Here is a 72,089-nt window from a genome sequence, read left to right as displayed (position 1 = left end):
GCTGCCTGAAGGGGAGAGTGTTATCTGCTGGTTAGAGCAGAGGAGGCTTACATTCAGGACTGCATTTATTCCAGCCTTTGCCATTAACTATTAGAATATGATCTTGGGTACGTCACTTACAGCTGATGTAAAAAGCCCTTTGGATTCAATGGAAAGACTTCTATTGGTTTCAGTGGGTTTTTGATCAACCCTTAAATGCTCCATCTCAGTTTACTCATCTGTAAAATGTCTTTAACAATATCTACCTCAAAATGCACGAAAAGTCTGAGAGAAGTGCAACTAGAAATGAATCTAAACACTAATGCAGTACTTTGCATTTACAGTATATCCTATACAGAAGGGAAACTAAAACTGGGCACAGAATCCACCTCTTCTGCAAAATATGGCTGCAGACTCCAGGCTTACGTTTCTGTTTTTAATGAAAGTTCCTAACTCTTATGGTTGGGAAAACAGCTTTCCAAATGTGAACCTAATGTAATTTGAAGCTGTGTTGTCCTGACTCTGCTGACAGCATGAAATAATTTTTAAGAGTGGTGGTAACTGCTTCCATTCATCTCAGTTGGTTATGAATTCTGAAACCTAATTGTGACTCTAAGTGTCAATATTGTGAACTATTTCACTGCTGCTTATTTTGGTAGAGAGATCCAGCTAATTTACTTATTCATCATTTTGAATGCAATAGCAGCCATATAATGGTAGAGAGCAGGTCTCAGATTGGTTGCTGTTATGGTGACTATGGTGGATGGAAGCAAGTCCAAAAAGAGTATATAACCTTTGAATAAGGGCCACACACCTTCCTGGAGGTTTATTTTATTGTTAATTTGAAGAGAAACAAAAGTTAGCCAGCTTTCTGCTACTATTTGGTTGTTCCTCTGATCCGTCTATCTCCCACACTAGCTGATCTCGCCTCAGCTCCTGGGCTGGAGCTAATAGGCTTCAGATAATCTGGCATCAAAGCATGTCAGCAAAAATAACTACATTTCTATGCAGAAACTGAGTTTTCCTAGCACCAATTCTAGTGGAAGTTGTATATGCAATGGGACTCTCCTCTGCACAGTAGTGAGACAATGTTTTCAAATTTTCTCTAAAGAGAACTGAAACAGACAGATCAGCAAAACAAACAAGTATCTGACTTCACCCTTTGAAACCAGATAACAGAAACAGTGTCATGTCATTTGTAGCTAACCCACATAGCTGATTTTTTGAAATACAAATGATCAAATATTCACAGTGAACTGTTCATGATCAGGCCTTCCCATACAGCTGCCGGAACTTCTCAAATGGTGGCAGTTTCAGAACAGCAGCCTTCTGCGTTTGCGTGTATTAAAGGACAAGTAATGTGTTTCTCATATTTGAAAAGTTCTCTTGCAGCATTTGGGGAGGACAGAATTGAGGACTCCATAAGAAGCTTATGGGAAATTCATGTCTAATGCTTATAGTAAATACAATCTGTTTCTGTAGCCTGTTCTACTTATTAATGAATGTGCCTTATTAGTGAATGATGCCTGACAGCTGTTCCCAGGTGCATCTCTATCCCTACGCAGGAGCTTAAAGAGAATTTCCCAGCAGTTATGTGGCTCCCCTGCTAGTGAAAGAATGTCTGTCTTGAGTTGACTATAAGTAATAGTCTCAGTGGTGGGGATAGATACTTCTAACCAAACATGCAACGAGACGTATGGGAAGATTGCTATCGCTGGCAGTCGTTCAGCTTTTCAAACTGCAGGCAATTGTTCAGATTTCCTTCAAGATAATCTCCAATACAAGGATATAATCATATTTATTTAACTTAATTGGCTCAGCAATAGCAGACAAAAACTTTGGAAAAACTGTATTGCAATCAGTGGACAGAGATAAAAGCTTCTCAACAATAAAACGAAAGGAAGTAATAAAAAGACTCACTAAGCTGAAGTGCCTCATATCAACAGCCGCCGATAAAATATTAAATGATTTACCTTGTGTAATATCTTCGGAGTGCGCTGTTGGAGATTCATTGTACCATGACTGACAACTTGGAAATCTCATTGTAAGCCACACAAATATTGCACTCGATAATATGACTTTATCTCCTGTAAAAAAGAGCCATAAGAAAGACTACTAACTGTTGGTTTTTTTTAGTGGAAACGTTCTGTTCTCTGACCTCAGTGTAGTTTATTTTGCTTACAACAGAATATTTTTTGCAATGACTTCAAGTCTAGAGTTGTGCATATAGTTGGCAATACAGTGCGAAGTTTAAAATAAACTTTCACAAGTGTGATGTGAGTGATCACTTATCATACCTATATCCATTTAAAAGCATAGGGGAATTCTTTTAATATATAAGTGGTGACTTTTTTCAAAATTACACACTGTAATAGATAGCAAGGAAACCATTACTGTATACATTGTAAAATGTGCTGATGTTACATCATAAAATGTGCTTCCCTGCCAGAAATTGCTTCTGGTAGCAAAAGATGACAATCATAAATATAGATTTGTTTGGGGTTTTTTTCTTCCCGATAACATAACCCCAAAGCCCAATCTTGTTGTAACAAAAGACAAAATGAAAACTTAGAAGCTGTAAAGTTAAAAGTAAAGGAAGGCAAGAGATGGAATGGATGCTACTTAAAAACAATAGTAGTCTCAGAATATGCATACCGCTTTACAAAAAGGGAACTAGGAAGGCAAGGAGCAAACCAATACAGTTAAATGGAAAGAGACTAACAGAAATCCTTCAAAATTTGGAGATCTGATGCTAGTGAAGCCAACAAAAGAACATAAATTACAGCAGGCAATAGGTAAGAAAGGAAATGATTTTGAAGAGCAAAGATGTAAAAATCAAATGAGCTGCCCCAAACACCCTCCTTCCACCCTAGATTTGCTGAACATAGAGGGGAAATAAAGCTAAACATGCCTTACTGTTTAGAGAGAGATTTTGTGCAGAGAAGAGTGCCTTCAACCACTACTGAATTTAGTAGGAAATAAGTGCTTTGCATCTCTGAGGAGGCCCTAAGAGGCACTCCTTTTGGTGCCCTGTGTCCCCTTCCTCTCCCCCACTCATATTCTTCTCGTAAGGGACACCGGAGGGTGGATGATAGCATCTGCAGTGACTGTGGTTTTGGTTGTATAAAATGGACAGCAGTCGTTATTTTGGTGATGAGTTAACTTCAAAATACCTGACTTCTCATGGTCGTTGGTTTTGAAAGAGATCAAAGATTCATTATACTTGTTCCTGAACTGCCATTTTTACAGTTAGCAAAGAACAGGTGCAAAATAGAGTATAAAGGTGGGAAGTGGGAATAGTTGTAAACTTGCAGAAAAGAGTCTGAGTTTTCCCTCTGCAACTTAAAACAATAAAGTCAGACACATCAAGGAAAGTTACATTTCATTTTTAATTAGAATAAAAGTATATAAATTAGGGTTGTTGATTAATTGCGGTTAACTCAAGCGATTAACTCAAAAAAATTAATCACGATTACAAAAATTTATTGTGATTAATTGCACTGTTAAACAATAGAATACCAATTGAAATTTATTAAATATTTTTGGATGTTTTTCTACATTTTAAAATATATTGATTTCTGTTACAACACAGAATACAAAGTGTACAGTGCCCACTTTATATAATTTTTTTATTACAAATATTTGCATGGTAAAAATGATAAACAGAAGAAATAGTATTTTTCAATTCACCTCATACAAGTACTGTAGTGCAATCTCTTTATCAAGAAAGCGTAACTTACAAATGTAGATTTTTTTTGTTACATAACTGCACTCAAACAAAACAATGGAAAACTTTAGAGCCTACAAGTCCACTCAGTCTTACTTCTTGTTCAGCCAATCGCTAAGACAAACAAGTTAGTTTACATTTACGGGAGATAACGCTGGCTGCTTCTTATATACAACATCACCTGAAAGCGAGAACAGGCGTTCACATGGCACTTGTGTAGCTGGTATTGTAAGGTATTTATGTGCCACATATGCTATGCACTTGTATGCCCCTTCATGCTTTCACCACCATTCCAGAGGACATGCTTCCATGCTGATGATGCTTACTAAAAAAAGAATGCATTAATTTAATTTGTAACTGAACACCTTGGGGGGAGAACTGTAGGTTTCCTGTTCTGTTTTACCTGCATTCTGCCATATATTTCATGTTATAGCAGTCTCGGAGGATGACCTAGCACATGTTGTTTGTTTTAAGAACACTTTCACTGCTGATTTGACAAAGCGCAAAGAAGATACTATTATGAGATTTTTTTTTAGAAGGTAAATCGTCGAAAACACAAAGGTTTAAGAATCTGAAGTGCCATCCAAAATATGAGTGGGATGAGGTATGGAGCATACTTTCAGAAGTCTTAAAAGAGCAACACTCCAATGCGGAAACTACAGAACCCGAACCACCAAAAAAGAAAATCAACCTTCTGCTGGTGGCATCTGACTCAGATGATGAAAATGAACGTGTCAGTCCACACTACTTTGGATCATTATCAAGCAGAACCCATCATCAGCATGGACTCATGTCTTATGGAATGGTGGTTGAAGTATGAAGGGACATATGAATCTTTAGTGTATCTAAATATCGTGCATGTAAATATCTTGCAATGCTGGCTACAACAGTGCCATGCGAACACCCTTGCTCACTTTCAGGTGATATTGTGAACGAGAAGCGAGCGGCATTATCTACTACAAATTGTAACCAAACTTGTTTGTCTGAGCAATTGGCTGAAGTAGGACTGAGTGGACTTGTAGGCTCTAAAGTTTTTACATTGTTTTATTTTTGAATGCCATTATTTTTTGTACATAATTCTACATTTGTAAGTTAAACTTTCATGATAAAGAGAAACTTCCATGCACTACAGTACTTATATTAGGTAAATTGAAAAACACTCTTCCTTTTGTTTTTTTTACAGGGCAAATATTTGTAATAAAAAATAAACATGAAGTGAGCACTGTACACTTTGTATTCTGTGTTGTAATTGAAATAAATATATTTGAAAATATAGAAAACATCCACAAATATTTAAATAAATGGTATTCTATTATTGTTTAACAGCACGATTAATCACGATTAATATTTTTAATCTCTTGACAGCCCTAATATAAATTACTCCAAATCCAGTGAGAGTCTTACCTTGATTTTAGTTCTCTGGTAAACTTAAGGTGCTTAATAGACATGTGAAAACTGCATTTGTATTAAGAAAGGAATGGATAGAACTATTGGTTGGAAAGAAATACTATGATTGAAAACTTGTCTTTTTTTAAAAATAGTTGTTCAGGCCTTTTCTAACTTGAGCTGCTGCTTAGGAGTTTTGAGGAAATTGAGGCATCAGCTAGAGCAGTGGTTCTTAACCTGTACTGTATCCTTCACCCCTTTGGTTCTCAAAATATGTTTTTGCACCCCTTTGCAAAAATCGTTGAAGTTGGTCAGTTCTTTAAACCTAGATATATTTTTTGTTTGTATATTACAGTAATCGTTAAAAAATGTATAATGTTAATTAATACATAGGTTTGATGAAACAAAGTAGTTGTACTTATGTGCCTGGGCTTAATTTGTGTTTTCGATGATTTACCTTCCAAAAAAATCTGGCATGTCTCACACCCCCAGAAAGGGCGTCTCGCACCCCCAGGGGGTGCATGCACCCCAGGTTAAGAATCACTGAGCTAGAGCATATAGTGCAAACACTGGTGAACTCTGAGTCTATTCACATGCATAACCTAACTCATCTGCACAAGTAGGGGCTAGGTCTAAGCAGGGAGACAAAAAGAATCTGCTCCTCCTGGGCCTCTGAGTGCTATGCAAGGAAATCTGCAGTAGTTGTACAGGGTAAAAAAAAAAACAGTGTGGCCTCAGAAGTTAAAATAGAGTCCAACAAATGCGTGGACTACAGAAGAGGTGGCTGATCCTGAGGCAAAGACAATGTTATGCCATGTTGGAACTAAGAGTTACAAAGAAAAACACAAATTACTACCTTCACCCGTCTACATTAACAATAGCAAACACTGCATTGTGTTTAAAACAAAGGTTTGGGGTTCTAAACATGAAGGATTTGGTTCTGGTTCTGTAGACTTGTTGTGTGACCTTGAGCAAGTCACTGAATTGTGGCTCAGTTCCAACATCTGTGAAATATGGATAATAGCACCTCCCGGACTCAGAGGGGTGTTGTGAGGCTCAATTCAGTAATATTGACAAACTGCTTCGAGATCCTCTTACAGAAGGTACTAGGAAAGTACAAATTATTACTGCCTTATTATTTTATTCAACTATCTGCAGGGAACAGCTAGGATTAATTGAAGGATTAACCCATCCCTCTCATGCAGACACAGCACCCAGTATTTTCACTGATTGTGGATATTCAGAAATCACAAAATGAGGTAATATATTTTAAAATCTCTTGTTAATCCTTTGCAGTCAATAAAATACATACTTTTATACAAACAAATATACAAACATACATACATACAAACACAATAAAATACATTGTTTTCCCAAACTGTGTCCTTTCCAAATTTTCAGCTCAGTTCATTGAAACAATGATGTGTTATATTGTCTCTTTATATTACTTTGTACAAACTGATATGATGAAAGAACAACTGGGCAGCCTGCATTGGAAAGAGTATTCTGACTTCAAAAAAATCTGAGCTGGGTCCCAAAAATACTTCTACAGAATCAGTCAATCTCTCTCATACACACTCACTCACACTTTAACTCTGAAAAAGTAGATCATAGGGAGGGAGAACCTGTGGCCTATGTCAACAACAGAGCGCAAAGCATGAGCCCCAGCAAGGCAGAAATTCCATAGGAAATGATAGGCCTTGTGCCCTGATCTGTTTCTATGAGAACTGATCCTTTTCCAGTTAACTGCTCATTGGTTCCCTATGCTTTCTATTTATTAAAGAACTTAGATTATCTGTGTTGTGTTAATTAATGTGATAATGAAAATAACTTTTGAGAGGGGAAGAGGCTATGTTGCTTCATCTCTTAGTTTCTTAACTACTTTTTTTCCATATGTTCTCATTCTCCTCCCCCCTCATCCTCTGTATTTCCTCTGGGCCATATCACTTTGTCACCCTACACTGTAAATCAGCTTAATAACTATTAATATTTTACTTTAATTTTCAGACAAAATTACACCAGCTGAGTAAGCTTCACTACCAGTTTTTGGCACCTGTGGATTTGGCCTAGAGACTTGAGAGGGAATTGTACCCAATTACTGTAGCAGATAATTTTAGCCCTTATTTGGATGCCATGAATTGCTGTCTGTATCTCCTTTCTACTGCCCACTTAACCCCTCTATCATCTTTCCAAGACCCCTGACATGCATATGGAGCTTTTGTGGATGTGTTGATCCAACAGCACTGTGGAATGACTGTTTCTTGGAGCAGCTTGTCCTGGAATCCACAAGGGGAAGGCAATTCTTGATTTAGTACTAAGTGGAGTACAGGATCTCGTCCAAGAGGTGAATTCAGCTGAACTACTCGGTAATAGTGACCATAATGTAATTAAATTTAAACATCCTTGTAGTTGGGGAAAAATGCTAAAGAAACCCATCACAGCAGCATTTAACTCCAAAAAGCATTAATTATACAAAAATGAGAGAGCTACCCAAAATGGAAATTAAAAGGAGCAGTCACAAGGGTGGAATGCCTGCAAGCTGCATGGAGGCTATTTAAAAACACCAATATAGAGGCTCAAACTAAATGTATACCCCATTTAAAAAAAATATCCTGGCTTAACTGCAGAGTAAAAGAGGTGGTTAGAGACAAAAAGACATCTTTTAAAAATTGAAGTCAAATCCTAGCACGGAAAATACAAAGGAGCATAAGCTCTTGGAAGTCATGTGTAAAAGCACAATAAGGCAGGCAAGAAAGAATTTTTAGAGCACCAAGCTGTTGGGTTTTTTTGTCTTTAGTAAAATTTGTAAAAAGTACATCAGAAGCAGGAAGCCTGCTAAACATTCAGTGGGACCACATGCCAGTCAAGCTGCTAAAGGAGCACTCAAGGAAGATGAGCATTGTTGAGCAGGTAAATTAATTATTTGCAGGGGTCTGCGCTGTATAGGATATGGGGGAGATCATCACACCTGAGCCTTTCTTTGGTGACAAAACTGAGGAACTGTCCCAGACTGAGCTGTCAATAGAAGCGGTTTTGGAACAGAGTGATAAATTAAACAGTAATAAGTCACCAGGACCAGATGGTCACCAGGACCTGCAGGAACCCTGATATGAAATTGAAAAACTACTAACTGGTATATAACCTATTGCTTAAATCAGTCTCTGTACTATATGACTGGAGGATAGCTACTGTAATGGCAATTTTTAAAAAGGGCTCCAGAGGCAACCTGGCACTTTCAGGCTATTTAGCCTAACTTCAGAACCAGGCAAATTGATTGAAACTGTAGTAGAGAACAGAATTATCAGACACCTAGGTGAACATGATATCGTGGGGAAGAGTCAACATGGCTTTAGTAAAGGGAAATTATTCCTCACCAATCTATTAGAAGTCTTTGAAGAGGTCAACAAACATGCAGACAAAGGTGATCCAGTAGATGTAAGGTACTTGGACTTTCAGAAAGTCTTTGACAAGGTCCTTCACTAAAGGCTCCTAACCAAACTAAGCAGTTATGGAATAAGAAGGAAGTTCCTCTCATGGAACGAAAAGATAGGAATAAATGGTCAGTTTTCACAATGGCGAGATGTAAATAGTAGCGTCTCCCAAGGATCTGTATTGGGACCTGCAGGGTTCAACATATTCATACATGACCAGGAAAAGGGGTAAACAGTGAGGTGGTAAAGTTTGCAGATGATACAAAATTACTCAAGAGAGTTAAGTTCAAGATACTGAAGACTTACAAAGGGATCTCACAAAATAGGGTGACTGGGCAACAAAATGGCAGATGAAATTCACTGTTGATAAGGCAAAGTAATGCACATTGGAAAACAATTCCAGCTATACATACAAAATAATTAGGTCTAAACTAGCCATAGCCACTCAAAAAAGAGATCTTGAAGTCATTGTGGATAGTTCTCTGAAAAACTCTTCAGCAGTCCAAACACCTGACGATGTCAGGAATAGTTAGTAAAGGGACTGATAATAAAACAAAAAATATAACACAACAATAAATTTGATAAGCCCAAATTTTGAATACTGTGTGCAGCTCTGGTTGCCCTGCCTCCAAATAGATATATTAGAATGGAAAAAGTACAGAGAGAGGCAACAAAAATGATAAGGGATATGGAATAACTTACATATGAGGAGATATTTTAAAAGATTGGGACTTTTCAGTTTAGAAAAGAGGTGAGTAAGGGGCAATATGATAGAGGTTTATAAAATCATGACTGATATGGAGAAAGTGAATAGGGAAGTGTTGTTTACCTCTTCATGTAACACGAGAATTAGGGATTACTAGATGAAATTAATAGGCAGCAAGTTTTAAAACAAACATAAGGAAGTACTACTTCACACAATATACAGTTAATCTGTGGAACTCCTTGCCATGGGGTGTTGTGAAGGCCAAAAGTATAACTGGGTTAAAAAAAGAATTAGATAAGTTCATGGAGGATAGGTCCATCAGTAGTAGTTAGTGAAGATGATCAGCGATACAAACCTGTTCTGTTCATTCCCTCTGCAGTTTCTGGCACTGGCCACTGTCAGAGACAGGATACTGGGTTAGGTGAACCTAACCCTAACCTTTGGTCTGACCCAGTATGACCATTCTTATCTAAGGACATCATGCCTGAGCTACAAATGTAAATTTTGGTTTAAATGGCAGCGAAGTGTTTTGGATGTTCTTACACAGTGTGTGTGCGTGTGTGGGGAGATACAGAATTCAAAACAGTGGATGTGTGTTACTGTAGTCCACATCACATAATCTAGGCCAGGACTATAAGACACCATGTGGTTTGGTTCTGTTCTGAAGAAAGGATGCAAGGGTTGGGACATCTGTTTAGTCTGTGGTGCTTTCCTGTCAACTTCATCCCCTGCCCCTGAGTGCTTCTGTGCTGAACTATTGCACAGCAACTCCCACTCTGGCTGTCATAAGGAAATACATTTGGTTTCTGGGCGGCTGCAGTGAGTATCATCTACCCCCTGCACAGTTTAGGAGCAGGTACTCATTTGGCTTTTTCTGGGCCTCTTCTACCCTGCTAAGGGAGCTGCTACATTTGGCCTCTGAGCAGCAAAACTCCCTTCTTCAAGCTTAAAACCCACCGCAGGGCCTAGAGGAGTTTTTTTCCTAGTAAGGACTGCTGCAAAAAACACCATTGTGCTCGTCCTTGGGTAGGGGAGGGAACAACACGATATGTTTGTGGGTGCCTTGGTGGTTGTGCATGGGTTCAAGAGGTGCCTGTGTGTGTAGGAAAGGGCAGACATTCCAGCTCTAGTTCACATGAAAAAGAAACCTTGCATGAGCAGCTTGTGAGGTTTTGCTGCAGTTGTACACAAAGCCTTAGCCAAAGCCTCATCCAGGTCTGGATGTGAACACCACTGCCTTTTCCCATCTGTAAACTAGATTATAAATAATTCCTTTTGAGAATAATTTGATTTTGTTGTTATGGTGATATATCACACTTTGCAAAGATGTTTTTGCTTATTACTAATGTAAACAGATATGCAGAGATGTGAGCAAGCTATTGGTGTATAAGGGGGGAAAATATGATGGAAGTTTCACAAAAAAGCATCTCAAGATTTCAAATCTAAGCTTATGGACTGAGAAGACTTGTAAAGTTGGCTATGAATTTAAAGTTAAAGTAAAGGGCCTGATTTAAAGCCTACTGAAGTCAACGGAATGACTAATGATTACCTAATGACTAAAGTCAACCTAATGACTCAGGTGGGCTTTGGATCCGGCACTTACAAAGTGAAGTTAGCCCATTAATTAAGTGACTTTAGTACTTGTAAAGGGGGCTGTACAAATGACTTTGGAAATAAAGTCCTCCTGTTAGGACACCCTTGATGATCATGCTGATCATGACCACGCTTTCCTGATGTGTTGACTACTTGCAAATATTTTATGAAATATAAACCATCTGTAATTAAAATTGTTGCTGAAAAGAAATAGAGTACTTTACAGTTAAAGTGAATTATGTATAGTCATTGCATCATTTTAATGTAATCATTGCCGCAATTTGTGATTATACATATTAGCAGGAATATATGTATGGATTAGTAGACCATAATGAATCTAAGTTCCTGATGTCAGTAAAATACCAGTTTTGTGTAAAGAATGATTTTATAGCATATAGAAATCGCCTGTCAAAATCCATGGGAGATTCTATTGAGCCATGTTCTTTTCCCAAGTGGCCATTAAATCAAATTATTAAATGTTAATTAAAATCCATTTAATGTGTTGGAACTGAATATTAATGTTCAGTTTGTTGTTAAATTAAACATCTGTTTAGTTTAGAATTAAAACCTGTTGGATAGGGGCACCGTTTTCAGAGCTGATGTGGATCTTCCACAAGTTGTACCATTGAATAATGTAAGCCCCAATCCTGCAATGAGCTGCAGACGGGTGAATACTTGCAGTGATCTGGAGCCCCACTAATTGCCATGGGACCTCACCTGGGCGTGAGAACTGCCTCCACACAACTCCGTTACAGGACTGAGGCCTGAATCCGTACAACATGATCATACTTTACCCCACCTATTGCTGGTGAAGTATTTATATCAAATATATCAGAGTATGTGTGACAATTTGGAGGACATTTGTTGCCAAGGAAGCACATGGGGAAGGGATAGGCAACCCCATTTTAAACAAATACATCAAAATGTAGTTTTCCTTTCTTTACTGTAATAAATATAAAATAGTGTTATTGGCTTCTATGCATAAATAACCAAAGCTGACTGTTGCAGTTTGATCCTGGGGAAAATACTTCCCTCATTTCCCTTAACTCCTTCCCACCCAGCTTCTGCTTCTCAATCCTTCTAAAGAAAATACAAACAAATACAACTAAAGAAATACCTAAAGAGGAATATTTGAAACTGAGAACAGGGATCATAACAGGGTAAGGTACAATAGTTTTGTATTAGAATAATACTCTCTAGCCTACAGCAAAGTACTATATAGAGGACGCAGAATTTAGACATTTCCTTAAAAACTGTGCTAGTATAATGACTGGATAAAAGATTTGATCTAATTATATCTTGAATTGTGGAGCATGAAAGTAAAATAGGAATCACTGAGACAAAACCGAGCTGTTGAAAAATGACAAATCAAGGTGCAATGATTGGCTTATTGATTCAGGGGAATAGAATCTTGCCACAGAGAATATGGGAAAACATTTGTGAAACTGCAGTTTAAGCATGCTAAAGTATACAGTGAAGACCCAAGAGTGAAAAATATTCAGAAATAATTTCAAAAAATCTTGGTGTTCTTGAATCCTCTTTCAAATAGAAGATTTCTATAGTCTTGGGATATAGTCTCATGTCATACCCATATACTTTCATGGTTGTGTGCTACACTTTAAAAAGGACATATAGCAGCTTTGGCATGTCATAAAGTATGTTATACTAAGATATGTCATACGGACAGTGAGCTTTTTTATAGGCTGCAAGAAAATATACTTGGACCAAAAGACATTTTTCCAGACTTGTTATGGGCACTAAAATAAATGAAGGAAAAAGGGTGTGTTCTGTCAAAAACTGATTTTCAGTGTATTAATGAGCTGACATTTTCTACTCAATTTTTTCTGTCTATCTGTTGGCTCCTAAACCCCCAATTTGGTTTGAAAAAATCCCCACCCCTTAAACTAGTGTCCTCAGATTCCACTTTATTCTCAAAAGTACACGACACTTGTTGCAGTACATCTTTAGTTGACCAAAATGCGAAGAGATTGCTTGTTAGTCTAGAGTATACTGTATAGCATTCATAAGTTTTAACAGCCAGATTTCTCGAACATATGCAACAAAAGACGTTCCTGTCATTGCACTTAAATTACAGATGAACAATTATCTAAGTGCATGATCGATATTGTATGGGGTGCTGATCTAGAGGGAGTGCCTTCCTCCATCTGAACCCCTGACCCTGGAATGAGCATGGTACCCTTGTCATGAGGTTCATGTCAGAGCTGGCCTGGAGCCTTTTACGATGCTAGGGCACCAGCTTCAGGAAAGGAATGAATGTTGACTCCTGGAGGCAGCTAAGGGAGGTGATAGGTGAGGATCAGATATTAGCAATACATCTACTGAAAGCTATTGTATGTTTTTGATAAGCAGCTTGTTCCAAAGTCCATTGAAATTGTTGGAAGTATTTTCATAGTCTTCATTGTTCTTAGAATCAGGCCTATGCAGTATAATATAGGTCTTTTTAACAACCAGGCCCAGATACTGTCTAGTCTTAACTTTGGCTGTGAAACTTTACCTGTTGTTATTTTACTATCTAAACCTTTCCCTGGCTCTAATTTCCATTTATGCTCAAGCTTAAACATGGAAGAGGATATGGGGAAGTCAAGAATACAGTTTTGAAAATCCTCTAGTACAGTCTATCACAATGTTTCTTCTTAAGCAAAAAATTAGTATAACTTTCTAATATTACTGACTCAATATTTTACTAGAATCCTAGTTGTTAGTCTAATAAAGTATTTCTTAGCTTAAGAATTGCACATGTATAATGCCTTGTGAATGCATGCACTGGATATAAAATATGTTGTATTTATGTTGGATCAGTTATAAACAACAGTGTCCTGTTGGAAAACAATTGCCTTGGTGTTATTGTAATGTCCTTACCTTTCTATGTCCTTACTACCGGTTGCAGTAGCACCATAATTATTATGTATTGATTATGGTGGTACCAATTAAAGATCCAGTGTAAGAACATTAGGGAACATTGAGGTGATTTTCCTTAAAATGTTACTTTCAGAAAAGTCTGCTGACTACACTTGTTAATATGGATTATAGCATTATGTCCAGTCTCAATTCCCACATACAGCAGCTTGCCTTTGAAACGGAAATGTTCCATCAGATTCTCCTTTTATCTTGCCTTAAGCTCCTGTATGTGATCTTCTGCACAAAACATTTTTTCCTATGAACTGTACTTTAAAAGTCCTGTAATACCAGTAAATCAGAGATCCTATAATGTGGTACCCTTATTCTCATGTGCTGTTAATTCCTCCTGTGAGCCATTATAGGATTTAAAATGCCTACAGAGCAGTTTCTTATAGAAAGGTAGCTATTATCTTTTAACTGTCTCTAGCACCCTTTTAATCTACACTATCTCTTTAATGTTTTGACTGACTGGCATAATGCTTCCACTCCATGGTACCTGTTGCTTGGAGCCAGTGATATTGTTTTCTCTCATGGATCGTGTGTGAAAAGATAGATTTTTGTAATGGAAATCAACTGTAGTAAGAACCAGACTATACTAGTCTATCCCAAAGTTTCAAAGGGAGGAGACAATGTAGTCTGTATGACTTTAGAGTAGTTACAATTCTCCTTATGTGTAATGAACAATTAATTATAGTTTTGAAAAGGAACGAAAAAGACAGTCAATATGAGTAAAATCACACCCTTCGTATTAACAGCTGCCTTGAGGGGAGGAGAATCGAACAGTGCCAACCATGCACGAATAACAAAAATCATCCTCTCAGTGCAGGGCAGAATGGCTCAGGGAAGGTAGAAGTAGTGGAAGCTGGGGCGCACACATGCTCATATTAAATAGGAGCAGCCTGTGCCCTCAGCAAGCATGTAGCTGACTCAGGGTCCCCCTGGCAGACTCTGCCTCTTTGGGGAGATGAGCTGGCAGTGGCATGGTAACTGGTTTTGAATCCAGCTCTGATGGTGGGGGGTGGGTGGGGGTGGGGAGCGTCTTTGGGCCTTCTTTCTGACTAGTCCATTTGGGCGGCACACTGCCAGATTTGGCCACGTGTGTTTGGATGGATTCGCAAAATATATACACAGCAAAACTTCTAGGGTGTCTATAGTTCTGTCTGTCTAGATGAGGTACAGTGGCCATTAAAAAGTCAGTATTTGCCAATAATTACCATTCAGTTGCCACAATTTTTCCATATGTTTACCACAGGAAATAACTGTGGTAACCATATGCCAAACTGTTCACAGAAGCTGGCTTTTGGATGACAATCACTGTAATTCAATACATGTATATCTGCGGGCCCAATCCATGGTTACCCACTGTCTGAGTGTCCAAGGCCCAAAAATGCAACAGAAATCCATCAGTTCCACTGCATGGGGAAGTAGGGAGGGGACCTTGGGAAGCTTGTGTAGGATACTCATTGGTTACATGTTTGCACTAGCTGTCATTTCAGTTCTCTATTTAGGCAGATTGTGGGATGGGACATGTGGGCAGTTTGGGGCAATGAACCAGTGAATCGAGTTCATGTACACTGCTATTCCACAGGAGGCAATGTCTGGTGGATCTGTGTAGTGGTGATCCATCAGACCTGCTTTTGTTCTTTCCCAGCTTGCCTTCCTCCCCACTCCCTCAAATTTGTAATTACATTAATTCAGTCTTTTCTTTACATTTTTAGATTTTCATGGTAGATAATAGCAGTAATGCTGGCTTCCAGTTAGGCCTTTCATGTCATGTCAGTGAGTAGTGGCTGGGTTAACTACAAGCCCTGCATTGTGGCAGGGGGTTAGACTAGATGACCCTTGCGGTCCCTTCTAAACCTATAACTCTATGATTGTGTGAAGAGCCAAAGACCAACCTCTAATCAATAATTAACTGCCAGGAAACATTTTCCTCATGGGTTATTTTAATTTAAACACGATAATTCTGGAATAAGTTTTTAATAAAAAATGAACAAAATGTATCCAAGTTTTAGCACTCAAACCATCGGAAAATTAATGAACGGATAGACAGAAAGAAACCCCTATTTATTGCTGCTTTGTTCATTGACAAATGTAAGCTGTTTAAATTGGGGAACATAACCTGTATGCTGAAGGTTCTTTTCCTGTCTTTTTAAGTAGAATACTACAGCTTCTCTTTTCTCAACAACTTCCTGACTTATAATACCTCACAAAAGTCCTATAATCAATTGGTTGACTCAGATTTTAAGATTGATTTTTGCCCAACATCTGTCTTCGTCTGCATAACCTCCAGACTTTGCTGTTCTATATAGTAATTACTGTAACAACTATTTAAGATCTCTAATTGGAATAGCCAGGATTCCACCATTAACATTTCTCTGACTGTATGAAGTTAGAGTTGTATAGCAGCTAATATTCTTGCCTATTTAATATGGTGATTCTATTTGTCAGCTGTTGCATAAGTAATATATTTAATTGGAGCTGTTGAATGTCAGCTGTAGTCAAATAGAAACATAGGTTAGTTACTTTTGATTAAATTGTAAAGGATGCCTCTACCAGAGTCCAGTGTCAGAAGCCATAACAATCCCATATTGCTGACTCATTGATTTATATACGTTATTTAGTAGGCTGTCAAAAATATTACCAGATACTGATCTGAAAAGTGACACACTGCACAGATTGTTCAGGATAGGAAGCCATTTCACATCTGGGGGAATATATATATACTTGCAACATTTGCAATTTTGTGGTAACCTAACATACACACATTTTCTTCTTGCTGGGAGCAATGTCACTCTGTATTTTGATATCGCAGATTATCTTGAGGTAGGTAAAAATTTCAGTTCTTGTAAGGTTCCATAAATATTGTAAGTTTGGCAGGATTTTGTAACTTGCACATTTTCAGGGTAATTTAGAGGTATTCTAAAAGTATATGTTGCCTACATACGTTCAGACCTACATAGATATATCTGTGTATATTTTTTGCATATATGTACACATGAATTTTAATATAAAATTAATATAGTCATGGCCATGGAAATTATGCAACATTTTATATATACAGTGTCTATAGCTGTATATGTATATGCAGACAAATGCAGACATTTTGATTTGAAATTAAAGTCTGGAGGTTATGCAAGCTATTGAAAACTCAGGCCTTGATCCATCAAAGCAATTAAGCATTTGCTTAACTTTAAGCAAATGAACAGTCCCATAGATGTCAAAGTCGCAAGACCAAGACCTATATTTGCTAATGGTCTAGGGTACATATGATAGCCAAAAATTGTGAAAAAACCAAGTCATCAAGTTTATAAGTGAAACAGTGATAATGACCTATAGGACTGTCAAGGTTCCTCCCCCACTCTGAACTCTAGGGTACAGATGTGGGGACCTGCATGAAAAACCTCCTAAGCTTATCTTTACCAGCTTAGGTCAAAACTTCCCCAAGGTACAAAATATTCCACCCTTTGTCCTTGGATTGGCCGCTACCACCACCAAACTAATACTGGTTACTGGGGAAGAGCTGTTTGGACGCGTCCTTCCCCCCAAAATACTTCCCAAAACCTTGCACCCCACTTCCTGGACAAGGTTTGGTAAAAAGCCTCACCAATTTGCCTAGGTGACTACAGACCCAGACCCTTGGATCTTAAGAACAATGAACAATCCTCCCAACACTTGCACCCCCCGTTTCCTGGGAAATGTTGGATAAAAAGCCTCACCAATTTGCATAGGTGACCACAGACCCAAACCCTTGGATCTGAGAACAATGAAAAAGCATTCAGTTTTCTTTCAAGAAGACTTTTAATAAAAATAGAAGTAAATAGAAATAAAGAAATCCCCCCTGTAAAATCAGGATGGTAGATACCTTACAGGGTAATTAGATTAAAAAACATAGAGAACCCCTCTAGGCAAAACCTTAAGTTACAAAAAAGATACACAGACAGAAATAGTTATTCTATTCAGCACAATTCTTTTCTCAGCCATTTAAAGAAATCATAATCTAACACATACCTAGCTAGATTACTTACTAAAAGTTCTAAGACTCCATTCCTGGTTTATCCCCGGCAAAAGCAGCATATAGACAGACACACAGACCCTTTGTTTCTCTCCCTCCTCCCAGCTTTTGAAAGTATCTTGTCTCCTCATTGGTCATTTTGGTAGATGCCAGCGAGGTTACCTTTAGCTTCTTAACCCTTTACAGGTGAGAGGAGCTTTCCCCTGGCCAGGAGGGATTTCAAAGGGGTTTACCCTTCCCTTTATATTTATGACACGCCCCCCAAATCTCAGCTAGGGTGAAACACTGGCTGGGATTTCTTCCTGGAGCTCTAGGAAAAACAGAGTTAATCAGACACATGCATCTCTAAATATACTACCAAGTACATAAAGACTAACAATATTTTCCACATCTCAAGGACGATCTTAACCAGTTGATTCTGGGAAACTTTCACGGGAGAGTGCATCAGCCACTTTGTTAGAAGCTCCTGAGATGTGTTGGATGTCGAAATCAAAATCTTGGAGAGCTAAACTCCACCGAAGAAGTTTTTTGTTAGTTTCTTTGACGGTGTGAAGCCACTTCAGTGCAGCATGGTCGGTTTGCAGGTGGAAACGCCGTCCCCAAACATATGGGCGTAGCTTTTCCAGAGCGTAGACAATGGCGTAACATTCTTTTTCAGTGACTGACCAGTTGCTTTCCCTCTCAGACAGTTTTTTGCTGAGAAGCACTACAGGGTGGAATTTTTGATCAGGTCCTTTCTGCATTAAAACTGCTCCCACACCATGCTCGGACGCATCTGTGGTTACTAGGAACGGTTTGTCAAAGTCTGGGGCCCTTAGTACAGGGTCAGACATGAGTGTCGCTTTAAGCTTGTTAAAGGCCTTCTGACACTTTTTGGTCCACTGAACAGCATTTGGCTGTTTCTTTTTGGTTAGGTCTGTCAGTGGGGCGGCGATTTGGCTGTAGTGCGTACAAATCATCTGTAATAACCGGCCAAGCCTAAGAAGGATTGAACCTGTTTCTTTGACTTTGGGACAGGCCACTTTTGGATAGCATCCACTTTGGCCTGTAGGGGGCTGATAGTTCCTTGACCCACCTGGTGTCCAAGGTAAATCACTCTGTTTAGGCCTATTTGACACTTCTTAGCCTTAACAGTTAGTCCTGCCTCCCTTATGCGCTCAAGGACTTTTTGTAGATGTTCCAGGTGGTCTGCCCAGGAATCCGAAAATATGGCCACATCATCAAGGTAGGCGACTGCATATTCTCCTAATCCCGCTAGGAGACCATCTACAAGTCTTTGGAAAGTGGCGGGTGCATTTCGCAGCCCGAAAGGGAGTACATTAAATTCATACAGCCCGAGATGTGTGGTGAAGGCTGACCTTTCCTTGGCAGATTCATCTAGCGGTACCTGCCAGTACCCCTTGGTTAAGTCCAAGGTAGAGATGAACTGGGCCCATCCCAGTTTCTCTAATAGTTCATCTGTGCGTGGCATTGGATAGTTGTCTGGGCGAGTTACAGCATTTAGCTTACGGTAGTCCACGCAAAAACATATTTCCCCATCTGATTTGGGAACTAGAACCACTGGAGATGCCCATGCACTTTCAGAGGGGCGGATTACACCCATCTGTAACATATCCTGGATCTCCCATTCTATAGCAGTTTTAGCTTGAGGAGACACCCGGTAAGGTTGGACTCTAATTGGGTGAGCATTACCTGTGTCAATGGAGTGGTATGCGCATTCAGTCAGTCCTGGGGTGGCTGAGAACGTTGGCGCGTAGCTAGTGCACAGCTCCTTGATCTGCTGTCGCTGCATACGCCCAAGGGTCATGGAGAGGTTCACCTCTTCCACACCACCAGCACATTTCCCTTCGTAGTAGACACCTTCAGGCCACTCAGCGTCGTCTCCTCTCTGGGCTGTAAACTGACAAACCTTTAATTCTCTGGAATAAAAGGGCTTTAGAGAATTAATATGGTACACCTTAGGCTTTCAGTTGGAGGTGGGGAATGCTATGAGATAATTAACAGCTCCCAGGCGCTCCTGGACCGTGAATGGCCCTTCCCACGATGCTTCCATTTTATGGGCCTGGAGCGCCTTTAAGACCATGACCTGGTCCCCTACTTTGAAGGAACGCTCTCTGGCATGTTTATCATACCAGGCTTTTTGCTCTTTTTGAGCATCGTGTAAGTTTTCTTTAGCAAGGGCTAAAGAGGTTCGGAGGGTGTTTTGTAGGTTGGTTACAAAGTCCAGAATGTTAGTTCCTGGAGAAGGTGTAAATCCCTCCCATTGCTGCTTCACCAACTGCAATGGCCCCTTAACCTCATGGCCATATACAAGTTCAAATGGGGAAGACCCTAAACTGGGGTGTGGCACAGCTCTGTAGGCAAAGAGCAACTGCTGCAACACTAGGTCCCAATCATTGGAGTGCTCATTTACGAATTTACATATCATGGCCCCCAAAGTTCCATTAAACTTCTCCACCATGCCATTTGTTTGATGGTGGTAAGGAGTGGCAACCAAGTGATTTACCCCATGAGCTTCCCAAAGGTTTTCCATAGTTCCTGCCAGGAAATTAGTTCCTGCATCTGTGAGGATGTCGGAGGGCCAACCTACCCTGGCAAAAATGTCTGCTAGTGCCTGGCACACACTTTTAGCCCTGGTGTTGCTTAGAGCTACTGCTTCCGGCCATCGGGTGGCAAAATCCATGAAAGTCAGTATGTACTGCTTTCCTCTGGCTGTCTTTTTCGGAAAAGGACCCAGAATATCCACAGCTACTCGCTGAAATGGAACTTCAATGATGGGGAGTGGCTGGAGAGGGGCTTTGATCTGGTCTTGGGGTTTTCCCACTCTTTGGCACACCTCACAAGACTGGACATAGGTAGAAACATCCTTGCCCATTCCCTCCCAGTGGAATGACCCCCCCAAACGGTCTTTGGTCCTGTTCACCCCAGCATGGCCACTAGGGTGATCATGGGCTAAGCTCAAGAGCTTGGCCCGGTATTTAGTTGGAACTACCAACTGTCTCTGAGGATGCCAGTCTTCCTGGTGTCCACCAGAAAGAGTTTCCTTTTATAAAAGTCCTCTTTCTACAACAAACCTGGATCGATTAGAAGAGCTGAGAGGCGGTGGGTTGCTCCGTGCCGCCGTCCAAGCTCTCTGGAGGCTTTCATCTGCTTCCTGTTCGGTCTGGAACTGTTCCCTTGATGCTGGAGACATCAGTTCCTCATTGGATTGTGGACCTAGGCTTGGTCCCTCTGGAAGCGATATAGGGGACGGAGCTGTTTCTGTTGACTGTGAACCGCTCTCCGCTGGTGTACTATGTTGGGATTCAGGCTCCGGCTGAGCCTCTTGTGTCGGGTTATCGACTGCTGCCAGTTCAGGTTCGGTGGGGCCCTCTGGTGTTGAGGTTGCAAGTACTGGATTCAGTGCTGACACGGGGTCTGGTGTTGGTTGTTCGGCTGGTTCCGGTTCTGGGACTGGTTCCGTCTGGGTCTCTGGGACTGGATCCACTACTGCTGTTGCAGACATTGGCTTGGGGTCCGGGTCCATCACCTCTGACCGGGTCCTGATAGAAGTTTCCGGAACAGAGCTAGGCCTCATGGCTTGTTTAGCCTGGCTGCGGGTGACTGTTCCCACCCTCTTGGCCTGCTTCACATGATTGGCCAAGTCTTCCCCCAACTGCATGGGGATGGGATAATCATCATAGACTGCAAAAGTCCACATTCCTGACCAGCCCTTGTACTGGACAGGCAACTTGGCTGTAGGCAAATCGAAAGAGTTGGACTTGAAGGGTTGAATCGTCACTTGGATCTCTGGGTTGATTAAATTGGGGTCCACTAAGGAAGCATGGATAGCTGACACTTGTGCTCCGGTGTCCCTCCACGCGGTGACCTTCTTCCCGCCCACACTCACAGTTTCCCTCCGCTCCAAGAGTATCTGGGAGGTATCTGGGCCTGTGGACCTCTGGTGTGATTCCGGTGCAATGAACTGTAATCTGTTGGGGTTCTTGGGGCAGTTGGCCTTTACATGCCCCAGCTCGTTACATTTAAAACATCGTCCAGCTGACGGGTCACTGGGGTGAGGAGGGTTGCTGGAGAACGGGATGGTGGGACGATAACCAAAAATTGTGAAAAAACCAAGTCATCAAGTTTATAAGGTGAAACAGTGATAATGACCTATAGGACCCTCATAATGTGTATTATGTTTCACAATTCATATCTTGCTCATTCATGCTCAGAGACGGACTCATTCTTTAACAGTTTAATCATTGTTTCATAGTTGATTGAAAAATCCCCAATAATGATTTTCTCGATGGATGAAATTCAGTTGCTGCTACACAGTGAATCCCTGCATGCAGTGTTTGTGATGAAAACGAATGTCAACCTTATTAATATATCAAATATGGTAACAACAGTAGTGGTTACTCACTAACAATTCCACCTTTAATACCCTTATCAAGACAGCTTGACAAATTTTCCGTGTGCACTTTCCTTGATGATGATGTCATATCTGTTTTGGTTGGTTCCATTCCAGTAATAAACATTGGAATTACTCAGTGAAACTTGTTTCTCCAACTTAATATAAATATATATGGTGATAGGCACACTAGAAATATGTAGATTGTCTAGAACTCTTAACAGAACTCTTAACTCTTAACAGCGTTCCACCTTACATCACCAGTTCTTATTAAGAACGCCCTAAATCCCTCCTTCCTTTTCTTTAATATCTCTGTCTCCTCCATTTCTCATCTCTAAATTTCTTATGTTTTTCTTTGCCTTGGACCTTTGGTGTCAGGAGTGCCCACACCAATGCTACCCAGCAGTAAAGACAAAAATGACAGTAATGCAACAATGTGTTGCATTGTTAAAACTTTTTAAAAAAAGCCAACATTTAGGTTTCCTAATGCAATGTTAACTTGGCCATCTTGCACATACGTAGTAGTTTCTGATCTTACTTCTCTTGATAAATTTGAAGTTTAATAGATTTCTGTTTTTAAATGTATGCCATAAAATAAGCAATATTGTTGAATTAACTTTGGTATAGGGATTTCTAACTCCTGACTGGTTCTTTGCTCCCTGAATGACCACAGAGGGGGGATTAACCCAGCATCTGCACTGTCTTGCTAAGCCACTGAAAACAGTAAAGAAAATATTTTTTATGACCGGATTGCTAAAGGAAGGTGGAGTCTAAAGTACTTTTACTATGCCCTTTCCTTTAAAGGTCTTTTCATAGAAATTAGAGATAGGGAAACTAGGCCATTCCGCTTCTAGTGTAACCTTGCCCCAAGTCTGTTTTTAAACAAAGATTCTAGAGGTGAACTGCCATCATTTTTCTGGTAAAACAGCTCCACAGACCTATAGCTCTCACCCTGAACAAGTTTTCCCTGGTATTTAGCTTAACTTTTCCATTTGCTTATCTTGACCTTTTCAGTTGCTTCCATGGACATCCTACTAACCTTTATTTTTATTAAGAAAAAATGATACCTTGTCACAAATAAAGAAGGATGAGATTTTCAAAGGTGCAAATGTGTGTTAGGAGCTCAGTTCACCTGTTCTGTTTTATTATTCACCTTTAGCAAACAGAAACATACTAAACCACACCTATAAAAGTTCCTACTTTTCTTGGTAGCAAAAGAAATAGTATTTTTCAATTCACCTCATACAAGTACTGTAGTACAATCTCTTTATTGTGAAAGTGAAACTTACAACTGTAGATTTTTTGTTACATAACTGCACTCAAAAACAAAACAATGTAAAACTTTAGAGCCTATAAGTCCACTCAGTCCTACTTCTTGTTCAGCCAATCATGAAGACAAACAAGTTTGTTTACATTTACGGGACATAATGCTGCCTACTTATTAGTTACAATGTCACCTGAAAGTGAGAACAGGCATTTGTATGGCACTTCTGTAGCCAGCGTTGCAAGATATTTACACGCCAGATATGCTAAACATTCATGTGCCCCTTCATGCATCGGCCACCATTGCAGAGGACATGCTTCCATGCTGAAGATGCTCGTTAAAAAAATACGTTAATTAAATTTATGACTGAACTCTTTGGGGGAGAATTGTATGTCTCCTGCTCAGTTTTACCTGCATTCTACTATATATTTTATGTTATAGTAGTCTCGGATGATGACTCAGCGCATGCTGTTTGTTTTAAAAACACTTTCACTGCAGATTTGACAAAACACAAAGAAGGTACCAATGTGAGATTTCTATAGATAGCTACAGCAGTGGACCCAAGGTTTAAGAATCTGAAGTGTCTTTCAAAATCTGAGAGGGATGAGGTATGGAGCATGCTTTCAAAAGTCATAAAAGAGCAACACTCCAATGTGGAAACTACAGAACCTGAACCACCAAAAAAGAAAATCAACCTTCTGCTGGTGGCATCTCACTCAGATGATGAAAATGAACATGCGTCGGTCCGCACTGCTTTGGATTGTTATTGAGCAGAACCCATCATCAGCATGGGCGCATGTCCTCCAGAATGGTGGTTGAAGCATGAAGGGATATATGAATCTTTAGCGCATTTGGCATGTAAATCTTGTGACGCTGGCCACAACAATGTCATGTGAATGCCTGTTCTCACTTTTAGGTGACACTGTAAACAAGAAGCGGGCAGTATTATCTCCTGCAAATGTAACCAAACTTGGTTGTCTGAGCGATTGGCTAAACAAGAAGTAGGACTAAGTGGACTTGTAGGCTCTAAAGTTTTACATTGTTTTATTTTTGAATGCAGGTGGTGTTTTCTTTTAAACATAATTCTGCATTTGTAAATTCAGATTTCATGATAAAGTGATTGCACTACAGTATTTGCAATGGGGGAATTGAAAAATACTATTCCTCTTGTTTTTTTACAGGGAGCACTGTACACTTTGTATTCTGTGTTGTAGTTGAAATCAATATATTTTGAAAATGTAGAAAGCATCCAAAAATATTTAAATAAATGGTATTTCATTATTGTTTAACAGCGCGATTAATTGCGATTAATTTTTTAAATCACGATTAATTTTTTTAATCGCTTGACAGTCCTAAAAATTACAAATTGGCAGTTGTGAATTAATTGCACAGTCTGCTTTCCTGATATTTTATAAATGGTATCTTCACCACAGCTACCTATTTTGTGTTAATTTTTTATAGCTTTTATGACTCCCATTGGAGTCCGTGGAAGTTTTGTCTGAGTAGGGGCTGCTCAGTTGGGTGCAAAGTAATTGACATGCATAGGATCCTATTTGTCATCATTGATTCTTTTTTCATCATGTTTGAGTGCCTCGTCATGCGCAGGATGTGCCACAGAAATTGTTAAAAGAACTCTTGATCTGATTTTCATAGTAGCTGAGCACCCGGTGCTCCTATTGTAACTAGTGGACCTAAGCTACTTGACATCAGTGGGAGTCTTTCCATAGGCTTCAGTGGGATTTGGATTAGGCCCTAAATGTTGAGCGTTGATGAAAAACAGGCAGCTGTTCCTTGCTAAAGCTGCCAAGCTAAAGCCAGACATAACATATAACAAGTGATGTCCAGAAACAAAAGGAAGAAAGAAAGGGATGAAAAGGCTAATTATAGCAGTACTTTGCTTACTGCTCAAACTCAGACCTGATTAAATTTCACATCATTATACTTTTCAGCACTATAAATTGTCAGAATCACCTTAGGCCTCCTGATTGAACAGCACACTGACTGAATACACATAGTATCATTTAAAATTAATTGCCTTTATCAACAGAACTTTAAAAGGTTTTATTCAAGTTATATTGATGGATTGCATTTAATTCAGACAAGAATGACCCACTGCAGTTACCTGGAATTTACATTAGCAGTGTTCAATTGACAATAAATCAAACTAACTCTTCAGTTTAATGTTCTTAACATTTGAGGAGCTAACCTCACTTTAAAACCAATTTGCATTATTTTGAACATTTTGAACCCATCACATTAACCTCCCATTATATTCTCTCTTTCTTTCCGACATGGCCATTTTTAATTTTTTCCATTGCTTTGAACTTTTGTTGCACAATTATCACTATGCAGCACCTGATGGCATGTTCTGCATGACTCGGGATCAATTCAAGCTCTGTCGTTTGGCCATTTGAGATTTGTTTTCTTTATGACTCTGGAAAAAAAAAGTAGATTATTACCATGCAAAAGATTTCTCTGACTATATGAACCACAATTTGGTTTGGCACACTGTGAAATTAGTCAAAGACTAATTTAGTTTGTGTTATTTCCTCTCCCTATTCCAACTAAGCAGTCCTATATCACAAATAAAGTTGCCAGGTTATTTCCTACTGTATATTCAGTACTTAGTAAATAGCATATATAGCTATGCTGAATATATTTGTGCAAATAGACATGAATGTGTAGCTCTAGAGAATTAAAATAATGCTTCTTGGAACTTGGGGGTTCAGATTTATCAAGCCTTTTTAGAGTATCAGAATATAAGCATTCTTGGAGTTCACTGGTTCATTGATCACTCACAGTAAGTGGTGATAGAGAGGTGGAAAGATGGGGAAAAGGATAAAAGGGAGTGAAATAAGGTGGAGATAAACAAAGGACTACAGGGGTAATTAGGCAGGCAGTCTATATCCAGTTCCGGGTTCTTCATCACAGATATATTTCTGTTAACCATAGCTAATCAAGTGTATGTGCATGTATCAACAATACTTCATAATTATTACAGGGTTACACATTGAATCTGGTGAACAAGTCACTTTATAAGTTTATCTTTTTGCTTCTGTCAAGGTTCCTCCCCCACTCTGAACTCTAGGGTACAGATGTGGGGATCTGCATGAAAAACCTCCTAAGCTTATCTTTACCAGCTTAGGTCAAAACTTCCCCAAGGTACAAAATATTCCACCCTTTGTCCTTGGATTGGCCGCTACCACCACCAAACTAATACTGGTTACTGGGGAAGAGCTGTTTGGACGCGTCTTTCCCCCCAAAATACTTCCCAAAACCTTGCACCCCACTTCCTGGACAAGGTTTGGTAAAAAGCCTCACCAATTTGCCTAGGTGACTACAGACCCAGACCCTTGGATCTTAAGAACAATGAACAATCCTCCCAACACTTGCACCCCCCGTTTCCTGGGAAATGTTGGATAAAAAGCCTCACCAATTTGCATAGGTGACCACAGACCCAAACCCTTGGATCTGAGAACAATGAAAAAGCATTCAGTTTTCTTACAAGAAGACTTTAAATAAAAATAGAAGTAAATAGAAATAAAGAAATCCCCCCTGTAAAATCAGGATGGTAGATACCTTACAGGGTAATTAGATTAAAAAACATAGAGAACCCTTCTAGGCAAAACCTTAAGTTACAAAAAAGATACACAGACAGAAATAGTTATTCTATTCAGCACAATTCTTTTCTCAGCCATTTAAAGAAATCATAATCTAACACGTACCTAGCTAGATTACTTACTAAAAGTTCTAAGACTCCATTCCTGGTCTATCCCCGACAAAGACAGACTATAGACAGACACACAGACCCTTTGTTTCTCTCCCTCCTCCCAGCTTTTGAAAGTATCTTGTCTCCTCATTGGTCATTTTGGTAGATGCCAGCGAGGTTACCTTTAGCTTCTTAACCCTTTACAGGTGAGAGGAGCTTTCCCCTGGCCAGGAGGGATTTCAAAGGGGTTTACCCTTCCCTTTATATTTATGACAGCTTCATACTGGTATAGATATATAAACTGCAAGCTTAGGGCCTGATACACTAAAAATTTCCTGTCTAGTATTTTACAAGGTCTGCCACCAAAATTATGGCATGTGCAGAGAAGTAGCACTCACTCCCTGTTTAGAAATTCTGATATTTTATTTAACATAAATTTTACCATCGGGTACTCCACAATTCTTAAAGTAGAATTCACCACGCCAAACCAGTAACTCTACTGACTTAGTTTGACTGCCACTTAGAATTCCAAATGGAAATCTGTGTACTTCCTCCAAATTCAATGCCATGTACCTCTCGTGGAGAAACTTCTGTGAGAGTCAAGGTAAGGATCAATTCAATGTTATGAAGCAGCAGCTGTGGTGCACTGGATCTCAATTACTTCCAGTCATAGAACAGTAATATCCATCAGGCTTTAGTCTGTTGCTGTCAAGTCTCTTGGGGGCAGGTCTTGTGCCATCATCCGTCATGGGCAAAGGGTGGAAGTACTGTGTAATGAGAAATTGATAAGGTGTTTTAAATAACTTCCATCCACAGGGGTTCTTCTAAAATGTTCTTCATAACATGCATAATTTCTGGATTCAGCTTATAGCGGGAATATAGGCAGGGTCTATCAGCAACTTTCGTGGGTTCTTAATTCTGTGTATTTCAAAGAATTCTGCAAGTTGAATTCATTTCAACCGGGTAAAAAGTGTGTCTTTGGGTCTGATCCAACCTGCATCAAAGTCAATGGGAACCTCTAAATTGACTAAATGGGTGTTGGATCAGGCCCCTTATATTTGTCTCCAAATTTTTCTATTTAGCAGTTCTTAAGTATTGACATATATGTCTCAACAGTAAAATCAACAGATAGTGCAACTAAATCCTACCAACTGATTGCCATTGAATCAATGACAAAATGCCTATTGAATTCAGTGTGACCAGGATTTGGCACTAAAGGTTAGCCTTGATACAAGGCCACTGCATTCTAACTACTACCAGCAGCTTGAAATCCCTAACAAACTTCCTCAAATATGAATACCTCACTCCAGCTATGCAAAATTCTTATATCTTAAGAGCAGCCTGATAGAAAGTGCACACTGGGTGAAATCCTGACTCCACTGAAGTCAATGTCAAAACTTCTAGTGATTACACTGGGGCCAGTGTCCAACCCATTGATATTGTTTAAATACTGTTCATTGCATTAACATAAGAACATAAGAACAGCCATACTGGGTCAGACAAGGCCCATCTAGCCCAGGGGTTCTCAAACTTCATTGCACCGTGATCCCTTCTGATAGTAAAAGTTACTACATGAACCCAGGACAGAGGACCAAAACCTGAGCCTGCCCAAGCCTCACTGACCTGGGGCCCAAGGGCTTCAACCCCAGGCAGGGGGCCTGTAACCTGACTCCCAACACACAGGGCTGAAACCCTCAGATGGTGGGGCTCGGGCTTTGGCCCTGGGCTGCAGCAAGTCTAAGCCAGCCCTGGCAACCCCATTAAAATGAGGTTGCGACCCACTTTGGGGTCTCAACCCACAATTTGAAAACCGTTGATCTAGCCCAGTAGCCTGTCTTCCAACTGTGGCCAATACCAGGTGCCCCAGAGGGAATGAACAGAATAGGTAATCATCAACTGATCAATCCTCGGTTGCCCATTCCCAGCTTCTGGCAAACAGAGGCTGCCATCGATTGATGGATCTATCCTCCATGAACTTATCTAGTTCTTTTTTGAACCCTGTTATAGTCTTGGACGTCACAACATCCTCTGGCAAGGAGTTCCACAGGTTGACTGTGTGCTGTGTGAAGAAATACTTCCTTTTGTTTGCTTTAAACCTGCTGCCTATTAATTTCATTTGGTGACTCTTAGTTCTTGTGTTATGAGAAGGAGTAAATAACAATTCCTTATTTACTTTCTCCACACCAATCATGATTTTATAGACCTCTATCATACCCCCTCTTAGTTGTCTTTTTTCCAAGCTGAGAAGTCCCAGTCTTATTAATCGCTCCGAGTATGGAAACCATTCCATACCCCCTATTAAACAAGTATTTAAGACTGTATATATCTAAAACTGGTCAACAGTAAAGAAATGTAAAGCAGTAAATGCTGGGCAACCAACAGATCCTTGGAGTCAGATCCTTAGCTGATATCAATCAGACATATGCCAATTAACAGCAGTTGAGGATCTGGCCCATGGAACTGCCCTCAAAGAAAACTGAATCACAGAATTGTAGCTGAGAGAAAATATAATAAATGTGAAAGGAAGAAAATAAGAAATTACTTTGGTGAAAGTAGATTTTACAGGCTATATTTTATGTGGATGCCAGTAGTGTTAGGAGAAAGCAGCGTTATTACAACTGGATTATATCAAATATACAGAAGCTATTCCTGCATTTCTTATCCAGGCATAACTCCCATTTATACGTGGAAGGATTTTGCTTCCGAAAGGACTGCAGGATCATAACCATATTCATTTGGAGTTATTTATTTCTAATTGGGTTTGCAGTAAGATTAATACACAATATCTTGTACAATGGGAATGATCAAATAAATAATAAACCCAAGGCATAGTTGTTGTAGAGTTAAGTTGTACTTATTCTTAGCTATGCAAATTCAGTAATATTTGGTTTATGACCTCTGGGTATTTGTCAGTTGACTCTGCATGCACAAGTACATGTACATATGTATATAATTTTGTCAAGACTATGACTTTATTAAACATTTGGGACCACTATTTGAAGTAGACTTCATTCTTCTATTAGCTTTGACATAGGAAGCACTGCAACAGTCTCAAAAATTATTGGCATTTGGAACAACTAATACATTCTACAGTGAAATGTAAATTACTTTGCATTTACAAATCTAATACCGTGGTGGAATCATTTTGTCATACTAATTTATCTTAGGAGCCAGCTTGGAAAACTATAAATTATTAAGGTTTCAGAGTAGCAGCCGTGTTAGTCTATATCCACAAAAAGAAAAGGAGGACTTGTGGCACCTTAGAGATGAACCAATTTATTTGAGCATAAGCTTTCGTGAGCTACAGCTCGCTTCATCGGATGCATTCTGATGAAGCGAGCTGTAGCTCACGAAAGCTTATGCTCAAATAAATTGGTTCGTCTCTAAGGTGCCACAAGTCCTCCTTTTCTTTTTATAAATTATTAAGTCACTAATATTTATGGGGCTATGGGATTCACATATTATAGTAAAGGTGTATTAGTGTGTATTTCTAGGCCCTGCCAAAACACCCATGTGTTTTACCACTTCTGTTGTGGGTAGTCAGATCTAATACTTACAGAAATACATCCTACTTAACAAAGATGACTTCAAAATATGTTTTGTTCATGTGCATGACTCTTATGTATTTAAACTTTTTCTTTTTGTTTACCACCCCACCTTCTTCTTTTTTTTTTTTACACTTGTCATAAATATAAAGAGAAGGGTAAACCCCTTTAAAATCCCTCCTGGCCAGAGGACAAATCCTCTCACCTGTAAAGGGTTAAGAAGCTAAAGGTAACCTCTCTGGCACCTGATGAAAATGACCAATGAGGAGACAAGATACTTTCAAAAGCTGGGAGGAGGGAGAGAAACAAAGGGTCTGTGTGTCTGTCTATATGCTGCTGTTGCTGGGGATAGACCAGGAATGGAGTCTTAGAACTTTAGTAAGTAATCTAGCTAGGTATGTGTTAGATTATGATTTCTTTAAATGGCTGAGAAAAGAATTGTGCTGAATAGAATGACTATTTCTGTCTGTGTGTCTTTTTTGTAACTTAAGGTTTTGCCTAGAGGGATTCTCTATGTTTTGAATCTAATTACCCTGTAAGGTATTTACCATCCTGATTTTACAGGGGTGAATCCTTTACTTCTATCTACTTCTATTTCTATTAAAAGTCTTCTTGTAAGAAAACTGAATGCTTTTTCATTGTTCTCAGATCCAAGGGTTTGGGTCTGTGGTCACCTATGCAAATTGGTGAGGATTTTTACCAAACCTTTCCCAGGAAGTGGGGTGCAAGGGTTGGGAGGATTTTAGGGGGAAAGACGTGTCCAAATTACGTTTGCCAGTAAACCCAGTTAGAGTTTGGTGGTGGCAGTGGTTATTCCAAGGACAAAGGGTAAAATTAATTTGTACCTTGGGGAAGTTTTAACCTAAGCTGGTAAAAGTAAGCTTAGGAGGTTTTCATGCAGGTCCCCACGTCTGTACCCTAGAGTTCAGAGTGGGGGAGGAAACTTGACAACACTAGATTTAGTGTTAAAATTGTTTATGGAACTCATATCTTAGCCTCACATGAGGACTGTTTTGCCTTATTCACCAGAGAAGGTTTTCCTGTAGATGTCTCTCTTTGAAGCTTACCTGGAAACAAAGAAGCCTAAAGCGTATGCCACACTGAGAATTTTTATCAATCATTACGTGTTAAATAATTGTGACTTGCATAATATCTCTGTCTGCTGAACTTGAGTGGATTGGGATTTGTAAATGCTCTTTACATAGACGGTATTTTAAAAGCATTATATTAAGCAGTTGAAAACAATGAAAACAAGCATTTCATATAGCACATATCTTTTGGGGTTTGTTTGTTTTTGTTTTTTTGGTGGGGGAGAGAATACAAGCTATCGTCATCAAAAAGACAAATCACATTCCCCAGTTTTTTCTTTTTCTATGTTTTTAAATAGTAAAATGCTGCAGTTACGCGTGCTTTCTGTCTGAGGTTGTCAAAACATGTTGCTAAGGGGAATAAGTACTATTTCCCCCCATTTTACATATAATAAAATGTTGTGTAGAATTTAAAGACTATTTATGTGGTTAAAATTAAGCATTTGATTAAGTGCTTTGCTGGTTTGGGTCTGGTTGCTAAAGGTCTGAGCTACCACTTAATGGGAATCTTTCAAGTGACTTCAGTAACCTTTGGATCAGGCCTTAGGAGCCTAAAGCAGAGCAGGCCAAAGAGCCCATGTCTCCTGACTCCCAGTCCCTTGCTTTAACAACCAGATTATTCTGCTTCCCTTTTATAGCATCTCCTGATCAGGGTTGTGGCACTGGATATTTTCTAGGAATTTATAGCTAGAGTGGGTGAAATTTATTGGCCAAAACATTTATTCAGCAAAAAATGCAGATTTGGGTTGACCAAAGCATTTTGTGAAGTCAGGTTGAGTTTGCTGAATTGTTTCGCTGGGGAAAACAAACAGGAAAAATAATCAGAAAAAAATCAATGTTTTGTTTTGACACTTTTTTGAAATAATCCACTTTGATTTTATGATTCCAAATGTCTTTTCATTTTGAATTTTACTGCCATTTGAGTTTAAAAAATATAAACAGTCATTAGTACATAAACTTTTGACTGACTGTACAATAAATATTACTACTTTAACATTATTCAGTAATTGCTCTTACATTATAGCAGGTTGCAGTTCATGTAAAAACAGGTTAATTTTTATCACCAGCGGAGAGATTAGACCACTGGCAAAGAGATCATTAATTTAAATTTTATTTAAGGAGCATTCCTCTTCAAGGCCTAGCCTGACACACATTCATTTTTCACCCAGCATGCTCAAAGCAGACTTGTAGATATCCACATACAATAGCTCAGCATTTTGGGATACATTATCTTTCTTTTTTTGCCCATGCACTAGGGAGAAACCTGATTTGTTCTCTTATACAGTATTTCTTTCATCTCTTCTGCAATAAGTGAGGATCTAGTCTTCCTCTCTGAGGGCCGAAAATCTATGTAAAAAGGTATTATCTGAATCCTTTTTGTCTAATGAATTATGGTGTCCCGGTGTAAGCCTAAATATCATTGCCACATAGATAGGTTTATTCTTGGACTAAGAAATATTTGTTTTCCTCAGTTCCATTAGGTATGTCTAATGTCCTAATGTTGTGGGGTCATTGTTTCATTCACAAAGTGAAGCTGAATGCAGGTTAAATTTAAGAAGTGGAACTTCATTAAACCCTGTAGACTGGTCTGTCTTTGTGGCTGAGTTGCTTCTAGCCTAACTCTTTGTGTTGCCTGTTCCACTCGTGTTCCGTCAATAACAGTTCCTCCAGGGCACATGGGCCCTCTGACTCAGTGCCCCTGATCATGATACACTCTTATATAGAATGCCCCCTAGTCTGCCCACTCACTCTTCTTATCTGTAATGACTTGTCTTTCAGTAAGCAGATGATCTGTAGTTAATGGCATATATTCTATTTACCCCTACAGAGCACAGCTGTGGAGGAGGTTGCCTTGCGCTTGTGGCTCTGATGGGCTTGTCTATGCTGGAAACCGTGAGGCGTATTCATGAAGACACAGAGTTTCATGTTTAACACAGTTTCAGTTGGTTGTGGTTAACCCTACGGTGATCCCACTGTCGTATTTGCTTAGTTGAAGTATCAGTGTATGATTCCATTCAATTTATTTTAATTTTACTTCTGTACTAAGTTTTTTCTGTGCTTTTAGCTTGTGACCATTTTAATTGCACTGGACAGTCTATCTCCGGTATATTTCAACTTGATCAGGATTAGAGCTGGGCAGGAAACTGTTTTCCTGTGCAGTGAAAATTTTAGATTTGAAAAAAAAAACCTTTGTCTTGAATTAGCATAAGAAGTAAAAATCTCAAAATTTTGTGGACCAAGATTCTGGAAAAATATTGGGTTCAGATCAATCAAAATGTTTTGTTTCAATTTTCATTGTTTTTAAAAGGGTTTCTTTTTTACTATAATTTGCTTAAATTTCAAAATAAATTATTTGTTTCAAACCAGAAAACTGAATTTTGTTTAAAAATTCTGTCAATATGAAACATTTTTATAATTTTGAAACAAAATTCAATTCAAAAATTTCCAAAGTCAAGAAATTAGTCAAACTGACTTTCCTGTAAAAGTTCTGATTTTGATGAATCAGCATCTTCTGAATTAAAAAATAAAATTGAACAGTTCCTGATGAACTGTAAAAAGAATGTGTTTTACCACTTTTCAGACCAACAGGAGAATAATCTGTATTTGAGGCAGCTTGTGAATGTAATGAGATTGTATGTGATAATATCTTCTCGAGTTTCCCTGTGGAAACGTGACATAATTCCTGTATTTGTAGTTAAGCATAGTTACAGAAAATACTCAGTTTTTGTGGTAAGTGGAAATCTGTTATGTAGTTACTAATACTGACATTGATCTTACAATATATTACTGCTATTGTTAAATGAGATTAGTTGATCCATTGAATAAATATGCATGAGAAGTGATCCTAACTATCCTGTTCCATGACAAATCAGCTCCTATCCACCCTGGATAGAGGATTAGTGGACCCATGGAGGTTGCTCATTTGTTTCAAACTGGAAAACTGGATTTTCTAGTTTGACACAAATGAGCAGTGCTGTGACCTGCAATGGGGTAGTCTGTGCAGCAACCAGGTCAAAAGCCAGTGGCATGAGTTTGTCATTTTATGACCAAATGTTGAATAGCTGGTGATGGGCAAGTTTGTATAATTTCTGACAAAAAAGAATGAACACAGATAAGCCCAATAATTGCTCACATCACTGGCCAAACCAATTTTGTGAACTGAAATAACTTTTACAAGTTTTCACTTCAAGGAACACAACCTTGATAAAATGCTTGAGTGATAACATATGCCAGGAGTTTGGTTAAGATCTCACAGCAAGTTTAAGCAGTTTTACCTTGGTCTGATCCCACTGTTTCTAAAGTGGATATTTACCCCTTCTTTTTTAAAGCAGTACCAGGAATAATAAAGGAAACACCTTTTGAAAAAGATATGCAAATCTATTGTGCCTAAAGGGGGATTTAAATGAATCAGGCAGGTAAAATCCATATTGACATAGTTAGTATCTAAGTCCGTGAATACACTCAGGTTCACTTATTCCTGGAAAGACAGAAATAGATTTAGACACCATTAGTCATTTTAAGTGCTGTTGGAAGTACTGTGGGGAAGCAGGGAGAGAATGCTTCCATATTTTTCTTATAATTTTGGTAAGTGGTTAAACAAACTATGTTGGTTTATCTTAGTAAAAGTCATCACACTTATTTCTCTAAGAGGTTCACTTGACACACATAGCACGTGTACGTTTCTAACTTGGCAGTGGTGCTGCAGTTACATATTTTGATTCATCAGCATCAAGAACTATAGAAGATCAATACAGTTCCTATTCACAGTTTTCAAATTGAGAAGAGAGTTTGACTTGTCTGACATGTTTAAAGGTCCATTAGGTGGTATTCCCAGAAAGTTAAAGCAGAAGTCTTGGCAATGAAATAACTATGGCAATCAAGTAACTTAGCAATGGAGTAACTATGCTTGGTGTCACATGGAGAGTGAAAAGATCAAGCAAATGTGCACAAGAACAAGCCACAATGAAAAATATCTTACAATGAAAGAGCTATAGTGGCAATAGGCTATGTGACCATATCAAAAGAAGTAAAGATGAAAGATAGACTGTAGAGGTGACAGAAATGACAAATGCTGGCATAGCTGGTCTTTTAATGGCAAAGATGAAGGGATGAACTAACTATATTAAAGACTTATACAGTCATGCTGGGCACTGGGAAAGGATGCTTTGTATCACAATATTGAGATGGACGGCAAACGAGGTTGTAGTGATGATAGTAACCTTACTGCATGTAGCTGTGGCCCGAGCATTGGAACTCTCTGGTACAATAAGGTATTATGATTGGCAAAGCCTATAGATAGCACTTCGAGAGTTATACTGTAATTTTTGAGGATTTGAGGGATCAAAGGATTGATATTTGCCTCTGAACTGGGTGATGTTACATATATAATTATTTCACTAAAAAAAGTGTGTCAAAAACCATTTGCCCAGAAAATAAGCAAACTGCATTTTTTGAATATTTATTAAGTTATTATTGACATTTCTAAGTGTCTGGCTATTTATGTGGCTAGTTCAAAATAAAATGTTTTAGAACGATAACTTGCTCTTAGTTATTGTCATGGTGCCTGCGGCGCCTCCTGCTGGTCTCTCAGGGAATAAGCTCTTCCAGCCTCCAGAGCAACCTCTGCAGGCTGATATCCTGCTTGCTGCTGGCCCCCTTGTCCCTCCCGGACCCCAGTGCCCCTTTTACGCAGGGTGCTGCCCCCTGGCAGTACCCCCCCACCCAGTCTCTGGGTCTCCCCTCCCCAGGGAACCCCCAGCCACTATCCCCACCTCGCCTCAGTCTTTGGCTACTGCCAGTCACCATTGAGCCCCTGCACACTGGGGCGGACTGCAATGTATAAGCCAATCATCACAGGCAAGGGGGTTTCAACCTGCTGCCTCTGCCTACCTTTGGGCTGCCCCCTGCAACTCCAGTACCTATCTGGCCTTAAACTAGGCCTGCAACCTGTGGGGTTTCAAGGCTGGAGCTCCCCAGCTCCCTTGGCCTTCCCCCAGTCCTGCTCCACCTCTGGTACGCTCCCCAGCAGCCAGGCCCATCTCCCTCCACAACTAGAGAAGACTCAACTCCTGGCCCATTGCCCTCTTATAAGGGCCAGCTGAGCCTGCTTCCCCCAATCAGCCTGGGAACTGCTTGCTCCCAGCCACAGCCATCTCCCAGGGCTGATTTCAAGCCCTTCAGGGCAGGAGCGGGTGACCACCCCATTACAGTTATTTACCTCAGACCAGGCAGAAGGGTAGAGTACAAAAACTTAATCTGTAATCAGTTCTAGACTTAGTCCACATTTTGGCTAATAGAAAGGTATTAGGGACATTTCAGACAGCAACACACTGCTAGGTGAAGCATTGAGGAAAATGCTTATTTATCTTGTTTTCCTACTAGGCAGCAAAAATTTTCTGGTGTGTCCTCCACATTCAGTCTACAGGGAGGTGGGCAGGAACAAAAACAGAGCCTGCAGTATAACATAGAAATAAGATATGCATTCATAAAACCAACACAAAGGGTTTTGGACACACATATACTGGGGCCCATCATCTTTGTCTATGTTGTTTTGTTCCTGTTTTCTCTTATGGTTCTTTGCTGGAGGAGGATATCCATTTCAGGCAGCTTTAGGGTTCTTTTGTGCCATTGACGATTTAATCAATTGTGGACGAGATGCTGTTCCCACAAAAGTCAATGGCTAGACTCCCATTGATCGGTTTGGGAATTTTTCAACCAAATACCTTGGTCAATCTGCTGGTGTGGGAAAAATTCCTTCCCAGCCCCCCAAGAAAGGAGCAGCTAGTACAATGCCCACAGTAAGCCTGACCAACCCTGGTATTTGCCACCTCCAAGGGTAGGGAAGGTGGATGAGTTTGCCCCACCTGGTCCAGGAAGAAATGGCTTCTCTTGCTGAGCTTGCCCTTTATCAACTCCTCAGACCTTTTGGTCCCTGGAGGGTGAGTCAGCATCACCAGACTGACCCACTGCCCTTCTGCAGCAGCCACCCATGAAATTCTTTACTCCTTCCCTTGGCAAGGCAGACCAGGACCCCTCCCAACTTAAAGGTGTGTTGTGGTCATTGTCTGAATTCTCATTTCTTACAGATATTTGAAGTGTCTCTTCCTTGACTTGTTCATCACAATGAATACTTTTGTATAGGGATTTTCTTTCTTCACTCTCTCTACATAAAATTTATACAACCTTCCCCCAGTTAGGTGACCTGTGTCTCAGATATAAATCAGGTATACTGTTAGACAAGGCATATTTAATATATAGTACCATCATTTAGAGGCTGTTTTTAGTGCTGAGGAGCATTAAGTTCTGAAGTGTATTAAGCACAAAACTGTGTCTACCAGTATTGTTAAGAGTCCGAATCAAATGCACAAAAGCTAGGAAATACAGATGTAGGCTTTCTTTCTTTCTTTCTTTCTGCATCCTTAGCTCATGCTTTTGTGCCTTGGTATTACAGTTTGTATGGTATTGTGATCAGCTACAATAAAGAAGGAAAGCTTCCCTAATTCTTATGTGTGGAAGTCATAATTGTCATGTGACTTTTGTCCTTTTGTCATATTTTTTAGCATAAAGCAAAGAAACAAAATAACTGAAATGATGATTCTTCCACTAAAATATTGCATTTTGTTACCAGGAAGCTCGGTCCTACAGAGTGCTGAATGTTCTGGTCCTGATCCAGCATGAAAGCACATGCTTAACTTTAAGATCATAAACAGTCCCATTGACATCCATAGATAGAATGCTTTGCTGGCCTGGAGCCAGAGTGCTCAGCACCTGGCAGGACTGAACCCAAAAGGCAGAGGAAAATGTCTCCAGTTCTGTGACATAGCCCCATAAACACCTTCCTTTCCTCCTGATGCCCTCAAGTTAAGCTAACTATTCTCTGACCAAGCAAGCACTGTGTGCAATCTGTCAAGGCTACTCCTGAGCAGAGATGGCAATAAAATAGTATTTTCCTTGAAGAATTTTGAAAGAAATTCAACATTTAATTGGGTGAAAATTTTCCACTTTTTTCACCAAGTAAAAAGTGAAAATTTTTCTGGTTCTTTTTTGTTTGTTTTTTTAAAAAAGCACCTTTCAAATTTTTGAAAGAAATACTTTTTCATGAAAACCCATTTTGAAAAAATGCCATTTTTCACGGAAAATGTTTTTTGAAGAACGAAAAAAACATTTTTGAGGGAAAGAAAGAGGTGGAATGTGGTAGGAAAGGATATGAGAACCTTAAAACGTTATGTTTCAGAGTAGCAGCCATGTTAGTCTGTATCTGCAAAAAGAAAAGGAGGACTTGTGGCACCTGAGACTAACACATTTATTTGAGTGTAAGCTTTCGTGAGCTACAGCTCACTGCATCCGATGAAGTGAGCTGTAGCTCACGAAAGCTTATACTCAAATAAATTTGTTAGTCTCTAAGGTGCCACAAGTCCTCCTTTTTTAAAAAAAAGTTACGTTAGAGCGAACTTGGATAAAATGTTCACAATTGGGGGATTTATCTGAACCTTTTGTGATTTACCCATTAATTGTATGTTCTTGCAGATTACTTGATGATATTTTACTAACTGTTACCCAATTCCTTAGCTCAAATGTTTCTAAGTGACTTGCAGTTTTGTAGGTTTAATATAAATGCTACAGTGTTAAAACCAAAACAATTAGATGAACACCCTTTCTTTACATTTTAGATTACCATACATATGAATCTTTTTATCACCTTCAGCTAGTTACAAATTACATGGATCTTACTTTGTGTGAAGGTAAAATGAAGGAATAGTTTTTTTTTTTCTCACCCAATGTTCAAGACATCACATATTTTTTTTAAATAATTACATATTTAGAGACTCAGCTGGTGTAAATCAACATAGCTCCATTTGAAATCAATGGAACGAAGCCATTATGGCCTTCATGTTCCAAATTCATCGAGTATTTCGAGGTTAGGATTGCCATCTAAGATTACTTATGTGGGCCAGTTTCTCAACAACAGATGTTCCCACTGTGAGAGCCTGTGGTACCCATTTATCCTCCTCCTTTCCAAAAGACCACAAGGAAAAAAGAATGTCCGTACATAGACTAGTCATGAGACTGTAACCTTTATTCTGACAGTGCTTTTCAATCTTTCCTCCATGCTGAGCTGACTGCAGTAGGTCTTTTTAGCACTCACATGTTTATTTCAAACTCCTGCAGTTCACAAAATTAATTTCTGTTGGAATCAAAATGTCATGATGAGGCTGGTTATTTTGACTGGGCTTTTACCTTATCCTCTATACAAAGCAACTGATTTACTTTCTATTAATTATGCATCAGCTATAGGGACCTCCTGGTGTGTTCTCTTCAAAGCATTCTGCCATTAAAGCTTGTTCTCGGGTTTACTGTACTGAAAGGTGTGTGTGTCTTACCATCAAGCTTAAAGTACTTTTCAATTGTAGAATGCAAGGGAATGATTATTTTGTACCATGCATTCATTACACTCCAAAATAACAATACCTGTTGCAAACACTTTACATGTTTTTTTAATTCCTTATGAATATAAGCAAAGAAAGTTCAACCAAATTGTGCTCCTTTTTATCTAATTATGAAAACTCCTGCAAAATTAATCTCCTGTTCCTTCCTGCATACCACAATGAAATGCTTAATATTGCTTTGTCAGGAGAGCGATCTAATGCACCAGCTTACTGAAGCTTGAAAGATTAATAAAAATTACATTCTTATGTGGTTTGTCTAGAAAATATATTGTTCAATGCACCTTGAATTTAAGGACACATATTAAAGGTGGTTATCACACTTGTTTGCTTTGATCCCTTTACAGTACTGGCCAATAACATTTTCTTTGTTTTGCCATTTTCTGTTATGTTGTTCGTCTGAGAGATGTGGATGGGGATTAAACAAAATGGTCAGCTGAACCCGACTGATCTCATTGCTGTACAGCTGGTTTTTCATAGATTCATAGGTATTAAGGTCAGAAGGGACCATTATGATAATCTAGTCTGACCTCCTGCACAATGCAGGCCCAGAATCTCACCCACCCACCCCTGCAATAAACCTCTCACCTATGTCTGAGCTATTGAAGTCCTCAAATCATGGTTTAAAGACTTCAAGGAGCAGAGAATCCTCTAGCAAGTGTGGGAGGGATAGCTCAGTGGTTTGAGCATTGGCCTGCTAAACCCAGGGTTGTAAGTTCAATCCTTGAGGATTTAGGGATCTGCGGCCAAAATTGGGGATTGGTCCTTTGAGCAGGGGGTTGGACTAGATGACCTCCTGAGGTCCCTTCCAACCCTGATATTCTATTCTATGATCAATTAGAACCATTCAGTAGCATAAAAGGCTGAGTGTCTCTGAATCAAGAATCAGAAGGGTAGTCGTGTTAGTCTGTATCCACAAAAACAATGAGGAGTCCAGTGGCACCTTAAAGACTAACAGATTTATTTGGGCATAAGCTTACAGATGCAGGCATAAATATATTGGCACATGAAGAGAAGGGAGTTACCTTACAAGTGGAGAACCAGTGTTGACAAGGCCAATTCAATCAGGGTGGATGTGGTCTGCTCCCAGTAATTGATGAGGAGGTGTTAATATAGAGACTGGGACTGGCTGGCTCACTACAAAAGCAATTTTCCCTCTCTTGGTATTGACACCTCCTCATCAATTATTGGGAGTGGACCACATCCACCCTTGCTGAATTGGCCTTGTCAACACTGGTTCTCCATTTGTACAGTAACTCCCTTCTCTTCATGTGCCAATATATTTATTCCTGTATCTGTAATTTTCACTCCATGCATCTGAAGAAGTGGGTTTTTTACCCATGAAAGCTTATGCCCAAATAAATCTGTTAGTCATTAAGGTGCCACCAGACTCCTCACTGTTTTTCTGAATCAAGAGAGAGCTAGAGAAAAGGGGGCGGGATGTTTTGTAGGGAGAAATGCTAATGAGCCTAGTAAATGGGCTCAGGCTTGTGTGAATACAATCTCTCCTTATGGCCTTTTACTATACTGTGATATCAAGGTGCTTCATAAAATCACTCCTGTCTATTATAAGCCCACTTACATTGCTGTGTTTATTCAAAAGGGTTTAACCAAAGTATTCTATAGACAAGTGATGTATTATATATAGCACTGTACTGAGGAAATATTGTGTCTGCCAGGGCTGTTCATCACATGAAGCTATTTGTGTACTCTGTACAACACATCAATAAGTGTGGAATAAGTGGCTCTAGTGACACTTTAATTGCTTGGAATAGGATTATTCTATACAGTATTTGAGAACTGTTTTAATCTCTCTTATTCTGCTTTTGCCTTACAATATTTCTTTTACATAGGTAATGTAGAGCATAGAACATTTTGATAGTTATATTAAAATTCAGAACCAATAAACAATATTTATGATGGAAGGACAATCTGATATTGATCAAATGAACATAATATACCAAAATGTTTCCACTAGCACTGCAAGCTGCCGTGGTATATGAACTGTATGTCTCCGTATTATGCCAGTTCTAGTTCTGTAAGCGAGGGCCAAGTTCATCTGTGTGGGAGGCAGAACTTTCTCAAGGGCTGGCCTGAAACAGTGGAATTAACTCCCACAGGAACTAAGGCCCTCACAAACCTCATCACTGTCCGCTTCAAGTGCAAAGCTCACTTCTTCTACCTTCCCTTCTCTGATATAAACACATAACAGCATATACATTTAAAACAGCAACAGCCCCGTATACCACTAGCTACATGCAATCAATCAATGGCACTGTCGTTCTTTACAGAGCATGGCGTATGCGCCAAAGAGTTCTTCAGATAGCGGCTGAGTCCGATGCGCGAGTGACAGTCCCATCCAAAGGTAGAGCACACCAACACACTAGCAATGCTCTGAGTCCAAACAGAGTATTCTTTCCTCCTCTGACATTGGTCATCACAAAGCTTGATCCAGCCTGCCTCACAACACCTTGCTCCATCTACAAACTAACTAGTCCACCAACTAGAGTGGCATTCTGCACTCCTTTCCCAATCATTCACAGAGATTCCAACGGATACTAAGCTGTCTTTGCAAGCTTTCCAAAATCTGCACAGGGGTCTGCCTCTCCTTCTAGACCCTTTGTCCTCTTTGTTCCTTTTTAAAAAATAGGTACTATGTTTGCCCTTCTCCAGTGCTCTGGGATTTTCTTGAAAATAATTGCTAATGATTCCAAGACAGCTTCAGCTACTTCCTTAAGTACTCTATGGTGAATTTTGTCAGGCTCAACTACCCTGAATACAGCTAACTGATCTAAATATTGTTTAACCTGTAAATCAAGACAAGCTCACAAGTTAACAATACTGCTACCTCATTGCTAATCTGATGATTGCTCTTCAGTCTTTATGAATATATTTTACATAGAAAGTCGCTGTGATAGTGATGCAAAGCGTTGGATTTGGGGTTCTTCTTTTTTTTTTTCTTTTTTGGTTAATTACAGGAGAACCTGAAGGTTCCAATCACAGATCAAGGGCTCATTGTGCTAGGAACTGTTCCCACATGTAATAGCAAGACAGTCTCTGCCACAAGTGTTAGCATATGATGGACAACAGTTGGATACAACAAAGAGAGGGAAAGGACAAGGTAACAGTGAAATCATCAAGTGTGATATAACTTAAGTCACAGCACATTAAACACCTCCCTATTGCTGAATATTTTGTAAATGCCACGGCAGAGGCATTTTTTCAAGAAGGGATCTGAAGGACAATGTAGTGGCTTTATGGATTTTTACAGGGTGTTCCTGCCATGAAGAAAGGTAATAGAGAGTCATAGCATAGAATGGAGGTACCAGTGTGACACGAAAATTCATTGTACAGCTCCCAGTTACATCTGTAGGAGTTGCACCTTTTTAACTGATAGCAAATTAACTTTATGGGGTCCATTACTTTATGACAGTAATGGAAGTTGTATCAGGGCCATAACCTATACAGATGGAAAAATGTGAAGCTCTCTAGTTCATTCTATTGCCAATGCAGGATTATACCTCCAAATAAGTTTTTTTTTTTTCTAGCTCTTTTTTCCAGTCCAATTTTAAAATCCACCAAGTGATGGCACTTCTACCTTTTCCATTGGAAGATCATTCCAAAGTCACTGCTAGGAATATTCCTCAATAAGCCATCAACAGTCATCTATGTTAATTGTACCCCCTTACTCCTCTGGTAGTTATACCCCCTTGAACAGTTCCTGCCGAAACAATTCCAGTGATTTTAAAAATCAATGAGTTTTTCACCTCTGAATGTTGTCTTTTTTTGTGAAACTACTCTTAGTGCAGAGTGCGACTCAAATTTTCACATGGATATACACACAAGTGTATGCTCAATTTTGGATTAACCCAGTTTAGGCACACAACAGCTCCATTATCTAAGCACCTGTGTAGCCCAATGGAAATTAATGGGGTCACTCCTGCTTAAAATTAAAGCTTAAAGTTCTGCAATCAATGGGGCTATCTCTGTGTTCAAGTGCTTTACTGCATCAGAGGCAAAGTGCTCATCACCCTGCAAGATTGAGCCCGAATCCCTGGATTTATAACAAGGCAAAGTGGCAGGTTCACAAAGGGGTTTGATTCTTTATGGTATTGAGTAATGTCCTCAATGTGACTGTGAAATGAATGTGATTTTAGGGCAGTTAGGTCCTCTCAGGATTGATCAGATAGGTATAGGTGTGCAAAGCCAACTTGTACGTGCACAGGGGATTTGTGCATGCATACATCGAACAAGTAAATTGTGCACATATGCTTTTGCACATACCCTGTTAAATATTTGTGCTAAAACTCTTTCCAGCTGGCAACACAAACAGTGAAAGGGAAAGTTTTAATAGTTTAACTTATCTTGTAACATTTTGTCATCTCTCTTCCAGTTTGTTTATTTGTATACTGAATGTTCTTGCATTTACAAACTGTAGTCTTACCTTGTTACCCAGGAATCAGTGCCATTAGTAGCTGACACCAATTGAAAGGCTCATTTAAAAAAGGTTATTGCCTAAATTAAGAACACAAAGGAAATCCATAATCTTCAGTAAGCATTAGGACTGGATGTGAAATTAACACTATGTTTTTTTCTATTTTTATATAATCTTATTACAATATTATATCTGTGTACATATTTTACTATATTTAAAAATGTGTATTTATTCAGATTAAGATGATCTTGCACCTTGTATATGCCAGGTATAAATATGAGACTTAATTATTTTAAATGACAATCATATTATTTATTTTAAAGATTGTGTCATTGAGCTTAGTGAAATGAAGACTTTACCATCTCAATAGTCCAAAATCATTATAAATTTCAAAGGGCAACTAAATCTGAATAAAGTATGTGAATTTAGCTGAAGTGTATGATAGGCACACAAGCAGGGGATAAAATGCAAATGATATATCCTTCAATAATCAGCATTCCTTTTTGATCTGTTAGCTTGTTTATAGTTGTAAAGAAAAAAATAATATGCGAACTGTCTTGTGTAACAAGAAACATAAAATTCACACTATATTTATAGTGCTGGGACTGCTATGACATTCTGATTTATCAGTATCACAAAATGGCTTATTTTTATTGAGATAGTTGTCATTGGCTGATAACGCAAGGCAAGAATACTGGCCTTATTTAATGTAGCACTGGTGTTTGAGATCAAATGCATTTTGGTAAACTGAAACATTAAATTAGTAATCTAATGCTAGATGTATCATCTTCTCTGGTATTCTGGGCTTTTATGTTCAGATATTTACTGAACATTGTCATTGGAAGACATGTATAATTCACATAGATGGAAGGATTAGCAGCAGTAATTTGATAAGCAGAATGTCTTTCTGAAGTGAAGATTTTTTCTCTCTTTTTTAAAAAAGGTCATAATCTTTATTTTGGGTTCATCTGTGCCCCACTTTTCCACCTATTATATTGCTGTGGAGAAATCTCTGGTGGCAATAAGATAACTTCTTCAGAAATGATCCCACACATTTCATTCTCAGCTTAAACTAAAAGCCCTTTTAGCATTGAAAAGTCATGTGAATATCTTTATGTGACTATTTTTGTTGCAGAAATGTAATTTAACACTCAGTCTTTATTTTGCATATACCGCTTTATTCAGTAGTAATATGAACTGTAGGCTTCTTTCCATCTCCTGACCTTGCTGCTTTATTTGACTACCCTCCTGTCCCTTTGCACTCTGACCTGAATGATGCTTTATGGGGGCCTCAGTTTTGGATTGGCATGTATTTTGCAACAACGAAATAAAGACACTCTTTTATGATGCTTGTTTTAATAGTTCTTTCAGTTCTTTGCATTATCCAGCTATAAGCAACAGTATTTGATTTTTGACAATGGTTCACAAATAACCTTATATTCAGTGGTTTCATTTAAAACATTCCGTTCAAATGGGATTTGACTGAAGTTTATTTTTCCATATGTTTGTAACAATTTATTTATTGCTAATATTGAACTATGTTCACAAAAATCTATACAAAATTATTAGACATAGATCTGACAAGTTAATACTTATTTTATTTCCAAGCTTAACTTAAATGGAACTTTATGTAGCATAGGCCAGCAGTTTTATATACTTTAAGACCACTAAGCTGATTTCACTTATTATCTAACTGTGCAATCTCTAAAGTACTAATGTAAAGTCTTATAAAGGTTCCATCAGGCTTATTGTTGCTATCTTTCTTTGGAGTGCAGTATATATCAGAATAATTAGACTTTCAATCCTCTAGAGATACTTTAGCTATAAACTATTAATTTTTGTTTCCTTCTCTCTGATTTTATCAAAAAACATCAGTTTCTTTATCAGAATGAGGACTTCTAACCAGTAGACTTGTCCATGCTATCAAGGATAGAAATAGCTATTTAAAATTTTTAAAGAAGGGCTGTCAAGCAATTAAAAAAAATAATTGTGATTAATCACATTGTTAATAATAGAATACTATTTATTTAAATATTTTTGGATGTTTTCTACATTTTCAAATATATTGATTTCACTTACAATACAGAATACAAAGTATACAGTGCTCACTTTGTATTTTGCACTCTAAAAAAACGAAAGAAATAGTATTTTTCAATTCACCTAACACAAGTACTGTAGTGCAATCTCTATCATGAAAGTTGAACTTACAAATGTATGATTATTTCCAAAAATCCTGCATTCAAAAATAAAACAATGTAAAACTTAGAGCCTACCAGTCCATGCAGTCCTACTTCTTGTTCAGCCAATCACTCAGACAAACAAGTTTGTTTACATTTACAGGAGATAATGCTGCCCACTTCTTATTCACAATGTCACCTGAAAGTGAGAGCAGGTAAGCTAAGGCATGTAGCAACTTACAAGCATTTCTTAAAGTCTAAACACAAAATATGCTTTTATAACTCTAATACCTATTTCAACAGTACTAACACACAGGTGAACCAGATTTGTTCCAGCTATGTATTTGTCAGCTGAGACTTAGGGGACTTGGCATGAGCTGGCACCTGGTCTGCCAGCATCACAAGAGTCACTGTGGTCCCGACTACTTGTGGTTACTGAAAATCTCATGACACTAAGGGCTTGTCTACACTTAAAACATTACAGTGGCTCCTCTGTAGCGCTTCAGTGAAGACGCTATCTACACTGATAGGAGGGCTCCTTGTGTTGGTGTAGGTCAGTGGTTCTCAACCTGTGGCCCACATGCACTAAAGGCTGCTGGGCTTGAAGGGTTGGGAGTGTGGGCTGTCCCACCACCTGGTGCGGCAGGGTCTAGGGCCCTGGCTGCTCTGCCTGGCATGGTGGTGTCCGGTGTCAGGGCTGCCCTGCCCCACGCCGCAGGGTCCGGGGCTTTCCTGTCCTGCATGGCGGGGTCCGGGTTCAGGGTTGCCTTGCCCCATGTGGCAGGATCCAGGCTCGGAGCTGCTCTGGTCTGCCCTGCCCTGCTGCGTGGCGGGGTCTGGGCTGGGGGCTTCCCTGCTGACTAGCAAAGTCCAGGTTTGGGGGTCCGCTCCTGGCCCCACTCTGTGGAGGGGTCTGTGTGTGGGGGGGCTGGGGCGTTGGGTATAAGGGATCTGTGGGATTTTTTTGCGGGGGGTCGCTGTAGTTCTCAACCTGCAGCCCAGGTAACACACTGTGATAAATAGGTTGAGAACCACTGGTGTGGGTACTCCATCTCCCCGAGAGGCAGTAGCTAGGTGGATGGGAGAATTCACCCATTGACCTAGCGCTGTCTACACTGGGAGTTAGGCTGGTTTCACTACATGTCTCAGGGGTGTGGATTTTTCACACCTCTGAGAGACATAGTTATGCCAACCTAATTTCCTAGTGTAGACCAGGCCTAAGAGTAATGGGTAGGCCTGGTGCTCTGGACAAATTCTGACATGGATAACTACTTTCTGTCGACCTCAGTCTTTCTGCACTTCCAACTGAATTTGATATTTGTCATGTGCTCACTCCAACTTTGGGTTTTATAACTGTGTTTTGTCAATATTGCCTTAGTTGGCACCAGAGGTAACTGCATTTTAATAGCAGATGAAATGATGCTTGTGTATAATTCCAATCTCAGTTTCAAGATCAGATCTTGCAGGATCTTATGCATATGCTTAATTTTACTCACTGTGAGTAATTCCAGTGAAATCTTTGCAGGATCAGGGCCTTAATTAAATAGATGAGAAAAACACTTCACTTAAATAGATGAGAAAAAAATAGCTACCCTCAGTGTGAGTGTGACTCTGGAAAGCACAGAGATGCTTCTGCTAGAGAAATGGTGTTTTTGTGTTGTCAAGCAGGAACAGTCCTCAATAGGAATAGGGAAGCATTTGTTTGTGGGACATCGCATACCCTCGCAAAAGTGCAAGGTACAAGATTTTGCCTTCCCTCTCTGTTTGACTCTAGGTTCATGTTACTGACAAGATATGTCAGTCTCAAGCCTAGACGGTCAGGTGGACTTGAGAACCCGAGATGCAGCCCAAGCCACAATGTTGATACTGCCAGTTTTAGTGTGCTAGCTCAATCCTTGTTAGTGTGACTTTGTCTACCCAGGCTGGGAGGCTCACTCCCAGCTGCAGTGTAGACGTATACCCTGAGGGGCTTGATCTTGGGTAAATAAGGTACACTAAGGAGCCATTTAACAGTTGTATGGAAACCTTGTTGAAAAGAGGGCTAAAATTGAAAGGGGAATAAAAGAAACAATAGTTTCTGATTATTTTTGATTATCAAAGCGTCTGGTTTCAGCAGGCTTCTCTGGTTCTATATGTTAAATATGTAGCTGAGGATGGGGAAAGTTTATGCTATGTGGCTTAAATATAAAATGTACTATAATAATTTTCACTTTATTTAAGTAGTCCAATACTTGTATTAGGTTCTTTGTGCCAGTAAAAATTGTTTACTTCTAGAAAGTCAAATGAATAGTGCCATATGGAAACTGATTTGAAGACAGAGCTTAGAGAGGCTCCGTAAACATTAACATGACAGTTTAGCATGCTGTTACTTTACACTTTAATATCACTATATGAATATATATTGTTAATTGGACCAAAGCTTGTATTGGTCTTATAGCACCTTAAAATAAGTCACTCAGGGCATGTCTATGCAGGGATAAAAAACCCACAACTGCCCTGGAACAGCTGATTTGGGGTCAAGGAGCTCGGGCTGCGGGGCTGAAAAATTCCTATGTAGACATTTGGGCTTGGGCTGCAGGCTGAGCTCTGGGACCTGTAAGGACATAACTGTCAGAGTGTTTAAGCACTAGAATAAATTGCCTAGGGAGGTTGTGGAAAATTGGAGATTTTTAAGAGCAGGTTGGACGAACACCTGTCAGGAATGGTCTAGATCAGTGGTTCTCAAAGCCGGTCTGCCGCTTGTTCAGGGAAAGCCCCTGGTGGGCCGGACCGGTTTGTTTACCTGCCGCGTACGCAGGTTTGGCCGATCACTGCTCCCACTAGCCGCGGTTTGCCGCTCCAGGCCAATGGGGGCTGCGGGAAGGGCGGCCAGCATGTCCCTTGGCCCGCACCGCTTCCCGCAAAACCAGTCTGGCCCACCAGGGGCTTTCCCTGAACAAGCGATGGACTGGCTTTGAGAACCACTGGTCTAGATAATACTTAGTCCTGCCTTGAGTGCAGGGGACTGGACTAGATGACCTCTCAAGGTCCTTTCCAGTTCTGTGATTCTAGAGCTCAGGCTCCAGCCTGAATCTGAACGTTTACACAGTAAATTTTAGCCGTGCAACCCAAACCCCCTGGGCCTGAGTCAGCTGATCTGAGCCAGCCATGGCTGTGCTGAAGGGCTTTTATCTCTGTGTAAATTTACCATCAGGGTAAATTGTTTAACCTATTGTTCATATTAGTGAGCACTTAGTCACCAAAATAGACTCATTGACTCTGTGAGACTGTTTGGGTGAGGAAGTGCTTATTAAGTGAGTAAGGGGCTCAGTCTGTTCCTTATTATATATCAAGGGCATATGCATATGGTAGAAGAGGAAAGAGTGCAAAAAGCCAAATGACTCTTACAGGGATCAATGTTTTAATTGCTTTTCTACCTACTTGTGCGGGTCTCTACATAATAAATCATTGAATAATGTTATATTTAAAAAAAATCCAAAAAACATTTAGTAGCTAATGTTAAGAAGAATGTGTAATTACCCACTTCACCCAAAGTGCTATAGTCCTCTACACCACATTTTTGCTAAAGTTGGAAACATCAAAATACAAAATTTTAAAAAGGGGTCAGATCCTCCGGTGGTATAAATCATTTACAATCCTTGCACTGATGTAAAGCGTCAGTTTACACCAGCTGTTGGCCTGGCTCATAATATTTTATATTTTTGACAATTGGAAATTAAACTGTTTTGCTCAGAGCTATTCCAGTGAGAGAAAAAAGGTATTCGTCTATAGGTGGTGCTCTTGTCACTAGAGTGATTCTTGATCTGTGACAAGCTGCAGCATTTATGCTCAATTTTCACTTTTAGTTTTCTTGCACTGATCTGTTTTGTTGGCAATATTAAACCATGCTGCTGCCCCTCAGCTATGTCTTTCCTATATGAGGGAGAATGAGGCAATATGCACTTTTTAGTTCTGAACTATGTTGCTTGGCTGCAGCATGGCTTTTTCCATTTACCTTAGCAAGCATGTATTGTTTTGGGACCGGAATTAAATATTCAAAAACGTTGTATAAGATTATAGGCAACTTTGTGCAACATGAAAATCCTAACTTCTGACACTCGTACAGCTTCAGGATTACCATGTTAATTTTAAGGCTTCTAGTAATAAGTGAAGAGTAAAGATCACTGCTATTCTACATGCAGATTAAAAATAAAGTACTAGAGATCTAAATAGGATACATCCATTTCACAAATTGATATTTTATTTATTTTATGCTAGTTAGTCTCACATATTGGACCATTGCACAGACAGATGAAGAATTATATATTTAATGGGTCTATGGAGACTACAAATATGAGGGAGAAATGCGATCTATGCCTATAAAGTGTGTTATATGTTGGACGGAAAATACAGCAAGTATACTAAATCATATTGGGGACATTCATTTTCAAGAAGAGCCCTGAAAAGCCTAATTTTGTAAATGACAGTTAAGAAAATAGAGAAATTTGTTTTGTACTTGCTTGAATCAGTCAATGTCATTTTATTTATCACGGGGTATTATCCACTGGATTACATACACATTATAGTATGTGTATTTATATAGTATCAATAAATAGGAATATACATTGGGTGTATATAATGCTTAGACCCACAGAGCAAGAGTGAGATGGTCTGTCTTCCCACCATAAACATTGAAAGTTTGCAATTTTGCACTTTGTGCTGGGTACCACAGCATCAGTGTTTTGGTTGTGATACATGGAAAGGCCCAGAAAAGAAGAAAAACCTAGCTTTCAGAAAAAACAACTGCTAAATCTTTCTCTCTCGTATCCCACACTTCAGCCAAACCCTTTCTATAATGAGCTATGGAGCTTAGCATTGAAGTTTCTAGTGATCAACCTCACAGCAGTCTATGACACTACAACCTATTACTTTACTCTGTGGAATCTCAAAATTCGGGCTAGATTGAAGAATGGCATATTCAGTTTCCAGATAAGATGGTGAGGGCGACAGTAAAATGCTTACTGATAGCTAGAGATTTCATCCAACAGTTTTACGGTTTTACAGAATGTAGAGAAAACTGATTTCTCAGTGTGATGTCAATGAACTTATTTATAGAAGATCTTCTGTGACACATGGATCAATGCACATGCATGCTAATACCTGCTGTTTGACTCATGAAAACAAGTCTCTGAGGCATGTAAATTTTGATTTAACAGAATATTTTAATTGCTGAGCATTTAAAAAAGAAGGTGGAATTTAAAACCAAGCGCGGGAAAGACTTGGTTTGCATTTCATTCTACAAACCTTCAGGCAGGTAGATAAATGTTCTCTAACCATTTTTAGAATAAAAAGAAAAGGAGTACTTGTGGCACTTTAGAGACTAACCAATTTATTTGAGCATGAGCTTTCGTGAGCTACAGCTCACTTCATCAGATGCATATCGTGGAAACTGCAGCAAAGTCTGCTGCAGTTTCCACGATATGCATCTGATGAAGTGAGCTGTAGCTCACGAAAGCTCATGCTCAAATAAATTGGTTAGTCTCTAAGGTGCCACAAGTACTCCTTTTCTTTTTGCGAATACAGACTAACACGGCTGTTACTCTGAAACCTGTCATTTTTAGAATGTGTAGAGATATAGGAGTAAAACTGTCCATACTATTTATGTGCAAAGCTTGATCAATTGTTACCTTATCCATCACATCTAGAATATTTTTATCAGCAGGTAACCTCTTGAACTGCCTTGTTGGGACTACTTATGATAGCATCTGATCTCCTTATTGTACACAAAGCTGAACTTACAACTTTTCTGGAAATTTACAAAAAAGAGTTTAGCAAAGCACTCAGTGAGCATGTACTGATAGCAAAGGTACAGCCAGAAAGAAAATTCGCCCCTTTCCTAGCTCTTGAAGAATGATGCAAAGATAATGGGGTAAAATTTTCAGGCATTTGGGAGCCAAACTTGCTTTTAAAAAGGGGACTTAGACTCTTAAGTCACTGGGATGCTTTTAAAATTTTTCCCATGATCAAATATAGACACAAAATTATGGAATTAGAAAAGTGGATATTTTGTTAATGTTTTATTGAAATTATTGAAATACATATTTTTAAAATATCTGATAAGCTGCCTTCCACAACTCTTTCAGCACTGGCTTGTACACATCACTTAGCTTTCCAATAGACTGTTGACACTTTAGAGAATCCCTTTACTTCACAGGAGCTTAAACTAACAAGTGATGCAATTTGAAAAAAGGCATTTTTCTGTAATAGACCATTATGTCTTAAAATAGGAAGATCAAAAGGCCTTCTCCACCAGAGAAAAGGTCCTAGGTCCTTTTGCAGATGATCTGGGAAAGGGTAAGCCAGCCATTTGTCCAACCTATTAACGGGGCAGTTGGGGCAGTGATAGCCCCTCCTGTGTCCTGCCAAGGGTTTGGATAATTCAGAAAAGCAATGCAACTTCTGGATACTTATCTAGACCAAAACAAACCTATGAACTTGTGGTTTGGCCACCACTCACTTTGAAAATATTTTGGTGCCAGTGCAGATGTGGTATGAAGCTTGTGGAAATCTCTAGAACATAGAAAAATATGGATCACAAAATTACTGTAAAGGATGTGCCAGTAGGGGATGTTCTCAGAAAATATGTCACAATGTACACATCTAGATTGGAATGTACTGATACAGACTGCAAGACACCTGATTGTAACAGCAGGAAAGTTCTGCTCTGATCACAGGTTACTATGGGAACATTTTTATGTTAATGTTAAGATGTTAGTGCAAATAAGGGGAACTAAGAGAACAATCTATGAAAAATGGGACATCCCAACATTTATGGGTGTGGAAATACAGGTAAGGAAAAGGAGATTGGAACCTTCATGCATGTGCATATGGTGGTAGGCCCGGTCAGAATCACAAGATAAAAGGGTTCCCTAGTATGAAGAGGGTGGGAAGACCATGACAGATGACTTCATTGGAAATACCCCAGCAGGAACCACCTCTCTATCAATGACCATCCACCAGATTCTCTAATATTATTGGGTATGAGAGTATGAATATGGAATTGGCCATTGCTTGGATTCTCTTAGCTTTTATATATTTGTTTGAGATTGTAACTTTAATCATCTACTTAGTAAAACTTATAATACAGAGAAGATTTTTTTACATGTGAGTGTGGCCACTGTCTTCATTCTTTGTGTGTTCCTAGAGCCTCCAAATATAAGGATGATTTGCACCCTATTGATCTTAAAACTGTAGCAATACAGGAGCTGGACTCACTTTAATTTACCACAGAGCTGTCAATCAATTCAATTTAAAATAAAGGCTAAAATGGTATTCATTACTTCTGTGTTTCTTAAATAGTCCCTTTTATCACCTCCTCTCCAAACTGCAGTTTCAGTCTTTTCTCATAAGGAAGCTTTTATGCCCCCCTAATAATTTTGGTTGCCGATCTCTGAACATTTTGAGATAATGTGACCAGAAGTGGACAAATATTACAGGTGATGATGTCCCATTGATTCATATAATGGGATTATACAGTTGTCAGTGTTTTGCATACTATACCTTATCTATTCTAATACCTTGTCTGCTTTTTTGACTACCAGTGAACACTGAGCAGATGTCTTCATTGAACTTTCCACAGTGACAACCAGGTCTTTTTTCCTGAGTTGCTAATGTTAAATTTGAAACTAGCAACATAGATGTTCAATTAGAAAGTAACAGTAGATTAAATTGCTCTTTGGAATGTATATTACCTTGCATTTGTCAACACTGAGTTCCATGTGCCATAGTACTGCTTAATTGCTCTTCATTGTTAGGTCCCTTTTGAATTTCCACAGTCTTCCATTGCAACCTAAATAAATTAGTATCTTCATCAATTTTGCTACCTGCCACTAAATCTGTTAAACAAAACCAGACCTGATACGGACTTTGGGACACCCAAGTGGTAAACTTTTGCCATTCCTACTTTGTTTTTTGGTCTCGCCAGCTTGTGAACAGATTCATAGAATTCTAGTGTCATGATTTTCCATTATAACAGTGGTATTGGTTTGTTACTAACATATCCTGTTCATCTAGATGTTTTATAAATTTATATTTAATTCTTCTTCTGTCTGTTTTTCTGGTAGAAGTAAACTTTGTTATGCACTGAAGAATTACAAAGCCACCTCATGAATCTTCATAACAAATACCAAAATTTCACTTTGGAGAGAAGGAAATCATAGAGGAATGAGAATAATTCCTCCAGTATCCAGAAATTACCTAGGCTGAGGTTCCAGCATGGAGTAAATCCCTCAGGCCTGGAGCAGACTTCTACCTAGAGTGAACTTATAAACTAGAGTAAATCTTTTAGGTTGGAAAAGGTTTCATAATTCCTTCCTGGTCAATCAGCCTCCTCCACCTGAAAATGGAGTCTTACAGTTTATAAAAGGCATAGGGGCCTCTCTCAGCTCCATGAGAACTCTCTAGAAATACATCCCTGTGAGGTAAAAGCAGAGGTGAAAGTAAGCTGGTATGCCCCGGGGCCCTTTAAATCCCCGCCTGAGCCCTGCTGCCGAAGCCCTGGGGTAGCGGCGGTGGGGCTCCGGCAGACATTTAAAGGGTCGGGGCGGTAGCAGCAGCTGGAGCCCCGGTGTCCTTTGAATCCCCGATGGAGTCCGGCCACCACTATGCCAGGGCTTGCGCAGCAGGGCTCAGGTGGGGATTTAAAGGGCTCGGGGCTCCGGCAGCTGCTACCACAGCAGAGCCCCAGGCCCTTTAAAGCTCTGCCAGAGCCCAGAGGCAGCAATGGCAGCTGGGAGCCCCCAGGGCTCCTCAGTGATTTAAAGGGCCTGGGGCTCCGCTGCGGTAGGGGCAGCTGGAGCCCTGGGCCCTTTAAATCGCCCCCGAGCCCTGGGGCTCCCAGCTGCCACTGCAGCTGCTAGCTCGGGGGTGATTTAAAGGGCCCCGGGCTCCCAGCCGCCACTACCGCAGCTGGAGCCCTGTCCCTTTAAATCAAGATTTAAAGGGCCGGGGATTTAAGGCCCTGCCTCTTCCTGTTGAGGCCATGCCCCCTGCTCAGGACTCCAGTGTACCGGTAAATCCTCTAACTTACTTTCACCCCTGGGTAAAAGACCTATTGGTTTTAGACACAGATAAGCAACATTAGGAAAGGCAAAATCAAGCTGTAAAGCAAGTCCTACATTTGGTTTCTACTTTCCTATTTCTCTTTGTGGCTTAGAGGACTTTTCGACCGGATGCCTGGCAACCCTGTTCAAAGCCCTAGGCCCTGAATTGAAACCCCAAGGGCCATATGACAGCTTTTCCTCAGCTTTTTCCAAGTGCCTGTGATCTGAGGTGCTTCTGTTATTGTTTCAGCCTCCTGCTTACAATGGCTTCTTTACATTTATCCTGAATGTAAGGTGCTGGCCATGCCTGCTCTGAAACAAAAAGTTTTAACTCAATCCATAATGATATACTATCCATTTAATCCTTCCACTGATCAACCCTGTGGGTCTCCAGGCTCCACTGTAAAAACAAACACAAACAAAAAACCCAGCTGACTCAGGCTCATGCTCTGGGGCTAAAAATAGCAATGCAGACATTCCTACCTGGGCTGGAACCTGGGCTTTGAAAGCCAGAGCTGAGTCAGGGCTCCAGCCCAAGCAGAGTTTACGCAGCGATATTCACCTCTGTAGCTTGAGCCTTGCTAGCCCCACTCAGCTGACCTGAGCTCTGAGTCTTGCTGCTGTGGGTATTTTTTTGCAGGGTAGATGTACCTTGACACACTATTCCACAATGACAGGTTTCAGAGTAACAGCCGTGTTAGTCTGTATTCGCAAAAAGAAAAGTAGTACTTGTGGCACCTTAGAGACTAACCAATTTATTTGAGCATGAGCTTTTGTGAGCTACAGCTCACTCCATCAGATGCATACCGTGGAAACTGCAGCAGACTTTATATATACACAGAGAATATGAAACAATACCTCCTCCCACCCCACTGTCCTGCTGGTAATAGCTTATCTAAAGTAATCTTCAGGTTAGGCCATTTCCAGCACAAATCCAGGTTTTCTCACCATCCACCCAGTCTTCTGCAGTTTCCACGGTATGCATCTGATGAAGTGAGCTGTAGCTCACGAAAGCTCATGCTCAAATAAATTGGTTAGTCTCTAAGGTGCCACAAGTACTCCTTTTCTTTATTCCACAATGCTCACCAAAAGAAAGAATTTATACGGCAATGGTTCCAGAAGTTTGTTTGCCTGCTACTGTGTGCTTGAAGCTGTTTGACATTCCAAGCAGGTCAATGGTGCAACCTGCAGCAGATTTTCATATTTCTCTTCATCTTTAGTGTTAATGGATTAGATCCCTGTAAATTCAGGAGCTTTTACAAATAAACCCAGAAGGGCTTGTTCACCAAATCTCTGGTGCAAAAAAACCAAACAAAAAAACCCCCTTCCTTCATCAGCTCTAATTTTCATGTACTCCTTTCAAAAGGGTAACAGATTGCAGTCTTTAAGTATTGATTTTCCCTCATAGGTGCTTGCTAGATGCTCTTAATTTAAAGCTTCAGTACTGATTGATGAATTTAAAAATCCACTGAAGCATAGGTATAGCTGATTATGCTTCTAGCACTTTAGCTACTACTTGACAACAATTTATGTAATTGGAACAATCAGAGTTTACTAAATAATCTTGGCTAGACCTTTGGCATAAATTTCCTTTTTACCTCCAGCAAAATCTTGAAGAAGAATAGTATAATGGATGATTTAAGGGCTCATTTATGTTTTATGCTTTAAACTAATCAATGGTGGATTTGATTAAACTTGTTTCAGAATAACCTTGACAAAGCTTAGACACCTGAATTATATGACCTGTAACTATCCTATGTGAGCTATTGAAAATATTTTGAACTTTGTCAGCTGGAAGAGGGTGTCAATTTCAGAAAAAGCTTTTGTTTTGTTTTTTTGTTCTCTGTGACCTGTATTGAGTGTAGCAATGAGTCAATACACACACAAACACACATTTTTATTGTCAAGGTAGAAAAAGATTTGATCCCGAGAATATTTGACCAGGAACAGTGAACCAAAAAATACCATTTTACCAACTTGCAATTCATGCAATATTTAATTTTGGGAAAGTGTAAAGTTATTAGGGCATAGAGAAGCTCTACAAACTATGAGATTAATATCAAAAGATTACAGGTAGTAAAATATCCTCATAGAAGCAAAGTATTCTATGTAGGTGTAGTAAAATTATCCTGAACATTCAAGTATCTATAATATATCGGGTATGTATAGTAGGAGGGTCTCGATCTTTCAAAGACATGACAAGCTTTTTTGGGTTTTTTGGCAGGGATTTTGACTAGGGCATGTAGTAAGGGTTGTAGTAGGTATAAGAACAATTGGGCTGATTCACTGCCCAGGAGAACCAAAGGAAGGACTCCCACTAACTTGAAAGGACATTGGATGAGGCTCACACTGCATATGAATTTGTTGACTAACCCACAATAAAGTACTACTAGCATTTCATCAAATTAATGAATAACGCGTATGACGGGTTGTTCCCCTTTAAGATGCCGCCTGATGTGTTGAGATACCACTGAGCGCACCTGTCCTACCAGCCTGGGCACCCTTTTTACTTGTCTTGCTGAGCCAGACTATTAAGCCTCCTCGAGCACACACATAGGCAGGGCCACACCCAACTGCAGAATGACACAGACACTCAGGTGTTCACCTCCCGTGGAGTGCAGACCCAAAGTATATTATGAAATCTTCCTACTCCCTCAATGTGGAGGAAGGTATGCACAGCCTTTTACCCCATCCCCCAATTATGAATTGCGCAAACTGGGTTTAATAATAAACAAAACAAATATTATTAACTACAACAGGTGAATTTTAAGTAGTTGAAGAGATAGCAAACAGAACAAAGCAGATTACTAAGCAAATAAAACAAAACACAACACACAAACAAGCTTGTTTCACTAAAGAAATTGGTTACAAATAGTAATTTCTCACCATAGATATTGTTACAGGCAGATTACAGAAAGTCATGAAAGGCAGCTGCACTGGTCTGCAGCTTGAGATCTCAGATATTATTACTCACAAGCTAGATGCCCTTCCAGTTTGGGCTCAACCCTTCTCCCCCAGTTTAGTTCTTGCTTCCAGGTGTTTTTCAGCATCTCTTTGGGTGGGGAGGCAGATGAGAACTATCAAGATGTGTCTCCCCTGCCTTATATACCTCTTGTGTATTGCATGAACCCTTTGTCTCCCAGTGGAAGAACACTGGCATTCCAAAAGGTGGGGTCCAGTACCAGGTCACTCAAACCCATGTTTCTGCAGGGCTGTGGCAGCCATTACTTGTGGGCTGTCTAGAGTGTCCACAGGAAGACTAAGCTCTTTCACAGTCCATTGTTTTTGCTAATGGGCCATTAGCCCTGTCTGGCTTTTCCATTGTTGTACCTGAAGGGTTAGTTGGGGGTGACACCCAAAGTAACACATTTGAAATACAGATACATAGTCAATATCATAACTTCAGATACAGAAATGATTCAGGCATACAAACTGGATAATCACATTCAGTAAATCATAACCTTTTCAATGATATCTCACATGAGCCATCTTGCATAACATATATCTCAGTTATGCCATATTCATATCATTAGTATATTTTCATAAAGAATATGGAGGGTAAAGTCACAACATGGTGATAAACATTGCTTTATCCCAGCAATCACGTTTTTGGGACCATTTTTCAAAAACATGAAACAATTTTGCTATCTTCCCTTGAAGATTTTCTTCCAGTTTCTGTGAAACCAAAAGGCAGTTTTCACAGGAAAAATGCTGTAGTGGATCTGAAAATGAATCTTGCTATAAAGTGCTGCAGATGTTTCCTGAAAAATAGCAAAAACAACTTTTAAAAAGTTCACTCTTAATTTTTAAAACCTTATTATCCATGCAAATGTCTGATCAGATTTTATCTTCAGATTTTTTTGAAATTACTGGAGGTTGAATGTGGAATGTGACCCATAGACAACAATATACTTTTGTGTATTAAAGGCACACTCTGCAGTAGCCTTATCAGAGCAGACCTAGGCTTAGTCCAGAACCAAAAGCATTCTGGGGAATGTAGTCTAGAGGAACCCTGTGACCGGTAGCCTTTGTAGCTATACATGCTGAAAGAGGGATAGGGGTATAAGAGATCTGGGTATTAAGTGGCTGTTTGTGGGCTTTTCCACTGAGGTATCTGGAGGAAGAAGGGCTGTGGGTTAATCTCTCCAGTGAGGAAAGAAGAGAACAGGGAAGGAGCAAGACTTCTGGCTATCTCTAGAAGGAGTTAGGGCAGTGGTGGCTAGAAGAAGGTACACACACACACACAGCTGCCTAAAGAAGAGCTTTCCTCCCACTTCTCTGACAAAGGGAGAAAAAAACCTTGCTGTTGTCCTCTGAAGGGGTTAGAGATGGGCAAACTGTCTGAGGACTGTAGCCTAGAAAGATGGGGAGGAAAATATTTTGTTTAGACTTTAGACTCTTGTTTGTGAACTGACCAGTGCTGTCTTGTGGACTGCTGCACTGTTGAATGATACCCTGAAGAGGAACAAAGAGCTGGAGGATTTGGCATATGTGCACGCACATTCATGCATTGAACTCTTATTGCTCTGGAAGGAGAGGAATCTTGGTTTTGCTCAGGGGCTAAAGCAAAACAACCCAAGAATGGGGAAACTGAGGCAGTGGCAGCACCTGACAGTGGACCAGGTAAGGCACTGTTACAGTTAAATTCATCCCCAGTGCATATCCCTGCCACCTCGTTGTCTAAAACAGGATCACAAGGGTTGTAAATTAAGGCAGCCTTTGGCTGCATAGTGTTACTTATCCAATCTCTTTGAATATGTGAATGTTTATTTACACGTGAAGGAAAGAAAAATAATCCCTTCTTGCCACCAAATGAAACAAAAGTGAAGCCAAACAAACGAAAAATTGCACCTAAACTACTTTTCCCTTCAATATGTGGCAGGTCCATCATCTCTGAAGTAATTGTACTGTAGGAGGAGTTTGCTATTGTACTTTGATCTAGATGAATACTTGCAGTGGCTTCTCTCCTGGTGCAGCTTTTACATTGTTCCACATGTCGAACAGAGTACGCATAGTGAAAAGTTGTCTCTAGTGGCAAAAAAAAAATAGTTCTTGTTGTTGCTCTTGATTAAATTTGTGAATTCTCCCAAATGATTATGAAAAAATGGATGTTCAAAATAATGAATATGGGCGCTCTCACCATCCCAGGAAAGAACCAGAGACACACCCAAGTTTCAGGCGCGTGTCTCATGGCCCAATTTCTTGGTTAAACACAAAACTAGTGAGTAACACAAAACACAGTGATTACCCAGAGGTATTTCCTTGGCCTCTCAGTTCCCCCAGAAAGAGGACATATCCTTCCCTTAAATTCCCTGTGGGTCATGTGACTAACAGGTAGCCCTTAAACCCCTCCCAATTGTTTTCCCCGGTCCCAAGGTAGTGTCATAAAAATCTTTTGTTTGGACAATGGAAGTTCAAAAGAAATCTACTTATTCCTTACTGCTATGTCTGGGATACATATATATTTTCAGTTCACCCTTTGGCAGTTGGTCTCAGTTAGGCTCCTGTTGATCATTTCTTCTCAAATTCTGCATATAAAATATTGTGTAATAAAATAAGAACTCCCAGAGTAGCACAGCTCATTCCTGCCATCAGATTTACTGCTGTAATGGGTCACATATTGGCAAGCTTTACTTCCCCCTTGTGCCCTACATAGTGAACACCCACGCTCTTGTTTACTCACTGCTGAGAAAGGGAACTATCCTCTGGCTAAATCCCAGTGTTTTTTTGTGTTTTTTCCCCCCCTGAAACACTGGGGAAGGGGGAGGAACAAATATAAACACTGAAAAACTTTATTTGGCAAAAGAAAAGCTTCCTTGGGCCATGTAATAGGTTTTGTTCTTAGTGCCATCGCCCTTTTTATCCCTGGTGAGGGCTTTTGCCAGGGATCCTCACCTCTGGCGCCCCCTGCTGCCCACTTCCTCAGCACTGCAATGGCCTGGCCATCTGGCCAGATCACACCTCTTAAGCTCAGCCCCCTTCCAGGGTAACAAAAGGTCCAACTATAAGTCCCAATAAACATAAACTATTAATTCTTTTGCCCCTTTCCCGGCTCCACTGAATTTCTCTGCTTCTTGACCCCTTCAGAGCTTCTCAGGTTATGCTTCCTCCTAGCAGGTATTCCCTGCAGTGCCTCCCCTCCCTGGGGACTCTGGTAGCTTTCCTTAGGGCCTAAAATGATCAGTGAGATCTCCATTTCAGAGGTCTTCCTCTTCTCGTCCCGCATTACGCCCTGTGGTTCTTTTCCCAGTAGGAGAGTCTTGCTTTTTCTGCAGTCTCTCCTCTTACTGAGCTTCCTCAACCTACTTATAAGGTGCAGGTGTCTAATGCATCATCACCTAGTTTTGCTGCCTCTGGCCAGAAGGCAGTCAGTCAATCACCTTGCAGGTGTGTCAGTAACAGGTTATTTCCCCCCCCTTCTTTAGCAGGTGATGGACAAACCCTATCCCAAGGCCTGATCTCATAACTGCTCCTCATGCAGAAATCCCACTGAAGTCATTGGGAATCCTATACATAGAGGAGCTCTAGAATCAGGCAAAAATATTTTCAAAATTCACATGTAAAATTCATCCCATTTATCCAGATTTTAAAATGAGCTGATCCAGGGACCTGAATGATTTTGGGAGTTTGTAATAGGCGAGGATGTCTTCCTACCTGTTCAAAGCTCATCTAAATCAGTTAATGACTGAAAGTCATCATATATCATCAACTAACTGTTTGATAACCTGTTTGGGAATAACCAGGAAGAACTGGAAGTATTAGTACGTAAACTATATTCTGATCTATGTTGCCCAAATATCTGAGCCCTGCCATCATTTAAAATGTAAATCAACCTAAGTACATCACTCTGGGTTGTGAAAAATTCACATCTTGAGCATTGTAGTTAAGCCAATCTAACCCCCAGTGTAGACATGGCTAGGTTGACAGAAGAATTCTTCTGTCGACTTAGCTACTGCTGCTTGGGGAGGTGGATTACTTACATGGACAGAGAAACCCCTTCTGTCAATAGAGGAAGTGTCTTCACTACGGGGCTACAGCAGCACAGTAGCAGCGCTGCAGCGGTAATGTAGACGCTCCCTCAGTTTTATAAGGTTTTCAGGATGTCTCATATGGGTTTTTAGTAGTTTCCGAAGAGAGAGTCTAATTATGGTGCTAAAGTTTATTTTTTAATTATCACAACCATCTGGTTCAAATTTTTCCACCAGTTTCTCAACTTCCTAGTAATCTGTTCCAGTACTATACACAGGCAAACACACCCCTCAGTGCAAAGTTCTAGTGCAAATTTTGGCAAAGTTGAGTGACGAACACATGGAATGAGAGGGAAAATAAAGTACAGTAACTCCTCACTTAATGTCATCCCCGATAACGCTGGTTCATTGTTACGTCGCGGATCTATTAGAGAATATACTCATTTAAAGTTGTGCAGTATTTGCTTATAATGTTGTTTGGCCGCTGCCTGCTAGCGGGTGGGGGCTTGGAACCAGAGTGGGCCAGCAGCCCCCCATCAGCTCCGCTTCACCCCCACAGCACCTCCCATCTGCTGGCAGGCCCCGTGGATCAGCAACGCCCCTCTCCCGCCCGCTGTTTTGAGGTGTTCAGGAGGCTGGGGGAAAGGGGGAGGAGTGAGGACATGGTGCGCTCGCGGGGAGGGGGTGGAGTGGGGGCAGGCCTGGGGCAGAGCTGGGGGCTGAGCACCCCCCAGCACTTTGGAAAGTTGGTGCCTGTGCAGCCATGCATGCGCCATCTGGAGGAGGGAGTGGTGTGCTCCAGCAGGATAGCGTGGGTTCATCATCACATTCGGTTTCCACAGGGAAGAGTTCGCAGGCGCTGCCGTGCGTCTATTGTGTCTCCTCCCTCCCTTGGTGCTGTCTTGTAGAGTGTGAGGCTACACTACCAACAACGTGTTAACCCTTAAGGGCTCAGCCGAGTGCTAGTTCCTCATTTAGCACCAAGGCATTCCCTGGGAAATATCCCACCTGATATCAACACGGTTGCTTTAGGAGAAGCTCAGGGAGCTCATGAGCAGGTCCCCAGACAATCCTCTGATTAGAACTTGTTTAAAACGTATACTGTATATGTATATAATGTCTTTTGTCTGGCAAAAAAATTTCCCTGGAACCTAACCCCCCCAATTTACATGAATTCTTATGGGGAAATTGGATTTGCTTAACATCGTTTCACTTAAAGTCGCATTTTTCAAGAACATAACTACAACGTTAAGCAAGGAGTTAGTGTAGTTGAAGGAAATAATGTAAATGAGTTCAAGAGAATATTGTATTTGTTTATGGAGAAGGGGTTGATGAGTCTTAGAGTTTGAGATGAACCTAAATTGATTTTCCTAGTTTTCTTTTCTGTCTTTATATTGCCTTAGGGTCGTGTCTCAATCAGGCCAGTCTGTGATCCTGAGTCATCACTACTAGTACTCTCATGGGAAAGCCTTCATGGCATGTGTATGTTTAAGGTTGGGCTGAACTTTAGTGAATGCCTGAAGCGGGAGAGGATTTTTCATGAAATATGATTGAGTTGGGTTAATTCTTAATAAGTGACGGCCCTCAAAGTATATGCTTTATAATTGGAATAGAATACGGTGGTGAAGAGTCCAAGCTTATACATGCAAGCGTTAGGGACTCTTGCTCCTTAAACAAAATATATCACCGTATGATCAAGAGGCTTCATGAATAGCTTATGTTTTGTTGCTTTTGTTTACTTGACAATGTACCACTGCGTCCTGGTATGTTAGGCAATACAAAATACAGATTTTCCTCTCAAGAAATGTGCACAACACCACATTAACATTACTGGATGCGCTCTGTATGTGTTTGAGTATCCTGTACCTTGAGTTGGACACACCACTGCATGTAATACATGCGCCATAGGAAATAGAGTCAGGTCATCAAAGGGTTTAGAATTAAACATTCATATTGTTTAGTACTTCAGACTTCCACATTCTGATTTGCATATCTCTGCAGTAAATATTTTCTTACCATGGTGCTTCGAGCATATCATGAAGGGTTCCCTATAGAAAACATTAAACTGTTAATTCATGCACCTTCCATGTGTTTAATTCCAAGCTCCAGCATCACAAACTTTCAATGAAATATTCTTAATTGCTCAGAATTAATGAGTATTTAGTTTCTCATAAGCAATAGAAAATGTAGCTAGTAATTAAGATGCAGAAGGTTATCTGATTTGATTTGATTTCAGTTTGTGCTTGATACCTTGTCTAACGGTAATTGACTCACCTATAATTTGAGTTCCAAGGGTCAAAAGCAACAATGCATAGTTAATACCCAGCTTGATGATGATGTTCAGTATGAAACAAAATATTTCTCAGATCATGAGGGTTGCAGGCACTAATACCCCTCCCCACGCACACTATTCAAAAAGAAATTGAAAACCCATTGCAAACCAGAACAAAATGCTAGAGAAAAGGAATAATACAAAATAACCCTTTTTGAAATAAATAGACAAAAGTGAGTGGAGACTCACAGGGACTGGCTTAACTGCTGAGATGTATTTTCTGGCCTGAGCCTGAACATGACTGGTGATAGGCCGAAGAGGAATACATATTTCTGGTCTTAATTCACAAAATGCTCAGTGGTCTGAGATCATGATATCTCAGAAGCCATTTCTTCCTCCGTGACTCTCTGAAGACTGCTGTGTTCCCAGAGACCATGAAGCTACTGGTTTTAACTATGAAACAGAGGAGTAGAGACTTCTCAGTGACCAGACAAGTTGTGGAACTGTTTGCTAGAAGAAATCAGACTGAGTGTAAGCCGTGTAAGAAACTCCTTGAGAAAGCCTTTCCCCCCAAGAATGGCTACCATGAATGACAACTAGAATTGGGCTACATTTTTCAGACAAATAGTTTATTCACAGAAAAATGCAGGTCTGAGTCAACCTGAAACTATTTATACATTTGTGTTGAGTTTGTTGAAAAAGTTGAAGTATTCCATTAATGCCAAGACTAAATGGTTTCCTTCAACTTGAAAAATGTTGCTTCCACTTTCAGGCATTTTGACAAAAGCAAGCATATCAGGAGGTAGTAGTGTTTCTTTCCCTATATGCCAGTGGTGGCCAGCCTTACTCACCCTCCAAGCTGCATATGATAATCTTCAGAAGTTTGAGAGCCATACATGCCTGCCGGGGCTATTGCCCTTTGGCGTAGTAGTGGGGCTCAGGGCTTCTACTCTGCAGGGAAGCGAGCGGAGTTGGAGCTTCTGTACTGTGGGGAACACCTGCCGAGGCTCGGGTCTTCTGCCCTGTGGTGGGGGGGGGCGGGTCTTGGAGCTTCTGCCCTGCGGGAAGAGGGGTTCTCGGAGCTTCAGCCTTGTGGGGTGCGCCTGCCAGGGCTTCAGGACTTCTGCCCTATCGGGAGGGGGGTCTTAGGGCTTTAGCCCCCTGGGGCACGCCTACCAGGGCTCAGGGCTTCAGCCCCACAGGAGGAGCCTGCTGGGGTTAGGGGCTGAAACCCCGCTCCTGTTGAAGCCCCAAGGCCTGGTAGGTGCCCCCCACGGGGCAGAAGCCCCACCACCCTGTTGCAGAGCGGAAGCCCCAAACTTCCCCCCTCCCAGTCTGGTAGGCTTAGAATGGGGGGAGGGGTGTGAGGTGCTCCACGAGCCTCACTTTAAATATAAAAGAGCTTGGGAGCCGCAGTTTGGCTACGCCTGCTATATGCTTTAACCAACTGTTTAGGGCACTTACCCAGGAGATGTAGGTTCAATTCCACTCTCTGCCTGACCGGAATTTGAACTTGGGTTTCCCCTGTAGGAGAGTGTCTTAGCCACTGGGCTCCTCCTAACTCTGCTCTACTTTTTACAAATAAATTGTGATCGGAGCAAGGACTTGAACTTGAGTCTCCCACACCCTAGGTGAGTGCTCTAAACCACCTGGTTGCAGAGTTATTCTCGGTTTCTTCCCCTGGCCAAATGACTGTTCATTGCCATTCATATTGGGAATGCCCCCGCCCCCCATTTTGTGAATCGTTTGTTTGTTTTTGTCAAAATGCCTGAAAATTGAAATATTTCATTTCAACTTTATTGAGACATTTTGACTTGACTTTTTTTCACCTTGGTAATGTCAAAATGTTAATTCATTTTGACTCAATTTTTATTTTTTGATTCATCAATTTTTATTTAATGTACTTTTCAGTTTGACCTGAAACTATGTATTTTCTTATGTGTTTTGAAATTGCCAGCTGTGATGTCCTGTCCCTTTAAACATTCAGGAGGGGGAGCTGTGCCTCCCCTGCCCCAGTGAAAAGCTTCAGTTTTGGGTTGTTTTCAGTTTTGCCGCCAGAACAATAAAATGAGCACAGCAGACAGTTCTGTGTCCACCAGCTCCCTCCTCATATCTCTTCTTCTCTGCTGGCTCCGGAAATAGAACACCAGCAATCAGAAAAATCAATCGTTTGCTCAGCTCTAGTAACACAAGAAGGAGAGCAACAAACCAAATTCTCGCTCCCCTGTACACAAGGCAACAAAGAGAAAGTACAGTATTTCTCCTAGAGTCTGGTGTGTTTGACACATACATACCAAGATAATAGAAATCAAAGAACTACCTAAGAAAGCTCCACAGAAAACACTAGAGGCTGTCAGGAATCAGGGCCTGCAGCAGAGCAAGTCTCCAGACAGCCTCATCCGAACAGCTGGCCTGCAGCAGGCTGCCTGATTAGCCACACAAACTGATCAGCTGCAGAGGCCTGCAGGCTGGCTCTTAAGCCAGCAGCTGCTTTCTAGCTTCTCAACGCTCATGCCCACCACTGTGCCTGCTTCTGTGTTACCGTGTTCCTGCTGCCTGGCACCCTGCCTTATCTCTGCCCTGTCCATACCTGGAACCCTTCCTTGCCTGCTCCAGATTGCTCCAGTTCCTGACCTCCAGCTCAACCCTCGGTTCTGGTACCCAGTTTCTGTCTTGGCTTTGACTCCTGACTAACTATGGCTCTGACCCTGGCCACTAGGCCTGCTGCCTGCTCTGGCCACAACTCTAGATTGTCCTCATCCTGGTCGGCTGACAAAGAGTTTACCCTGAACACCACTATACTCTCCATAGCTTTTAAATTCAGTAGCCATTTTCTCTTATTACAGTGCTCTCTGCGGTTTCTGTTAGTTTGGCATTTATATTTTCTAGCTTACATGGAGGAGATACTGATATAAAGAGACTACACAGAATTTTGTTGCTTTGTTCAAATGATTCATGTAAAAAAATCAGTCACTGTGTGTAGAATGTATAATCTAAGCAAATTTTTTAAAACCTAACGAGGCAATGCATCTGTTCCTGTGCCATTCTGCCATAGCTGTGGTCAGCAGGGGCTGCTTGAGTGGGGACCCCCTCTTCATAAGAGGAGATAGCATTATCTACGAGGACTCAGAGAATCTGGAGCTTGCTTCCCCCTCCTCTTCCCTTTTAATCCAAAACTGCTTGAATGTGGTGACTTTCCAGGCATGCTGCAAAAGATACCTGAGGCTGAGTGTATACGTCGTAGATGACAAAATGATAGGTAGCATGCTGGCCAGCTGAATTTGTGTGGAACTGATTCTAATGCTCTTGAAATTTAATTTAATTGTATGAATTATTATGTTGGGTAGGTATCTTTGTTTTAAATATAAATATTATCTCAATATGTCAGACATGAAATAATAAATTAATGCTTTTCTGCTATTAGGTTGCAGTCCAGAAAATTTCCCTTCCATGTGATCACTGCTGGTGAATCAATTTAGAGAGTGTCAGAATCTTGGCTTTGCTAGCTGATCGTATTAAGTTGTTCCACAAAAGACATTTTGAAAGGCTTTAATTCAGCACACTGCTGCTTATTTTGAGATGTATATTTCCTGCACAGGAAAAATAGATAGTGGAGCTACAACACTACTATGTATGTTCATTAACTGTTGCTGTCCTTAGAGTGGGGAAAGAATTCTCTTTAGATACCAAAAGCATCAAAAATTTTGTGAAAAATAAAAATATTATTTTCTAGATGTGCCAATAAGGCTCCGTATCAATCTGTTTTCACATGAAGAGGTGGTAAGAAATAAACTGCCACCCAATAGTGAGAGTTACGTTAGTTTAAATTTATGAAAGCTTGCTTTATTAGTAATGGATTAACATGTAGCTTTTTAATTTCAGGGATAAACATACTTACAGTATAAGTATCAAAGCAGTTAACATATTTTCTTCTACCATCCATTTATTGAAGAGATTTGCAAAATAACCCAAACTATACCACCAATCCAACAGCACCTGTTTTCTAACCTCTATTGCAGATTGTTCTAGTGAATAGTAAGTGCCAGCAAATAGAGGTGCTCCAGGTCTCTTGGGGAAGTCAACAAATAAGAAATTGCAAATAGTTTCACCTGTTGTCCCCCATGGATATCTGTTTATGCTCTTTCCAATTTTCCCTTTCCTGATAACTTAAGATGCTGCAGTGCTTGGCTGCTGATTTTCCCTTTAGAACTATTACATGTGGGCTGGAGGGAGAGGGGGTGGTGAATTTGAATTTAATTTAGTCTTGGCACAATACAGAGGAGAACTGGAATGTGGATAAAAATTCAGGGTTTAATGCCTGGGTGAATTGGTATGATCTCCTTTGAAATACTGCTTTAACGGGGGTAGGAGGCTATAATCCCAAACCCAAAGCTTGATCTTTTGCTTTCTATCTTGAGTCTCTTGTGGACTGTAATTGAGCTCCCTTTCACCACTGGGGAGTCTCCTTGAGGTGCAGTTACAGGCAGCAGCTTGCCCTTGAGTAGAAGCAGCATGGCCCTCAGGTGTAGATACAGGCCACTGAGCGGCATGATGAGACCTAGTGTAGCAGACACAGAATAACTTGTAAAAGTTGGTTTGTACACGTGTACTCAATTCCCCAGTACCTCTTTCTGATTAAGATGGTACATATGTTCTTCGGCCTTCCATACATCAGGAAAGAGATTTTGATTTCTGTGCCTGCATATGTATTGGTTTATGCAGGGAACTCATAATGCAGGATTAGACATGCATGTCAGGGAATCTGCAATTAAATTTACATAGCCCAAAATGATGCATTTGTAAGTTTTAGGCAGCTTGGACTGCAGAGTGACCCCAACACACCTCCAGTCTTATTTTTCTCCCCAGAAATGTATGTCTTGAACTGCCCAGCCCTCTCCAGGCCAATACAAATTATATTGTCTGTTATTTCTTTTAAAAATAATATGTCAGATTATTTCAAAAAGTTATTCAGCCTCTTAAAATTTAAACACACTGGATTAGTTAAAACAGTAAAACAAGTTTATTAACTACACAGAGAGAGATTTGAAGTGAATACAAGTCATGAACCATAAAAGTCAGCAATGATTACGAGACAAAGATAAAATACCACTGGTGCCTAACTTAACAAGCTATATTAAATTCAAAGTTCTCTCATCACATGATTTCAGCAGTCTTACCTACCAAACTACTTAGATCAGGACCCCTTCTGCCAGAGTCTAGCGAATGCTTCCTTTGTAACTTCAGGTGTAGTGAATGCAATGGGTCAGGACAGAGATGGGGGGTGTCTTGGGGTGTCTGCCCTTCTTTTTACAGTTCTGTCCCCACTCTGCCATTGAGAACCATTTCCAGCTGGGAGCAAGATGACAGGCAGTCTGTATAAAAGGGAAATGGAGTACTTGTGGCACCTTAGAGACTAACCAATTTATTTGAGCATGAGCTTTCGTGAGCTACAGCTCACTTCATCAGATGCATACTGTGGAAACTGCAGCAGACTTTATAAACTGCAGTTTCCACAGTATGCATCTGATGAAGTGAGCTGTAGCTCATGAAAGCTCATGCTCAAATAAATTGGTTAGTCTCTAAGGTGCCACAAGTACTCCATTTCTTTTTGCGAATACAGACTAACACGGCTGTTACTCTGAAACCTGTATAAAAGGGAACTCTGTGCTGTTTCTTCATTAAAATGTAGATTTTTTTGCCCCGCCTCCTTTCCTGTCAAAGAATGGCTACTTAGCAGGTAATCGTCCATCAGCTTCGTTTACATCTGGCTAAGGTGTCAGTTTGTCTTTTGTCTCTGAGGAACTGGTTTGACCACTCCCCAGACTTCTCTGGAAAACATACTTTTAGTCTTGATCTCAGCTTATGTTCATACCTTCACATATAACACTGCTACATACATGTTGCCATGATATTACTGATCAGCAAATTATGAGTTTGTAAAATAATATCTCATGAGGCATACCTTTTATAAACATTATTACAGTTGTGTGCAGGGTGTGAACACAGGGCTACATTCTGTCACACTAGGTTTCTGGTGTTCCATATCTGCACACTTCATAATGTTCTAGTCTAACTGTTCTGTAACCTCACCAAGTACCTTGAAAACCCCTTTTAGTTCAGACAAACTCAGTTTACATTATCCTTTGATTCCTCTCTGTTCAACAGGTTCATCAATCATGCTTAGAGGTTAAAATGATTTATGTTAAGCCTCTGCATGTGCCTAATGTGATCTAGATATTTCCAGAAGCCTGAGCAGACAAACTGAGCTCAGCGTTCATGCCCTTAATAGAAGTGCTGTATCTTCTCTCCAATCACCTTGTCTCTCGAGTCCTTATTAAGTTTTAATGTGGAGGGCACACATGCCTAGTTCTCCCCCTGCCCCCGCCCCAATCTCCCATAGAAATTCACAGAGTTCCTTCCACAATGACTATCTTTGAAGAGCTTTCTGTGTGGGGCTACTCCCCAAGCTGCCACTGAGGTGGGACTCCAATGCACATCTTCATGTCAGAAGTGCAAGATCCATAAAAGATCTCCAAGAGATCATCTGCACCACTTCTTCTTTTAAAACTCAATACCCCTTCTATGATTATTGAAGAATATTGAAGTATTGTCTTGCATAATTAATCCCACAAAAATAATTTGTGATTGTTTTTAACCTTACTGATAAATACTTAATCCATTATTTTGTGACTTCAGTCAGAAACATGACAGGGCTTTTCCATAGACCCCTTTCACAGAGTTGCTTATTGTATTTCAGCTGCCTAACAAACAATACAATATTAGAATAACAGTTTTAATTTTCTATAATATTGCAAAGCTGGGGAGAGCCAGGGTGTAACCCAAGTGTGGCTGCAGGCTGCAGTTACACAGACACACTAGGATGTGGCTTGTATTCTGCAAGGCTATCTGTGAGCTGCCCAGGTAGGAGCTATTTCAGCAAAGCATTGTAGGGCACCCA

Source organism: Eretmochelys imbricata, chromosome 11 (assembly GCF_965152235.1).
Source record: "Eretmochelys imbricata isolate rEreImb1 chromosome 11, rEreImb1.hap1, whole genome shotgun sequence".
Taxonomy (NCBI): domain Eukaryota; kingdom Metazoa; phylum Chordata; order Testudines; family Cheloniidae; genus Eretmochelys; species Eretmochelys imbricata.
Note: the sequence above shows the minus strand (reverse complement) of the source record.